This window comes from Panicum virgatum, chromosome 2K (assembly GCF_016808335.1).
Source record: "Panicum virgatum strain AP13 chromosome 2K, P.virgatum_v5, whole genome shotgun sequence".
Classification (NCBI taxonomy): Eukaryota; Viridiplantae; Streptophyta; class Magnoliopsida; order Poales; family Poaceae; genus Panicum; species Panicum virgatum.
In genome coordinates this window covers 1,580,124-1,633,138 of record NC_053137.1, presented here as the reverse complement: position 1 = coordinate 1,633,138, position 53,015 = coordinate 1,580,124, and the positions used below count along the sequence as shown (strand labels likewise).

Here is a 53,015-nt window from a genome sequence, read left to right as displayed (position 1 = left end):
ACTTGATGCCGTGTAATTTGGTTCTACAGACTTTTTGTGTTAGTAAAAAAGGACTGTATTTGATGCACGACAAGGTGGCCACATCTGCATATGATAGATTAGTATGACAAGATCTACATACCCATGCATGGTTGAATTTTTAATGGCACTATTATTGGTCAGTGGAAAATATCTACCCAGCATCCAGTCGAGACCTCCTGGACTAGAGTATTGGTCTCTGTTTTCTTTTTTCCATTCCAGAAACGGTTTGGATGGCGTGTAATCTACATATTTGTCAAGAAAGAAAGGGAGAAAAAGCAGAGGGCGTCCCGGCAGTCGTCTCCGGACGGTCGCCGTCCTCCCCTCCACCTCCACGTACGCTGCCCCTCATCTATAGTCCCCGGCCTGGCGCTCCAGTGTCCAGCCTGCCGCCCGTCGGCGCACCACGGCCATGTGGATCCCTCTCCCTCCCAGAGCTTGCCTGCGCCTGGGCCAGGCCGGGTCAATTTCACTGAAAGCTCGGACAAAAAGGCTCTTCTTGACTTGGCAAATGAGGCTTTTGTTGCGATTACGAGATGCACTCTTAGTTGTTTGGAGCAAAAAAAAAACATCTTCTCCGACGCACCTCCGGCATGGCGGTGGCGGCGCATCCAGGGAATTCAGCAATGGATGGACAAAGAAACAGGCAGAGAATGCGGTTGAGCATTCAGGAGACACAACAAGAGAACACAATGCTTCCAATCAGAGTTTCGATCCATCGAACTCTGAGCCGTGTAAGCAAGGATCGGTAGCTCGCCAGAAGCCGGCGAGGTAGCGCCACGGGGTCACAAATCGACGAGGGGGCGCAGGGAAAAGAGTCCCGTTCGCTTCGCAAGAGTCTGCGTCAGATATATCCTGTCCGTTGGATGCAGATCAGATGGACGTCGCGCACTGAGGGGTGGACGGTAAATGAAATACCGTCCACCCAGGACGGTAATTGAGATACCGTCCACCCCCTGGGCGCCGTGCCCCCACCCGCCGGCGAGCCGAGGGCCGGCAAGCGAGGCCACGAAGCGGGCACTGCTCTGGAACAGAAGCTGAGGGCGTCGGCAAGGCATCCACCACGGCGGCGCCGCTGCGTGGGCACCTAGCACTGCCACCTGTTGCGAGTCCGGTGCGCGTGAGCTGCGGTGCCGCTCCGCAGTGCGCCAGGCGCGCCTGCTGGTGGCCGGCCGCCACGGCATTCCGTGCGTCTGCTCAGAGTAATGCGCCGCATGTGGAACGCGGCCGATCGGCCCGGCCAGGGGCGCGGTGGCATTCGACGCGCGGGCAGGGTGGTGGCTGGGCAGGCTGCCGGGGCCCGGGGGAGACCGTCCACCCCCTGGGCGCCGTGCTCAGTTCTGATTTCCTTACAAGGAGGGGATTTGTATTGTAGGCACACACATACACACTCGCAGTTGCTACTTGCTACAATGTTCAGCATCGAGAATACTTTGGTTGATGTCCCAAAATAGCAAGTACCTAGTACTTGCTGCTGATATGTTTTGAATTCCTTTTTTTGTTTTTCAATCAGTTCAGCCGTTCTGAGAGCGGCACTGGCCACTTTTGATGAGGATCGGAATCAAGTGCAGGTGCTTGACAAACTCAGGCGCTCACCAGAAGATTTATTGGCAACAGGTGCTTTCTGCCCCAATGCTGTACCGTAGAGTGGCAGCATCTCTGAACTAGGTTTTTTTCCTGTTTCTCTTTAAGTTTAGAAGATGGGAAAGGGGCGGGGGCAGGAAGAATGTGTATGCTGTTAAATGGTTTTGATGCATTTTTACCTTGTACCTGTTCCTGGGCATTAGGCTTGAAGAGAAGAAGAATGGGTAGTATGCAGAGACTGATCGGCCAGTAAAACTGCAGAAGATCTGAAAGGTTCAGGGACTAATCTAAACCATGCAGTGTACGAGACTATTAGTCCCAAAGAAGATAGTCTGTTCGGTGATGATCATGTATCTAGTCGGGCGACATTAGCTGAATGATCGTTATGATAACTTCAAAGATGTTGTATGTTTTCCCTTTTTTTTCAAACACAAACAAAAAACTTGAGGCAATGATCTGACGAATTGAATTCAGACGAGAGGGACGAGATGCTCATGAGTCTGAAACGTCTGCTTGCACGGCTCGTTTGCCTGCAGGAATTACGATTTGCAGCTACCTGGCACCTCTTGGTATGGGCGTGCGATCTGCATCAAGTTGCTGATTACACTCTGAACAGCCCGATAAGATTCTGAACGTTGTGTGTGACCTGGTGACAATAGCCCAGCCAGGGGGCTGGGGCAGCATTTTCTGAACGTTGCCTAGTTCCTCTTCCAGCACGCACAGTAAACTGTCAGCCCCATCCAATCGTGTAGCTGATTATCCTCTCATCGATAACCTGCGCAAATGAGCATTCAATTTGCCGGTGAACGTTTCAGTACTTCACAGAGATGCCACTGCAGATAGACAGGCGCACGGACCATGCCAGGCAAGCTCGAGCAGAACGTACATGGCGGCGCCGGGCACGGACGTGGCGTAGGCACGCGGCCACCGTTGGCTCGGCGAGGCCGTCGCAGCGGCGTCGATTACCCCAGAGGACAACAGGGTGGAGGACCAAGGCGACGAGCGAGGCTGCGGCGGCAGCACGCGCGCGACACGGGACGGCGCTGCTCGTGCGCGGGGCACATCCCGCGGCGAGTACGTGCGGAGGCGCCGCGCGGGAGGGAGGCACTCGAGGCACCGGCGGTGTCGCCAAAGAAACGTAGGCGAGGACCTCCGGCGGGAGCACGGCTCGTGTACGCGACGTTGCGGTCTCCGACAGCGCCGACCGCGGCGGCGGCGGCGAGCAGGGCGCGAGCTGTGGGCAGCCGGGGCGGACAGTAAATGGAACACCGTCCGGCCCGACGTATTTCATTTACCGTCCGGCCTCTAAGCAATTTGGACCGTAGGATTCTATTCTCGCGGCCAAGATCTCGCAAGACGCAGTCAAAGCAAAGCGGGTTGCCCCCGCATCTGCTGTCATGACCCCACCTCTCAGATCTGTCGCCCCCACAGACCACCTAGCAAGCAGAGCAGAGGCCGCAGCAAATCCCCACCCCGCCCGTTGACTCCTCAACGGCGCCGCCCCGCCATGGCAGCAGATCCGCCGCCACCGCCCCGCCACAGCTTTGACCTCAAGTCCAGGCCGGCCACCAAGTTTCCCATCACCATTGAATTCTACTCTACGACATCGTTCCCTACGTGAGCTTCTACTTGTCACTTGACTTATCCAGCAGCTGGTGCCTACCTCTTGGTTTGGGCGTGCGATCTGCATCAAGTTGCTGATTCCACTCTGATCGGGCCGACAACGAACATAGCGTTCCTATTGACGCGAATTTTCTGAACATAGCGTTGCCTAGTTCCTCTTCCTCCAGCAGGCAGTAAACTGTTAGCTAGCGCCATCCACACGGAGTAAACTCTCATCGATATCCTGCGCGAATGAAGCTTCACTTTGCCGGGGAACGTTGCAGTAGTGTGCAGAGATGTCATTATATTGCAGACAGACAGAACATGGCGGCGCCAGGCAGGGACGTGGCGTAGGCACGCGGCTACCGTTGACGCGGCGAGGACGTCGAAGCGGCGGCGGTTAACCCAGAGGGCAACAGGGTGGAGGCCCAAGGCGGCGAGGCGGCGCCGTGGCAGCGCCACGGCCCTGCGCTGCGCTGCGCGTGTGCCTGCCATTCCGCGGCGAGTAAGTAGGCGCGCGGCGGCAGCCGAAGGAGACACTCGAGCACATGGCGGCGCCGTCGAGGAAACGTGGAAGACGGCCACCGGCGGAAGCATGGCGCGTGTACGCGATGCCGGGCGCGGCGGCGACGGAGAGCGGGGCGACGGCACCCGGGGTGGACGGTAAATGGAACACCGTCCACCCTGGATGGTATTTGATTTACCGTCCGGCCTCTAGGCCAGCTTAACCGTCGGATTCTATTCCGACGCCCGTGATCTCGCGAGAGACGAGAGTCAAAATGGATCGCCCTCTCTCCCTGCTTCCATGGACCTACCTGTCAGATCCGCCGTCCCCCACAAACCACCTAGCTGCCCGACGCACGAGATCGCCGTCGCGCCGGGGACATCGTCTTCCTCCGCGTCCCGCCGGAAGGCAACTCGCGGCACTCGCGTGCAAGCTTTGGGCGCGGCGCTCGCGTGCACGCGTTGGGCGCGCCTCTTCGCCGACCGCGGCTTCCGCCAACGGCACCGCGAGCGCCAGCAGGTGGCCCCCATGCCGGGGCTCCTCGCCGACCTCATGCACCCACACTCGGCGAGGCCGTCGAACCCTCTGCGGTTAGCTCGGAGGAGAAAAGGATGGAGGTCCACGCCGCCGCGCCTGCGCGGCGCCGGCGAGTGGGTGCCATGGTGCCGGCACCGGAAGGAGGCAGTCGGGCAGACGGGCACGGCGCGATGCCGTCGAGGAAACATGGAAGAGGACATCCAGCGGAAGCATGGCGCATGTACATGGCGCCGTGATCTCTGAGGACGCTAGGCACGGCGGCGGCGGCGAGCGGCTGGAAGCCTGGAATCCCGGGGTGCGGCTGAGTCCACGACGGACGCGTCGGCGTGGTGGAGGGAAAAATCAGTGGCGACGAAGTTCGATTCATGCGCGGGCGCGCCGGGCGGCCGGTGGCGCACTGGCGGCCTGCCGGTGTCGGGCCGCTAAGGCAGCACCGCGGGATCACGACCTCGACAAGGGGGCTGGTGAGACTGTTCACTCGGGTGTATCCTAGCCGTCGGTCGCCGATTCAACGACCCTCGGCTACCCAGGGGCCGGACGGTAATTCGGATATCGTCCACCCAAAGGTTGCAGTATGCGGCGGCAAGGCCACCCGCCCGCGAGTGAGGCCACGAACAGTGCACCTCTCTAGAGCAGAACCTGCGAGCGCCGGCGAGGCATCCGCCGCCGCCTGCGTGGACACCAAGCACCGTCGCCTGCGAGTCTGCCCCGTTGCGCGTGCGCAGTGCCACTCCGCAGTGCGGCAGGCGCGCCTGACAGTGGCCGGGCGCCATGGCGTTCCGTCTACTCAGAGTAGTGCGCCGCATGCGGGTCCACGTCGGAAGTGCGGCAAATCGACTGGGGGCGGGTGTTGCCTGGGCTGGGCTCGCTGTTGGTGTCCGGTTTCCTGGAAGAACGCAGTCCAGAGCTTCAGGTTGGGCGGCACGCTGCTCTCTTGCTCTCCTCTGCTTCTGGGAACCAGGGTCAGGGGAGACGATGTGTTTCAAACCCCAGTTAACAAAACTAAAGAAGTAGCATGTGCAATGGTAATAGTAAAAATCTGTTATCGAAATTTTGATGGGAAGAAATATGAAATCTTCTCATCAGATATAGATTATTCAGATGTGATGTAACTCTGAATATTTGCCTCAGCAAATTGAGAAAGAAAAAAAATACCCCTATTGTATGCCACACCTTTTTCTTTCTGTGCCCTGTTTTTATCTTACAGCAAATGAACGAACTAGGGGATTTTGTGAGGCTACTCTACGAAATGTAGCACTAGAAACAACCGCATTTTGATGTCGCCTCATATGAACTTCAGAGAACTGCGTGCTTCGGTTGGTGAAATGGTGGAGTCCACAAAAATGGCATTACAGATGGTTAGCCAAGCTGCAAGCAGTCCAACTATTGATTGTTCTGTGGCCTTTAACAGTGAACAATCAACCGGTTATACTCCAACATTAGTACTTGTAAACGTTCTGAATGTCTGAATAAATGATGTGCAGTAAGTCTCAATATCTATTCAGGACCATTTATCTTTGAAAAATCTCTATTAGGAACCTGCAAAATCAAAATGCATCTATCGGTTACAGCTTAAATTTTAGACAGGGTTGGCCCTATGTTGATCACATATCTTAAGAAAAGAAGGATTTGCCCCCATATGTAAGCTCCTGTCTCTCTGTCTCAACAGTCAACAGTCAACAAGTAGGAGGTGACTGTTACTCTGCTCACGGTCTAGACGGCGGCTGAAACCACCATGTGTGCCATGAGGTTGCTCTCCCTCTGCCCGGCGGCAGTATCCCACCTGACGGCCATGGATGCAAAGCGAAAACGAGCTGAAGTGTGTTCAGGAGGCTCTTCTGAGAGAAGAACAGAACACATCCGAATTTTCCGAAAGCAATCGTTATTTTCCGGCCGATTTCTGATGTTTCAAGAGCAGCCTCCAGCTTGATGTGGGCCATCTCTAGCCTCTCCAAGTTTCTGCTCAAATTTGATTCCTCTTTCACCTCATATTTTTGGACAAGACCAGATAGGATTTGGGCATTTGGCTAACTATCTCCTGGACATATGCAGAGCTGACTATCTTTGCCATTAGAGCGAGTTCAAACAGTATTACTTCCCTGTTCAGAAAATATAACATTTAAAAATATATGAGAGATGAAATGTATGAACTTAAGATAACAAGCAAGTTTTAGCTTAGCAGCTGCAAGAACCTACCTTTAATTGAATGGCATGGAGGAGGTAGACAGCTATCCAGTTTACTACTCTATATAGTAAACCTGCTTAGTGCAAGGGAAGATGAGAACTTAAAGATAACAGACCATTACGATTAGAGTTGTCAGAATGATGGTCGGATGTTTCTAATTTTTGTTTTAGAGGTTACTTTAACATTTAACAATAACATAATTAGATAATTTATATGCAAGTTTAGGGGTTATTTTAGATTTTTTTTATAGTGGCATAGGTGGGTGTCACACCCTGAAATTTTTGAATTTCAGGATGTGATTAAAATTAAAAATAAAACAACAATTTTCTCAAAATTTTAAAATTTTCTCAACATTTATTTTTCTTCACAGAGAATTTAGTGTAAAAGAAAAATAAATATTGGTTGTTTTTCAAATTAAATGATGTTGTTCTTCTGGTGATGCATTCATGTCACATGCATAGTGTTGTTGAGTGTGAAAACCTTTCAAAACGTATTCTATCATCAAAATTTCTTCCCGGGAATTTTCTGGATTTTTCTGGATTCTTTTCCCATTTTCCCTAGAGCAAACTCTAATTTTTAGAGGCTCTTCCAAATCTTCTCATGAGCTCCAAATATTTTATTTGAGTTCGTTAGGTCCCAATATATTTCTAGGATTTTTCCTAGAATTTTCGGGCCATTTGGAATATTTTTCGGACTTTAAATATGAATTCTAGATTTTTTTCTAGAATTATTTTAATTTCGAAAATAATTAATTCCGAAATTTTTAAATGGGCTAAGTCTATCAAAAGTGCATAAATCCCTAATGGACCTCAATGGGCCCATTCATGTGTTCCCTAATGGGCTAAAGGCACATAAAGCCCATTAGCATGGGAGGGAGGTTTAGTACCACATTGCTAGTTGATGTGGGATGACGAGACTTTTCTCTCTATATATTAAGCCAACCTCTCATGACAACTCCACACAAAAATATAGACTACCCATAGGGAGGCTCCTTGTTTGGGAATCCCTAAAATAATCTTTTCCCCAGAATCCCACCATCCTCCGCATCCGTGCATCTCCGGTGAAATCCGACACCACCCCAGTGCTCAGCTCGTTGTCCTCTTCGTCGTGGTGTCTTCCTTCTCGTGAGTCATCGCCATTTCGTCGTCGACCCCATGCCTTCTTTCTCGACTCCGACGATTTCCTTCTTCTCCGGTGAGCAACTTCCTCCGTCCTTTCTTCTCTCTCTTTCTCTTTTTCCTTGCTTTCAGCCCAGCCCATCTCCTTTCTTTCCCTTCTCCTTCCTCCTTTTTCCTCCCACAGCCCAAGACCCCCCTCCCTGCCGGCCCGTTTTCCTTTTTTCCTTCCGGCCTAGCCCGCTCCGCGCTCTCCTCTCCAGCGCCGACTGACAGGTGGGCCCCGGCCATCAGGGCCGTCCCCTTCCTCGCGTCGGGCACGGACTCTCCCGAGTCCGAACGCCGCACGCGCCGCCGTTTCCGGGCGTGGCCCGCACGCCAAGGCACCCTAGGCCCCTATAAATAGCGGCCGCCCGCGCCCCTAGGACCTCCTTCACGAAGCCATAGCCGCCGCCGCCCCAAACCCTAGTTTCGTGGCCGCCATTAGAGCTCGAGCTCGGAGCTCCGTGCCGCGACGCCGTTGCGCCGTCGCCCCGTCTCTTTTGTCTTGCCTAGGAGATTCACATCAAGGTGAGCGAGCTTGCCGTCTCCTTTGCTCCCTCCCTCTCGCCCTCCTTCACCCGGGACCGCTCGCCGGAGCTCTAGCTCCGCCGGCCGCCGCTGCGCGCCCGGTTCCGGCCGCCTAGGCCATCTCCTGAGCGCACCAACGAGTTCGCGTGCTCGCGCGCAAGCTTTCTGTCCTAACCCGAGATCGAATCGAGCCCCGGAGTGCCAAAACGGCAACCCCGGCGAGATTCCGGTCGTGCGCCGCCGCGCACGCTCGCCGCCGGCGTCTCCCACCACCGCCCGCCGCTCCTTTTCACTGGAGCTGTCCGATCTCGATCCGATGGATCGGATTAGATTCAAACCCAACCAAACCCAAACCGTTAGATCTAAAACCAGTGGCCCAGATCGGGTTTGACCCGAGTCAACTGGGTCAATACCGGTCAACCATGCACGTTTTGCAAACGAGTCCCTCTTCTTTTTCAAAATTAACCCGCAGTCCATCTTAGTTCAAAAATAATTACGTACAAGCCCTTTTCTTTTTAGTTTAGCCCCTGTTCTTTTGTAAAATAGAGCCCGCCGTCCCTGTGTTGTAGTTTAGCTTGCTAGCCCCTAAAATTTAGGTTTAATTATGTTTAGGCCCCTGGTTTCTTCAGATATAGCCCCTGTAAGCCCTGTTTCTTCACAAATAAGCCCCTAAAACCTTGTTTTAGCCATATCTTTCACGTTTCAACTCTGTTTTCAGCAATTCTTGCGCTCACGTGATCCTTGTAACGTGTGCAATAGCTTTATAACTTTTTTTTATCCTCTGTGAGCACACTTTGTTGTGTCTTACAAATCTTTTCCGTTAGTCCTTAACCCTTTGGTTAATTGCGACTAAATCCTTACTCATTGTTTATCCCATAGTTTCCACGTCCTAACTCCGTTTTCTGTGTTTCTTGCGCCTCCGTAACTATAGCAATGAGCTCTATCTTTTAGTACGTTCTTTTAAAGCCTTTCTTTTGTTTTGGTGTATTGTTCTTAGATGTATCTTCTTGTTTGCTTTGTATGTTTGCCCGAAGTTTGTTCCGAGTAGAAGGATCGCTGTTCGAAGATTGAAGATCAAGTTTTCCATGCGAGCAAGAGCTAAAGAGCAGTAAGAGTAGCTTTCGTTGGAGAAAGGCAAGTGACCCTAACCATCTTTCTGTCTATGCTTATTTACAAGAGTATTATGATGATTTAATTGGAACATGGAGAACCACCCAAGAAAACAGTACAACCACAATACTATATGGCTCTGGTCTTGGCTTATTAATTAGAGACTCTAGCTTGTGACAATCTTACCGAAAGGGCAAGAGGGGATGCATCGACGGGGTATAGCTCGGTCCTCTTGGGGCAATTGGTATTGTTTAATGGTCCTTTGGCAAGGTACCACCTCATTAGGACAGTGTTATGACTGCTTTGGCTTGAAACCTTAGCGGATTGTCATGGGTTAGGGAATCTTTGTAAAGGCCTCGTAGCGTCCCTATGCAATCACACCTCGGAAGTGTGGTATTGTGCCTAGCTAGCACATTGCGTGGTTGGGTTCAAAGTTCTTCGGAACTTTTACGCGAATTGTGGTGAAAGTGTACAACCTCTGCAGAGTTAAAACTAACCGGTTAGCCGTACTCACGGTCAAGAGCGGCTTGGACCCTCACATGATTAATAAACTTAAAGATGGATTTAAATCACATTCTGGTTATTTCTTGTGGCCTTGCTGAGTACCAACCATAAGTGTACTCACCCTTGCTTACTGCTGCTCAGAAGGAAAGATGTGTGAAGTCTTTTGAAGATGATGCTGAGTTCTAGGCGTGCGCAACCCCCAGTCGATTGCCTGTGAGGTTTGAAGCCTTTGTTTCCAGGATAAGCTGTAAACTCTGATAGTCTTTTATTTGTTTTAGTTCTCTTTTTCGTGATACTGTACTGATTATTCACTTATGATGTCTCTATATGTATGAAACTTGATCCTGGCATACATATAGTTATGCATTCGGTTTTGTCCTTAAAACCGGGTGTGACAGAAGTGGTATCAGAGCTGTATCGACTGTAGGACGTATGCCTAGGTAGCAATGGTCGTTTTCTAAGGTTTCCTTTTATATAAAATCCTTTCATACTTATTCCTTGACCCCCTCCATTGAATATTCTCACTCCTTAGTTTTTTTTTCTCTCTCAATCCACTTTGATAACTCACCTTTCTCGTCTGACCCCTTCTCATTTGCACCTTATTATTTCGCAAACGTTAGACCCTCAATTCTGGTCGGTCTAATTTCCCCTTCTGGATCACTCCTTGATTTTAACTCTTCCTTGATGTATGATTATACAAATCCCATCCTTGAATTTCTTTTAACTTATCTTTCTTGAGCCTATTTTCTTTTAATTTGTTTACAATGTGCTCAGTTTTCACATTGTGCCTCTTCTTTCCAAAATAATAATAATAACAACAATACCGCTCTGGAATCATCCCTTGATTTTTGATTCCAAAGTATCTTTCCTGATTCAAGAAAATTAGATGATCCGTGCCATGTATACTAATGCCTGTCCAAGTCATCTAAGATCCAAGTCATCTTAAGAATAGAGCTGCTAGTTCATCATAAGGAGTCGAGTTGAATTAGAAATAATACCACCTGCTCGCCTTCCTACTCATGTTGGATGGAAAATTCAAATCACTACCAAAGAATCAAGCTTGAGCCACATGGTGACGCTATCACTACTACTGCAATCACGATGGAGAAGTCAACGCTGGACAAGCTAAAGGATACACGAGTCATCCATGATGAAGCTGGAAGATATAATCAAGCTTAGGAGTACCCCTTCTAACTTTAACAACGTGTAGCATCGCTCTTTGACTATGTTGACTGGTGAAATTCAGTGCTTGCGTGATGATGTTGTCTTTATGACCTTGTCTGTTTCGTTTCTTTGTAATGATTGTCGGTGTATTGTGGGTCTTCTACCTACAATAACATCGGTTGCCTAGATGGGTTCTTATGTACCTCTCACCTCCTTGTTACCTTCTATCTTTCTACCTAATCATTTAGAGGATGTCAAGAAAGAAGTTCATGGCAACACTCGTCTACAATGATCAACAAATGAAAGAAACTGAAGACAAGAATGCTCTCTTTCCCTTTTTGTTACCCCCATGTCTTTCCCCCCTCTACCTTGATTTATTTAAGTTGCGACCACCAAGAGTTGGTGAAAAGGAGGATGATGATCAACCCAAGAACCGAAGCTCCAATAGCCATACACTCGGTCAGACATCATCAGTTGATCCCCTTGCCAAAACGGATGATCAGGATATCTCTGCCAAATGAGAATGTCGTCAGTCTCCAATTCTCATGCCACCACGAGTCGCCAAGATACTAAACCAAGAAAATCATGTTTCTACAACGCAGTGGCTGCCTGAGGATGTATGAAAAGATCTGAACTGTATGGTTGGCTTATCTTCGTCACTTTACTTGAAGGTTATGAGATGTGTTTGTGGACTTGAGAAGTGATACCATATACTCAAGCCAGAAAGAAGCAATCAAGCTCTATTCAAATCACTTTATCAAGGTGCGAAGGAACCTCTTCGACAGATGGGTCAACGAAGTCGAGAAAAGAATGGGTAGTTACAAATGGAATTAGACTGAGTATCCATAAAGTGATTTGTGAGTTACCATGAATCCAGGATTATGTTTGAGGAGACATTGTAAGAATGAATGACCAGGAAGACAGTTAATGTGTGTTGGATGCTACCCACCTAAACCTTTGTCTCTTGCTAGCTTTGTGAATCTCGGGACGAGATTCCTTTTAAGGGGGGTAGTTCTGTCACACCCTGAAATTTTTGAATTTCAGGATGTGATTAAAATTAAAAATAAAACAACAATTTTCTCAAAATTTTAAAATTTTCTCAACATTTATTTTTCTTCACAGAGAATTTAGTGTAAAAGAAAAATAAATATTGGTTGTTTTTCAAATTAAATGATGTTGTTCTTCTGGTGATGCATTCATGTCACATGCATAGTGTTGTTGAGTGTGAAAACCTTTCAAAACGTGTTCTATCATCAAAATTTCTTCCCGGGAATTTTCTGGATTTTTCTGGATTCTTTTCCCATTTTCCCTAGAGCAAACTCTAATTTTTAGAGGCTCTTACAAATCTTCTCATGAGCTCCAAATATTTTATTTGAGTTCGTTAGGTCCCAATATATTTCTAGGATTTTTCCTAGAATTTTCGGGCCATTTGGAATATTTTTCGGACTTTAAATATGAATTCTAGATTTTTTTCTAGAATTATTTTAATTTCGAAAATAATTAATTCCGAAATTTTTAAATGGGCTAAGTCTATCAAAAGTGCATAAATCCCTAATGGACCTCAATGGGCCCATTCATGTGTTCCCTAATGGGCTAAAGGCACGTAAAGCCCATTAGCATGGGAGGGAGGTTTAGTACCACATTGCTAGTTGATGTGGGATGACGAGACTTTTCTCTCTATATATTAAGCCAACCTCTCATGACAACTCCACACAAAAATATAGACTACCCATAGGGAGGCTCCTTGTTTGGGAATCCCTAAAATAATCTTTTCCCCAGAATCCCACCATCCTCCGCATCCGTGCATCTCCGGTGAAATCCGACACCACCCCAGTGCTCAGCTCGTTGTCCTCTTCGTCGTGGTGTCTTCCTTCTCGTGAGTCATCGCCATTTCGTCGTCGACCCCATGCCTTCTTCCTCGACTCCGACGATTTCCTTCTTCTCCGGTGAGCAACTTCCTCCGTCCTTTCTTCTCTCTCTTTCTCTTTTTCCTTGCTTTCAGCCCAGCCCATCTCCTTTCTTTCCCTTCTCCTTCCTCCTTTTTCCTCCCACAGCCCAAGACCCCCCTCCCTGCCGGCCCGTTTTCCTTTTTTCCTTCCGGCCCAGCCCGCTCCGCGCTCTCCTCTCCAGCGCCGACTGACAGGTGGGCCCCGGCCATCAGGGCCGTCCCCTTCCTCGCGTCGGGCACGGACTCTCCCGAGTCCGAACGCCGCACGCGCCGCCGTTTCCGGGCGTGGCCCGCACGCCAAGGCACCCTAGGCCCCTATAAATAGCGGCCGCCCGCGCCCCTAGGACCTCCTTCACGAAGCCACAGCCGCCGCCGCCCCAAACCCTAGTTTCGTGGCCGCCATTAGAGCTCGAGCTCGGAGCTCCGTGCCGCGACGCCGTTGCGCCGTCGCCCCGTCTCTTTTGTCTTGCCTAGGAGATTCACATCAAGGTGAGCGAGCTTGCCGTCTCCTTTGCTCCCTCCCTCTCGCCCTCCTTCACCCGGGACCGCTCGCCGGAGCTCTAGCTCCGCCGGCCGCCGCTGCGCGCCCGGTTCCGGCCGCCTAGGCCATCTCCTGAGCGCACCAACGAGTTCGCGTGCTCGCGCGCAAGCTTTCTGTCCTAACCCGAGATCGAATCGAGCCCCGGAGTGCCAAAACGGCAACCCCGGCGAGATTCCGGTCGTGCGCCGCCGCGCACGCTCGCCGCCGGCGTCTCCCACCACCGCCCGCCGCTCCTTTTCACTGGAGCTGTCCGATCTCGATCCGATGGATCGGATTAGATTCAAACCCAACCAAACCCAAACCGTTAGATCTAAAACCAGTGGCCCAGATCGGGTTTGACCCGAGTCAACTGGGTCAATACCGGTCAACCATGCACGTTTTGCAAACGAGTCCCTCTTCTTTTTCAAAATTAACCCGCAGTCCATCTTAGTTCAAAAATAATTACGTACAAGCCCTTTTCTTTTTAGTTTAGCCCCTGTTCTTTTGTAAAATAGAGCCCGCCGTCCCTGTGTTGTAGTTTAGCTTGCTAGCCCCTAAAATTTAGGTTTAATTATGTTTAGGCCCCTGGTTTCTTCAGATATAGCCCCTGTAAGCCCTGTTTCTTCACAAATAAGCCCCTAAAACCTTGTTTTAGCCATATCTTTCACGTTTCAACTCTGTTTTCAGCAATTCTTGCGCTCACGTGATCCTTGTAACGTGTGCAATAGCTTTATAACTTTTTTTTATCCTCTGTGAGCACACTTTGTTGTGTCTTACAAATCTTTTCCGTTAGTCCTTAACCCTTTGGTTAATTGCGACTAAATCCTTACTCATTGTTTATCCCATAGTTTCCACGTCCTAACTCCGTTTTCTGTGTTTCTTGCGCCTCCGTAACTATAGCAATGAGCTCTATCTTTTAGTACGTTCTTTTAAAGCCTTTCTTTTGTTTTGGTGTATTGTTCTTAGATGTATCTTCTTGTTTGCTTTGTATGTTTGCCCGAAGTTTGTTCCGAGTAGAAGGATCGCTGTTCGAAGATTGAAGATCAAGTTTTCCATGCGAGCAAGAGCTAAAGAGCAGTAAGAGTAGCTTTCGTTGGAGAAAGGCAAGTGACCCTAACCATCTTTCTGTCTATGCTTATTTACAAGAGTATTATGATGATTTAATTGGAACATGGAGAACCACCCAAGAAAACAGTACAACCACAATACTATATGGCTCTGGTCTTGGCTTATTAATTAGAGACTCTAGCTTGTGACAATCTTACCGAAAGGGCAAGAGGGGATGCATCGACGGGGTATAGCTCGGTCCTCTTGGGGCAATTGGTATTGTTTAATGGTCCTTTGGCAAGGTACCACCTCATTAGGACAGTGTTATGACTGCTTTGGCTTGAAACCTTAGCGGATTGTCATGGGTTAGGGAATCTTTGTAAAGGCCTCGTAGCGTCCCTATGCAATCACACCTCGGAAGTGTGGTATTGTGCCTAGCTAGCACATTGCGTGGTTGGGTTCAAAGTTCTTCGGAACTTTTACGCGAATTGTGGTGAAAGTGTACAACCTCTGCAGAGTTAAAACTAACCGGTTAGCCGTGCTCACGGTCAAGAGCGGCTTGGACCCTCACATGATTAATAAACTTAAAGATGGATTTAAATCACATTCTGGTTATTTCTTGTGGCCTTGCTGAGTACCAACCATAAGTGTACTCACCCTTGCTTACTGCTGCTCAGAAGGAAAGATGTGTGAAGTCTTTTGAAGATGATGCTGAGTTCTAGGCGTGCGCAACCCCCAGTCGATTGCCTGTGAGGTTTGAAGCCTTTGTTTCCAGGATAAGCTGTAAACTCTGATAGTCTTTTATTTGTTTTAGTTCTCTTTTTCGTGATACTGTACTGATTATTCACTTATGATGTCTCTATATGTATGAAACTTGATCCTGGCATACATATAGTTATGCATTCGGTTTTGTCCTTAAAACCGGGTGTGACAGTGGGTAATTTACACGACGACTAGGGGGCTACTTTAGATTTTTTATAATGGTATATGTGGGTAATTTAGATACATGTTCAGGGGTTACTTTAGTCTATTTTTATAATGACAGATGTGGGTAATTTATTCAGAAAGATAACAGATCGAATGACTATTATGATTAGAGTTGTCAGATTGATGGCCAGATATTCCTGATTTTTGTGAGAATTTCTAGGATTTCTCTATTTTTTTATACTGTCCACTTAGAATTCTATGTGGTTTCTTGAGGAGGCTTCAAGGGAGCCTCCAATTAGTAATAGTAAGATTGAGTTATCCTCAGCGTATACTAAACTGGTCAGAACCAAACAACATCAAACATGCAAGGCACATAAATTGAAACCAAGAACAAGTGACCTGCTACAGTTGCACAAGTTCCTAATGTAGAACATATATAGGACTCCTAGGTCCCGGCTGTTGTAGTTGTTTTTATTTATGCTATTTTGAGTCCTTCATTGTTTTGTTCTTTTACATCCAAGTTACATTATTTAGAATTTCAGGTGTAGCTGTGGTGCTGCTAATAGAATTTCCTTTTCTTTCTTCTTCCAGTTCATCATGGACATTTGCAACTGGACAGGAGCATGTGTAACCCATAAGTCAAGTATGTGACAGGCACGTATCCGATTCCTGATAAGCTCCTCGTCATGTCCTTGCAATAGTTTCCTTTTAGTAGCTCCCCCAATAGTTCTCTGTGTTCTCATGCTTGATCTCCGTGTGCTCACGAATGGCTTCTCAACCTGAATGAGTGCATAGCCATGTTTAGACTTCCAAAGCATTTGGTAAACCATCATTTCGGCATTCTGGTGGAAGTAATCTATTGCCTTTGGCAGCATAATGTCTCCCAGCTGTTCTAAGGGAATGTTTGTATGCAAGCAATGTTGCTCCTTGTGGACTATAGCCACTATTTCAGAACTCCTATGTGCTGGCAGCATGCCCCCTAAAGACCCATGGGGTGCATAGCAGATTCCAGCTTTCAGATATGGATATTCTTGCAAAGAAATTATGTCTTCAGACATTGAGGTCTTCTGCTCGTCGTAAACAGACATTGAGACTTGACAAAACAAACCTAACCTAATTACTGGTTGTAACAAAACATCTGATAATCCTGCCATGTCTTGGTTACCAAAACGTCGAACCTCATGCTGACCATGCTCCTTGCAACAAAATGGGTTTGGTCGGGCCCACTGAGACGTGAAGCTGTGAAATTTGTCCCAATGTTCCTTATGGTATGAATAAATAGATGGCCCCCATGAGAAGTCTTGAGTGGGTAGTTGAGAAAGTTCATTCCTAATATTTTCAAATGGACACTTGAAATGAGGAGCAAAAAACTGCAAGCACTTAATTGCGATCCCAAATATGTCTGTACTCTCTGAGAGTTGTACGACCAAACCAAAGAATGGATAAATGTCAAACCAGCATTTGTTCCATGATTTGAAGTACAGACTGGCTCCAAACATAATTGAAAGGATGGATGCTTGTTTCCCCGAATGATTTTATGATGTAGTACCTTGCCCGCCAAAAGGTTCTTGACAAGGGAGTCAAATAGCATGTGACAGCGTGGTGTGCCACCAAGCTCTATGAATCTCAGAAACTCACTAGCACCATCTGCATACCACTCAAATCTTTGAATAATGAATCTGCTCAACTCATTGTTGCTGCGATTAAGGACTGAGAAAATAAATGACTTTGTAGCATGCACAACACGGTTAGGAAGGGAAGTGTTCTTTACCTCCCGTTCCATTTGTTCATCTTCTAGGATTCTCTGCTTGCATTTGTGCAGTGTGTCATCGCACTCTTGAGCAGCACGCTTCAGCTTCCTACGCCAACGCAATAAGGATGGATCTGTGATCTTCCACTTTTCAGATGTCTCAAGAGCTGCCTCTAGCCTGATGTGAGCCATCTCTAGCCTCTCCAAGTTTCTGTTCGCATTTGATTCCTCTTTTTCCTCATATTTTTGAACAATACCAGATAAGATTTGGTTAACTGTCTCCTGGACAATCGCAGTGCTGACCGATTCCGCCATTAGAATTCAAGTATCTATGGCATCCCTTGCCTGCTCAGAAAAAAATGATATGTAACAGCATGCATATAAGAGCTTAAATCACGAACTTTGGATCATGAACAAAGTTTAGCTTTGCGGTTGTAAGAACATACCTTCGATTGAATTGGGTGAAAACTGTGGACAGAGAGGTTATTTGGGATGTGAAAAAAGAACAAGAACTTGCGATACTATGGGACAACAGCAACAACTGATGTGTCAGATCAGCTTAGCAGCCGCAACTGCAAGAACCTTCCTTTGATTGACTTGTATGGAGGATGCAGACAGGACATGTAGCCTGTATATAGAGGGTAAATCATCATGCGAAGGAATATAAGAATTTAAGGAGAAGATAGTGATGGCCAAGACTTTCACGGGGTAAAAGTTAGAAATCTTTGATGCTAAGAGGTTGTGTGGATTTGGCCTCTCTGCAGGGGAAATCATGTAGTCAAGAAGTCTGACTTATTAAATGAAGGATGAGAGTTTCCACTTTGTTACAGGTTTGAATTTATTCGGCTAACATTGTATTATAATGTTGAGAAAAGTGGAAGAGGTGCGTCAAGTCGTGTGATAATGGAGGTTGGTGTGATTACTATCTCTATCAGCGACAGGGACGAAAGAAAATGCATGGGGGCGTGAAATAGAGTATGAAAATATTCCAACTGGCACTGGCATTTTCTAACAGATTGAAGCCAATATACAAACCAATGTAAATTTATTTCAGTGACATGCTAGTCTGGATCTAGCACCTAAACAACATAAGAACAACTCATCGCATTCTTGAGCAGCACACTTCAGCTTCCTGCGCCAAAGCAACAAGGAGGCGTCAGTGATTTGCCACTTTTCTCATGTCTCTGAGCAGCCTCAAGCTTGATGTGTGCCATGTCTAGCCGTTCCAAGTTTGTTCACATAATCACATTTGATTCCTCTTTCTCCTCATATTTTTGGACCAGACCAAATAGAACTCGGCTGTGTCCTGGACAACAGCAGAAGTGACAATCTCTTCCATTAGGATTCAAGCATCTGTTGTGCTTGTGCCCCTTCCCTGTTCAGGAAATTCAACATGTCTGAACTTTGGATCACAAGCAAAGATTTATAGCTATCCTCTGTAAAAACCTACGTACCTTCGATTGAATCACATGGATGCGGTGGACAGCCATCCCTGTGTATAGAGATATATTGAAGGTAGAATCATACTGCAAGGTAAGATGAGAACTTGGTGATGGCTACAGTGGGGAAAGATGTAGACTAGTCCGACGGTGAGGGGCGTGGGCGACTTGGTCTCCACAAGGGAACATTTTTAATCAAGAAGGCCTTTTTGAATTAAGTCAACATTGATGGTGAACTGACAATGACTGGGAAAGAAAGTAGGGTGCAGTGGACAAGGAATTTGGAAAAGTTCTGGTCCTGATAAAATGAACTTTGATGCCGTATAATTTTGGTTTAACAGAGTTCCACCGTCAGTAAAAGAAAAGGACTGTATTGGACGCACGATAAAGGGGACGGCATCTGCACATGCTAGACTAAAACTTGAACGGTGCTATTGGTCAGTGGAAAATCTACCCAGAGACGAGAACTCTTGGAGGGTAAAGATTGCACTAGTGAAGATTTCAGTGGCATCCAGGGCTCCCATTGAAAAAAAAAGGATCAGTCAGCTGGTCAGTGTTCACCAATAGGGTGCGTGGTTTTGTATGAGTGGTAATTTAGTGACATCCAAGAGTCAACAAAGTTATCAGGTGTGTTAAGGCACCTGCAGGTGTCCGGCAGGCCGCCATGGCGTACCGTCGCACGGTGCGGTGACATTCAACGGGCGCCGGGCGGGCCGTGGAAGGAGGGGATGATCGGCAGAAGCTGAACAAATCTAGAGATGGCATGGCAGGCAACAAAAGTAAAGTCATGCTGAAATTTCAGTTGACAGACACACGCCTTGATCTGTCAGGTTTCAGCTGACAGACACACGCCTTGATCTGTCAGGCTGTGCAATCGTAATAGTAAATCTGCTAAATCAAGTTTTCGAAGCAAGAAAAGAAAAATCAAAATCTGTTCAATTAAGCATGGATCATTCAGGCAGGTGTGATGTGAATGTAACTCTGAATATCTCCCTTCGGAAATGCAGAAAAAAGAATACACTGTTGTATACCCTCAGGAAATTAAATCTAGCTCGATGTAGGAATATCTAACTGGGTTCAGATTCTGCAAACAGTCTTTAACAGTGTTCGTTGTTTGGCATTCCAACTTTGGTGACCGCAAACGTTCTGAAAGTCTGAATGACACAAGTTTGCGGGGGCGATCAACTGATCAACAAGGCCCATCAGGGTTTCTGACGACGACAGGTATATCTTCCTTCTTCCTCAGAGGATGCATAGAAAACTCAAAACATTTCAGTGCTTAGATGGACTCTCGGTTGTTTGGAAAAACTCATCTCCGGCTCTGAACCCCGCATGGTGGCGCCGGCGCATCAGGAGTATCTGACCGATCAGCCATGAATGCATCCAATTTGCCATACAAGAAGAACCCACCAAGATTTTTCCGGCCAGGTCGAAATAACTCCGGCTTGACGCTCGTGCAAGCAAGGCTTGGGGGCTCGCCGGAGTTCGGCGGGGCTGCGCCGCAGGATCACGGCCACGACGAGGGGGAGGGGAAGAGCCCCGTTCGCTTCCTGCAGTCCGAGTCGATACCGTCCACCCCGGACGGTAATTGGATGCCGTCCGCCCCCTGGGTTGCAGTATGCGGCGGCAAGGCCACCCGCCGGCGAGCCGAGAGCCGGCGAGCGAGGCCACGGAGAGGGCACAGCTTTGAAGCATAACCTCGGAGCACCGGCGAGGCATCCGCCGCCGCTGCCGCCTGTGTGGGCACCAAGCACCGCCGCCTGCGAGTCCGCCCCGTGCGCGTGCCCCGTGCCGCTCCGCAGTGCGCCAGGCGAGCCTGCCTGTGGCCGGGCGCCACGGCGTTCCGTCGCTAGGCGCGTCTGCTCACAGTAACGCGCCGCATGCCTGTATGCGGGAACGCCGCCGCGTCCACACCGGACGTGCCAAATCAATCGGCCAGGGGCACGGTGGCGTTCGACGCGCAGGCGGGCGGGCGGGGTGGTGGCTGCCGGGGGCGGCATTTCCTGGAAGAATGGGAAGCTGTGGTGAGGTGCCTCGGACGACAACAGGGTGGAGGCCCAAGGCGACGAGGAGGCGCCACGTCCCTGCGCTGTAACTCAAATCTGTTATCAAAATTTTGAAGGGGGAAAAATCAAAGCTTCCGGTCAGACATAGATCATTCAGATGTAACTCTGAATATTTCACTCAGAAAATTCAGAAAAAAGAATACCACACTGTATGACACACCTTTTCTTTCTGTGCTCTTATTTTCATCTTACAGCAAACGAACGAACTATTAGGGGATTTTGAGAGGCTACTCTACAAACTGTAGAACTGGAATCGACCGCATTTTGATGTCACCTCGATATGAACTTCAGAGAACTGCTTTGGTTGATGAAATGAAATGGTGGAGTCCACAAAAATGGCATTACAGATGGCTAGCCGAGTTCAGAGTCTGCAAACAGTCCAACCATTGATTGTTCTGTGGCATTTCCTACTCCAACATTAGTACTTGTAAAAGTTCTGAATGTCTGAATAAATGATGTGCTGTAAGTCTCAATGCATCTATTCAGGACCAATTATCTTAAAAAAAATCTCTATTAGGAACCTCCAAAATCTCAATGCATCTATGGGTTTGAGCTAAAAATTTAGATAAGGCCGGCCCTATGATCACAGATATCTCTTATGAAAAGAAGCATTTGCCCCCATATCTACGCTCCTGTCTCTGTCTCAACAGGTAGGAGGTGACTGGTACTCTGCTCACGGTCTCCTGGACGGCGGCTGAAACCACCATGTGTGCCGTGAGGTTGCTCTCCCTCTGCCCCTCTGCCCCGGCGGCAGTATCCCCACCTGACGGCCATGGATGCAAAGAGAAAATGAGCTGAAATGTGTTCAGGAGGGTCTTCTGAGAGAAGAACAGAACACATCCTATTTTTCCGGAAGCAATCGTGATTTTCCGGCCCGATCGAACCCACGCTGGCTCGGAGCTCGCCGGAGGCCGGCGAAGCAGCGCCGCGGGATCACGCCTTGACGAGAGCGCACTCGGTTCGCCTCGCTGGAGTCCTCATAAAATGTATCCTGGCCGTGCGATGCGGGTTGGACGGCCCTCAGCTTCCCTGGGGGTGGACGGTAAATGAAATACCGTCCACCCCCTGGCCACAGTATGCGGCGGTGAGTCCACCGCCGGCGAGCGGAGGGCCGTCAGGCGAGGCTAGGAAGGGGAGAATGGCCTGTAGGAGGCTAGGAGCACCGTCGAAGCACCTGCCGTCATCATCTTCAGCACAAAGCACCGTGGCCTCTGTCTGCGCCCTTGCGCGCACTCGCGATGCTGCCCGGGCCGGCAGTGCGCCGGCTGGTGGCCGGCCGCCATGGCGTTCCATCGCAAGGTCTGTGTGCTCTGATGAGCGCGCCACACGAGGGGACGCGGCGGCGGCCACTCCGGATTTGGCGCGGCGGCCGAGGGAGAAGTCGGCGGCGCGGTGGGGATCGACGGGCGTCGGGCGGGCCGTGCACCGTGGCTGCCTGCTGGTGTTTGGTTGCTAGTTGGAAGGAGGCGATGCGGTGAGCTACTGAGCTGGGCCATCACCAGCCGTGTCCGTGTCTACGTGCCGCCATGGTGGAGGGAGAAGTTGGCCGGGGGCACGATGACGTTCGATGAACGAAGGAACTGGAAGGGGGATGGTAACTGTGTTGTGTGCAAGGTGCCGGAGACAAGCGATCACATCTTTTTCCTTTGCCCGTTAGCTAAATTCATTTGGGCGTGTGCAAATGAAGCACTCCATTGGGGCATGGCCCCCAGCTCCATGCAGGAGCTGCTTGAGGGATGGATCCCACTGGGCTGTAGGAACTATGGGGTTAAGATTACAGTGCTGGCTGGGGTGCTCTGGACACTATGGAATGTCCGGGATAAAATGACCATTGAGGGTGTTTTTTTGTCATCTCCTTCGGTCGTAATTTTCAAATTTGATTCTTTTATACAGAGATGGCTGCGGCTGCTATGAGCATCTGATCGGGTGACCCTAGACGGTTGGAGAACGCAAGTCAAAGATTGGGTGGAGAAGTTCCTGGAGACTTGGAGAGAGTCCGTGACCATCCGTCTACACATGCTTTTATCTAGCGCTTTAGATACCCTGTACCCCTAATTCTCCCTCACAAATTGTTAACTTTGCGCTTGCCCGAGCTTGATGTAAAGTCGGTATCCCCGACCCTATCTGGATTGGTGTTTGTTCTCATTCGCTTTCTATAAAAGCCGGGTGGATCCTTTCTCGGAAAAAAAACGATGACGTTCGATGCCCGGGCGGTGGCTGCTGGTTTCAGGTTTCCTGGAAGAACGCAGTCCAGAGCTTCAGTTTGGGCGACATGGTGCTTTCTTGCTCTCCTCTGCTTCAGGTTCAGGGAGAAACTGTCATTCATGTGTACCAAACCTCAGTTAACAGAACGCAGAAGTAACATCATGCTGAATTTCAGTTTACTTGGGCATACGCCTCTGTCGGTGAGATTGTGCGATGGTAATAGTAAAAAACTTCCATCGAAATTTTGAAGGAAAAAAATATCAAAGCTACGCAATAAGAGTCGGACATAGATTATTCAGATGTGATGTAACTCTGAATATTTCCCTCAGGAAATTCAGAAGAAAAAAAGAATACCCTACTGTATGCCACACCTTTTCTTTCTGGGCACTGTTTTTATGCTATGGCAAATGAATGAAGTAGGCGATTTTGAGACGCTACTCTACAAAATGTGGCACTGTAATCAGCAGCATTTTGACGTCACCTCGTGTCACCCTGAAATGTGGCACTGTAATCAGCAGCATTTTGACGTCACCTCGTGTCACCCTGAAATTTTCAAATTTCAGGATGTGACTAAAAGAAAATAATAAAGCAATGATTTTCTCATAGTTTTAAAATTTTGCAATATTTTCTTTTGTTCGCAGGGAATTTAGAGGAAATAAATAAAGCTTGTTTGAATTTCTAAAAAAATAAAATGAAGTTGTTTGTGTGTTGCTTTCAAGCCTCCTTGCTTTGTTTTAATGTTTGAAGTTCAATTTGAATTCAAATCTTTGTGTTTGAATTTGAATTGAATTTGTTTGTTTGGTTTTGAGAAAAAAAAAGAGAAAAACGTTTTCAGCCCAGCAATCTCATCCCGGCCCAGCATCCTTTTTTTTTCCTTTCTCTCACACGTGGCCCGCGTAGCGGCCCAAGCTGGCCCCTCGCGCACGGCCCAGCTCCCTCCACCAGCCCGCTCGCGCTCTCCTTCGCCGCTCCCGCTGACAGATGACCCCACCTGTCAGGGTCGCCTTCTACCTCCGGTCGACGCCCCGCCTCTGCGTCTGGGCCGCGCTGCGCCGTGCCGCTGCCCGTGGCCCTGCGCCGAGCTCCGCCGCTGCCCGTGGACCCCCGTCCAAGCTCGGCCCGCACGTCGAGAACCTCCGGTGTCCGCGCCGCACCCGCACCAAACCGGTTTCGCCCCCTTCTTCGAGCTGGACTCGGGTCCGAGCCCGAGTCTTGTGGCCGCACGCCGCGTCGCCCAGCCGCGACCCGCACGTCGAGGCCGACCTCATCCGCCCTATAAATAGTAGCCGCCTCCGCCCCTTCGTGCCCCAAATCCGCGGCCGCCGCTCCACCCTCACAAACCCTAGCCCTAGCGCCGCCAGTACTCGGAGCTCGGAGCCGCCGCCGATCCGCCGCTTCCTCGTCGAGTTTGACCCCCGCAGGAGCTTCGCATCGTGGTGAGGATGCTCGCCAACCCCTTTTTCCCTCTTTCTCGTGTCCTCTCACCTCCGCAATAGCTCGCTGGAGCTAGGCACCCGCACGCCGCCGCGGAACGCCCTGTTCCTCTCGCCATGACCCCGAACCGAGCCCACAATTGCTTTTTCCGAGATCCCCTCAAGCTCCCAGGCCAACCCGCGCTTGAATCCGTGCCTTGGAGGCCGTTTTCGGCTGACGCCGGCGACCCTGCCGCCGCTCACCGCCGTGCGCCGCCGCCAGCCGTCGCCAGCGCCGCCGCCGAACCGCCCGATCCGCTCAGAGACGTCGGATCTGAATCCGACGATCCCGATTGGATCTGACCCGAGGTCAACCAAGTTTGTACCGGTCAACCCTATCCAATTTTGCAAAAGAGCCCCTCGCTTTTCTAGGAATCAAGCCGCAGTCCATGGCAGTTCAAAAGTATTTGCGAACCAGTCCTGTTTATTTTGTTTTAGCCCCTACGCTTTTACAATTTTGAGCCCGCCATCCAGAGCTCGAGTTTTTGCATGTTAGCCCCTGCGATTAAGGTTTAATTATGTTTTAGCCCCTGGTTTCTTCAGATCTAGCCCCTGGAAGCTCTGTTTTTTACAAATAAGCCCCTAAAACCCTGTTTTAGCCATAACTTCTTCGTTTTAGCTCCATTTTCATCGATTCTCGCGCTCACGTGATCCTTGCAACATGTGCAATAGCTTTATAACCTTTTTATCCTCTGTGAGCACACTTTGTTGTGTCTTACGAATCTTTTCTGTTAGTCCTTAACCTTTTAGTTAATCGCGACTAGATACCTGAAGCATCGTTTATCCCATAGAATCGCCGTTTTAATTCCGCTTTTCTTGAGCTCTCGTAACCATAGCAGCGAGCCCTATCCATTAGTACGCTCTTTTAAAGTCTTTCTTTGTTTTGGTGTATTGTTCTTAGTTGTATCTTTTATTTGTTGCTTTGTATGTTTGCCCAAAGATTGTTCCGAGTAGAAGAATCGTTGTTCGAAGATTGAAGATCAAGTTTTCCAAGTGAGCAAAAGCTAAAGAGCAGTGAGAGTACCTTTTTCGTTGGAGAAAGGCAAGTGACCCTAGCCATCTTTCTACCTATGCTTATTTACAAGAGTATTATGATTTAATTGGAACATGGAGAACCACCCAAGAAAACCGTACAACCACAATACTATGTGGCTCTGGTCTTGGCTAAGTAACTAGATGATCTATATGTAGTGCTGGGGCGGTGATTGGTGGATTTTTTTCGGGTTACCGTGCTTTGAGGAGCGGGTGAAGGAAGCTTCATCTTCTGAGGCACCGCAGAAAAAGGGACCAATGCGTACATATAGTGATTCTTTGGAAAGGCCTCGTAGCGTCCCTATGCAATCACACCTCGGAAGTGTGGTATTGTGCCTAGCTAGCACATTGCGTGGTTGGGTTCAAAGTTTTTCGGAACTTTTACGCGAATTGTGTTGAAAGTGTACAACCTCTGCAGAGTTAAAACTAACCGGTTAGCCGTGCTCACGGTCAAGAGCGGCTTGGATCCTCACATGATTAATAAACTTAAAGATGGATATAAATCACATTCTGGTTATTTCTTGCGGCCTTGCTGAGTATCAACCATAAGTGTACTCACCCTTGCTTACTGCTGCTCAGAAGGAGAAGGTGTATAAAGATTTCTGAAGATGTTGCTGAGTTCTAGGCGTACGCAACCCCCAGTCGATTGCCTGTGAAGTTTGGAGTCTCCATTTCCAGGATAAGCTGTATAACTCTGATAGTCTTTTATTTGTTGTATTTCTCTTTTTCGTGATACTATTACTGATTATTCACTTATGATGTCTCTATATGTATGAAACTTGATCCTGGCATACATATAGCTATGCATTCGGTTTTGTCCATAAAACCGGGTGTGACACCTTGATACGAACTTCAGAGAACTGCTCTGGTTCATGAAATGGTGGAGTGTTCAGAGTCTGGAAACAGCCCATCAACCAGTAATATTTCAAATTCTCAAAAGAGTGAGTGTTACATTAGCATTCCTAATATACAACATACTTCTAAAAACCAACATGATACAAACATTTGACATGTAACACTACTACCATGATACTGTATTTCAAATATGGGTAGTAACACTACACTAGCTTTGATCCAATTGCCCCTGTATTAATTTCAAACCTTTGACTCATATTTGTTCTCTGATAATACCTATACTATGATGCGTTGGTGGATTGTCCTCAACAATGAATAGCAACTCCAATATTTTCTTCTATCCCATCCCTTTCCCCCTAATTGATCTATGTTACATGATTTAGAATTTCAGGTACAGCTGTGATGCTATGAACTTTTCTTTCTTCAGCCAGTCCTTGAACGCGCTTCTTAGCTGAACGGGCACATGTGCACACCATAAATCGAATAAATGAGAGATCATAAATTTTCTACTTATAAACTCCTTATCATGTCCTTGTAACATCTTTCTTTTCCTAGCCCCCCCCCAAAACTTTCCTGTGTGCTCATGCTTGCCTTCTCAACCTGAATAAGTGCAGAGCTATGTTTAGCCTTCCAAATCATTTTGTAAATTGATGCTTCAGTATTCTGGTAGAAATAATCTAGCGCCCTTGGCAGTATGATATCTTCCAGTTGTTCCAAGGTAACGTCGACATGCAAGCAATGTTGATCCTCGCCAACTACCGCCACTACCTCAGAGCTTCTATTTGCAGGCAGCGTGTGTTCTAAAGAGCGATGGGGTGCAAAGTAAATTCCAGCTTTCAGACAACTAGAATCCTGCAGAGAAAGTATGTCTTCAAATGCCAAGGTCTTCTGTTTGTTGTACGGTGACAAAGAGACCTGACACTGCAAATTCACTTCAGTTACTGGTTCCAAGAAAGCATCTGACAATCCTACCATGTCTGGGTTGCTAATACGTAGAAGTTCATGCTGATTATGCTTCTTGCAACATAATGAGTTTGGGCGAATCCATTGAGATGCATGGTGTTGGACACGAACCCGATCTTGCTGGTTGGAATGAACAAATGGCACCCACGACAAGCACTGAGTTGGTAGCTCAGTAAGTTCTTTCATAATATTTTCCACTTTACACCTGACATAAGGGGCAAACAACTGCAGGCACTGAATTGCGGTCCCAACTATGTCTGTACTCTCCGAAACTTGTAATACTATGCTAAAGTAGATATTGCCCACTGCTGGAGAATCATCTGTCTGGATAAAAATCAGACTAGCCTCTGTTCCGTGCTCTGCAGTACCAAAGGGCGCCAACCACAGTTCAGAACGAGGATGCTGGTTTGCGCCAATGAATTTGTGATGTAGTTCCTTGCCTGCAAAAAGGTTATTGACAAGGGAGTAGAATGATATGTGTCTGCGTGGTGTGCCACCAAGCTCCACAAATCTCAGAAACTCACTAGCACCATCTGCAAACCATTCAAATCTTTGAACAGTGGATCTCCTCAACCTCTTGTTGTCACAGTTAATAATGGAGGAGACAAATGACTTGGTAACTTGGTAGCATGCACAATCCGTTTCGGAAAGGAGGAATTCCTTACCCTTTGTTCCATCTGCTCATCTTCTAGTATCCGCTGCTTGCATTTGTGCAGCGTATCGTCGCATTCTTGAGCAGCACGCTTCAGCTTCCGACGCCAATGCAACATGGATGTGTCGGTGATCTTCCACTTATCAGATGTCTCAAGAGCAGCCTCTAGCCTGATGTGTGCCATCTCTAGCCTCTCCAAGTTTCTGCTCGCTTCTGATTCCGCTCTCTCATATTTCTGAACTAGAGTAGATATAACTTGGCTAACTGTCTCCTAGACAACTGCAGAACTGACAATCTCCTCCATTAGGATTCAAGCATCTGTAATCCCTTTTCTACTCAGAAAATACAACATATATCAGTAATACCATGAGAGACTAGATATATGAACTTTGGATAATAAGCAAAGATTTAGCTTAGGGGCACCACACGAACATACACGTACCCTTTGATTATTTTTTTTAGCATGGATGTTGAGGACAGCTATCCTGTGTATATAATCATACCACGAGAAAAGATGAGTGAGAACTTAAAGAGAAGAAAGTATTGTTACCTAGTTAACCATGAGAGAAGAAAGTACTGTACACAACAGGTCCAATAATGAGGGGTGTGGTGGAAGTTAATTAATTAGTCAAGAAGGTTTACCTAGTTAACCATGAGAGTGGACAAAATTGGAACTTTTGTGGTGAACGTTTGTTGGAAAAATCAAATGTAGGGGTGGACAAGGAACTTAAGAAAAGTCTTGGTCTTTGTATCAGATGAAGAAGGTACGGTGCGACCACTTTCAGACTACCCAGCAATTTCTTGTGGATGAAGCAAATACTAGTCATATATCAGAAACTAGCAGGGACAGTAATTTTCATGCCATGTGTTGGAGAAAAAAAAAATTCATGCCATGCCATCCGTGCTCACTATTCGTGACAGGGTCGATAGCACATCTGTACTACAAGAACCATTTATTCTGAGATGTGCATCCATGGACACAGAAACAGGCTGAGATGCATCGGAGATCCAAGAGAAACCCGGAGTTCGCCGGAGTCCGGCGAGGCAGCGCTGCTGACTTGACGAGGGGGCGCGGGGGAGAGCTCCGTTCCATTGACTACCATCCGTATCGGCCCCATCCTGACTGTGGGATGTGCATCGGGTGGCCCTCGGCTGCCCATGGGGTGGACGGTAAACGAAATACTGTCCACCCCCTGGTTCCAGCGTGCGGCGGCAAAGCCGCTCGCCGGCGAGCCGAGAGCCTGCGAGCGAGGTCAGAAAGAGGACACTGCTTTGGAATAGCGTCGGCGTGCCACCCAGCCGTTGCCTACCCGGCACCAAGCAGGGCCGCCTCTGTCTGCCCCCTTGCGTGCGCGCCTGCACGCAGGTGTCCGGCCGGCCACCATGGCGTACCGTCGCACGGCGCGTGTGCTCCGGGTAGCGCTCCGCCTGCGGGAACGCGGTGGCGCCCACGTCGGATGGAGTGCGGTGGCCGAGGGAGAAGTCGGCGGCGTGGTGGCGTTCGACGGGCTTGGCTGGCCATCGACGGTGGTTGTGCCTGCTGGTGTTAGTGTGACAGACCCGTCGAGTTAAAACACTTAATTAAATGTAACTGTCATCATCTGAACGCATCAGGCGCATTAGCTTAATTAAGTGTAACTTGACAGGCTGTTTTCAACCCACAGGCCGATCGAAACACACCAGAAGTCCCGCACGACGGCGAGCGCAGGCGGTACCAGCATGATAAAATATTATAAAAATAGTAAATAATATAAAGTCTTTTACAAAACAGCTTTAAATTTAAAACTTACAAAAAAAAGATAGCAACGGAAGAGAACCTAACTTACAGAGCATTTTTACTAGAGAATAGATAAAGCAACTAAATAAGTCGAGAATTACCGAGACGTGAAGACAAGGCGCCACATCGAGCCCACCGATGTGAAGCCTAGTTAGCTCCTATATCTGAAATAGGGTAAACAACAAACCCTGAGTAACTAATACTCAGCAAGACTTACCCGACCCGTGGGTATAACTTAGCCCACATACCTAGACATGCAAGGCTTTTGGCTGGTGGTTTATTTTGCAAAAAAAAACGACTAAAGTAATTCCTTAATTTCAATATTTTACTCCAGGTTCTATATAAATTAATTATAATATAATATTTGCATAAATCAACTATAGCAAACATAGTGGTGCAATCAATTATGATTCAATGTGTTCATCATCTTATATATATACTTATCATCCCATCATGATACTACGATGCGACGCAGTGATCAAGGTGCTCATACTCGAGAGCGACTGACGGCGAATCAATCCGATTTAACCTTGCAAGGTGGACCTAACCAACACGGCACGTGTATGCCCCGTCGGACCACACGCACCAACCTTTCCCCTCCTCGCCTCGAACTACAGAACCGCCCCACCTGCATATAGTCAGCCGAGCCCTACGAGAGACCACCAAAAGTAAACATATGCATCCCGATTCTCCGCGGCCACTCGACTCGCCCTAGGTAGAAGTTCTGTACTTTCGAAGCAAGCCAGTACTCGGCTTACCGGTTTCGACTACCTCATACTCCCGGTATGCGGTAAGTACAATTCAAACATGATCAGCAGCGCCAACAACGGTATGGTCCTTAACCGACCCAGACGGGACTAAGACACCCAGGAACCCTGTCCTGCTGTCATACCTACATATCCTTATCATTCCCGTCCGGTCTCAATTATCCATTCATTCCATATCGAATACACAACTCATGTACTGGAATATGAATATATCATATATCTCGCGAGTAACTGGAAATTACTCGACTTCTAATCATCCTATATCTCGCGAGTGACAAGAGAGCACTCGTCTTCTACCGGGAACCATTAAGCATAGCACTTCTATCGTCCTATACATACTAGTATAATTCAAGGAAACCTAGGGATCATGCAATTAGGGTTCCAAACAATTCCTAAACCTAATGCACAAATAATAGAGACATATATAGGTGTCATAATTTGAAATAATAGGATGTGCACCGGGGCTTGCCTGAGGGTAACACTAAGTCAGTGCTAATATTATTTCCGGCCTTGGGCCCTTCCGACCATTGGGCCGGGTCTTCACGAATTCCCTCTCAATCATACTTCACCGATCCTGAGCTTCACGATCCATCTGTAGCCGACGTTCTCACCACGTGTTCTATATGAATGCATATGAAATGCTAATTAATGCACATGCATATAAATAACGCGGATATAATTTTACAAACACGAAGCAACTATTGACCGAGAATAAGCACTACGATTCTCATATAATTACGACTGTCAGCCCTACTACTACCGGTCAGACCGGTATACCATACCGGTCAGACCGGTCCCTACACCAGTCAGACCGGCTGGTCAGACTATGATCAGCACAGGAGCCATGGCCAAATTTTCACGATCAATTTATGAAAGACAACTTTAGCTAAAGATTCTACGGGTATAGGCATAAAATGTTAACAAAATGTTAATTGATGCAATGCATAACTCTAATTACACCGAGGGAACCGTTAATTGATTAACAAATGTAACTACAAATTATAGAAATACAAACTTAGGAAACAAAGTGGCGAAGAACAGAGTCTAATATACCTAGACACCACCAACCTATTTTATAGAACCTTTATGGAGTTTTATTCACTAGAGAATTATATTAGCCTCAACCTAGTAATAGGGTCTTAACTTTTAACACGAGTTAGCTAGATTTGCCATAAGTAAAATAACTCGCTAAAGTAGATCATAAGTACATTCTGGTGCTGCGCATATCCGGATAATCCGGATATATGTCCGGATAATCCGGATATATGTCCGGATAATCCGGACATTGGGTTACTAACAATTATATAAGTACACGACCGGTCGGACCGGCCGACTCAACCGGTTAGACCGGTCACGGTCGGCTGGCCGAGCCACAGCCTAGGTTTGCAAATCGAAAAGCTTCGAAACTCCTAATTATACTGAGACTATAAGTGAATTTAAAGAAAAGAACTATACTAGCACGTGAATAATTGAGTAACACACTAACGATGTTTCCTAGACCTGTAACTTTTGCAATGGACTACACATTCCTAAAATAAGCCACTGCCCTAGTTTCATAATTTTTAGACTAACATATTTGCCGAAACTAATTAAACAAGCCTAAAACACAACCTAAACTTTAATGGAGGCAAAAAGGTCATTTCACAGGAATTAACATTTTTCCCTAGAGATTTAAATCTGCGCATTCAAACAAAACTAATTTTGTATTTTTAGAATTTTTCCTTGAATTATTATGCAACCTACGAATAAAAGAGCAACCACCGGTCAGACCGGTTATTACAACCGGTCCAACCGGCCCTAGCTGAGCCATGGCCCAGGGCCATGGCCGGCGGCGCGGCGAGCGGCTTCCGCCGGCGGCGAGGTCGGCCAGCGGTGGCGCGGGGCGGCGCGGCGCGGCGTGCAGAGCGGCCGGGCGGAGCCAGCGCATGCAGCGCCGCAGCACAGGGGCAGGCGGAGGCGACCCTCGACGAACAGCAGCACGGCGGCGGCGGCGGCAACGCCATGAACAAGCGCGGAAACTCGCGGAACGCGTAAGAACGAGGAGAGCACGAGCACCAGCACCTCACCTAGGTTCGATTTGAGCCCTTGGATGAAAGAAACGGTGGCCGGACGATGGAGTTCGACGTTGGGGGTGAAGCTCGATGGCCATGGATGGCTGGCGGCCAGGGAATCCTCGTTTCCCGACCGTGCGACGGCTGGAGCTCATGTCGGAGGAGCTGAGGAGGGAGCTAGGGATGTGAGGGAGCTTCGGGTGCGAGGGATTTGAAGATGGTGGAGTGGAGACCGGGGATCTGGCCGGCGAATGCGGGCTGCGCGAGCTCGTTCGAGCCCTGCTCGAGGAAGAAGAAGATGAAGAAAGAGAAACTGAGCGTGAGAGAGGAAGGGGAAAAATATCAGGCGGCCGATTCGGGTTAGGGACGAGAGTGTTCGACGACGAGGATGGCCGGCACGTGGCCACGGCGCTCACTCGTCGGCGGCGACGCCCGACGCGTGGCCGAGCCGAGCTACCGGTCTGACCGGCCGGTAATGCCGGTCGGACCGGTTCGGACCTGGGGTGTAACAGTTAGGTTGCTAGTTGTTGGGTGAGCTACTGAGCTGGGCCACCGCCGGCCGTGTCCGTGTCATGACGAGGTGTGACGCGATGCAGAGCGCGGCGATGGTGGAGCTTCCGGGTCGGGCGGCATGGCGGTTCCTTGCTCTCCTGCTTCTGGGCGATGTGTAGGCCAAAAAACAGGGTATCAATCAATTACCAAATTACGGAAACTATCTTGTTGATACCCTGTCATAAGATCGATAATTGTTTTCCTCTCTTTTGCATTCGTAGAAGGTGAACAAATTTAGAGATGGCGTGGCAGGTAACAAATTTCAGATGGCACACGACCTGATCTGTCAGATTGTGCAATCGTAATAGTAAATCTGCTAAATCAAGTTTTCAAAGCAAGAAAAAAAATCAAAATCTGTTCAATTAAGCATGGATCATTCAGGCAGGTGTGATGTAAATGTAACTCTTAATATTTCCCTCAGGAAATGCAGAAAAAGAATATACTGTTGTATGCCCTCAGGAAATCTAGCTCGATATAGGAATATCTAGCTGGGTTCAGATTCTGCAAACAGTCCACCAACCAGTTGAGCTCCATCCGACGTTATGTGATCTTTAACAGTGATCGCTGTTTGGCACTCCAACTTTGGTGGCCGCAAACGTTCCGAAAGTCTGAATGACACATGTTCGCAATCAACTGATCAGCAAGGCTTGGGGGCTCGCCGGAGTTCGGCGGGGCTGCGCCGCGGGATCTCGGCCTCGACGAGGGGGAGGGGGAAGAGCCCCGTTCGCTTCCCTGCAATCCGACTCGAGTATATCCTGGCCGTTGGATGTGGATTGGACGGGTCTCAGCTGAATACCGTCCACCCAGCCGGCGAGGCCAGGAAGGACACTGCTGTGGGGTGAACGCTAAGAGTGACGGCGTGCGACCCGCCGTATCCTGCATCGGCAGCAAGCAAGGCAGCCTCTCTCTACCCCATTGCGCGCCCGCCGGTGGGCGGTGGCAGCCCGGCCGCCATGGCGTACTTTCGCAGGGTGCGCGTGCTCGGAGTGCCGCACTATGCCGCGCGTGCTCCGAGTGCTCCTCCATGGCTGTCGGGAAGCACAGCCACAGCCAGACGTGGCGCGGCGGCCGTGGGAGAAATTGGCTGCGCGGTGATGTTTGACTGGCGCCGGGCGGCTGGCAGGCCATGGACGGTGGCTGCCTGCTGGTGTCAGGTTGTTTGGTAGGAGGGGAGGCGGCGATCTGAGACATTGCCGGCTGTGTCCGTGATGTGATGAGGTGCGGCGCGATGCAGAGCGCGGCGACGGTGGGGGTGGCGCCGAACTGCCGCCGGAGTTTTAGGTTGGGCGGCGACGAGAAGAACACGATGCATCCAATCAGCCATACAAATAAACGAACATGCATGCAGGGCTCAGGAGAGCTCGCCGGAGGCCGGCGAGGCAGAGCCGCAGGACGACCACTCGACGAGGGGGCGCCGGCGCCGGGAAGAGTCCTGTTGCCTGTTGGCTCCAGGGAAGTCTGAATCGGGTGTATCGTGACCGTCGGCTCAGGGCCGTCTGCCTAGGGGGTGGACGGTAACCGGACCGTATTTGGGATGCCGTCCGCCCCTGGTGGCCGTGTCCAGCGGCAAGGCCGCCCGCCGGCGAGCCGAAAGCCAGCAAGCGAGGGCACGACAAGGACACCGCTCAAGAACAGAAGCTGAGAGCGCCGGCGAGGCATCCGCCGCCGCCTGCGTCGGCACCAAGCGCCGCAGCCTCTGCCTGCTCCGTTGTGCGCGTGCCGTGCCGCTCGCCCGCTCTGCCATGCGCCCGGCGCGCCACGCCTGCAGGTGTACTCCGGCCAGTGGTCATGGCGTGTGCTCGGAGTAATGTGCCGCAAGCGCGGGGGGCGGCCGCGTCCACGACGGATGCAGCGCCGTGGTGGAGGGAGAAGTAGGCAGCCGAACGGATCGTGGTGGCTGCGTTCAGGTGTCAGGCTGCTTGGAAGGAGGGTGAGGCTGGGGGCATGGAGCCTTCTTGCTCTCCTCTGCTTCAAGGAGAAGTGAACCAATAAACTTAACATGGTATGAATTATCAAACATCGGGAACGATATGGTTGGTCGTTCTGCTTCCTTCCGTCATCAGATGGATAATTGTGTGCAAGCGCATTGGTACAAACTGAACGAATCTTCAGACTGCATGGTATGGTAGGCAACAAAAGTAACATCAAGCTGAAATAATTTCAGTTGGCACATGCCTTGATGGCTTCATCTGTCAGACTGTGCAATTGTAATAGTAAATCTGCTAAATGGAATATCCAAGTAAAAATAACGAAGCTGTTCAATTAGACATGGGTTACTCAGATATGATGTCACTCTGAATATTTCTCTCACGAAATGCAGAAAAAGAATACCCTACTGTTCCCCTGTTTTTTTCTTGCAGCAAGCGAACTTGGTGATATCGAGAGGCTACTCTGTGAAATGTGGCACCGGAATCAGTTGTATTTTGATGTCACTGAGATACAAACCCGGAGAACTTTCTGAATCATGTGGGTGCAGAAACTTGCATATGATCTTCCTGAAGACAGAAAGTCCACAGATGTAATTGTCCACCAGAGACAAGTCCTGAAGTAACTGAAAATAAACATGACATTCTGATATCCTCTTTAGTCGCTAATGGTACAGAATATTTATAGAAGTTTTTATCACAAACCCCAACTCAATTTACATTTATGGTGAAGCAAGACCATGTATAGTAATACCCAGCATATCAAACACCAAGAATGACGTGTTACAAATCAAACACACATTAACAACCCTATCAAGAGATATGTGTTACACAAGCATAAATTCCTAACTTAGAGCATACTGCACATTGGCATTCCATTCCCCGATCAGTCCTAGGACCTGTAACTGCATTTGTTGAACTTTACTGACATGCAGGGTTTATCAGTGTCTGTCATCACTACTGAATCCTTGTGCATGGCCAAATGTTGTGTTGGCACCAGTGATCAGCCACCTCTCTGATGTCTCAAGAGCAGCCTCCAGCCTGATGTTTGCCATCTCCACCATTTGGGCCCAACGGACCAAATGGACCCTGACTCGCGCCCTGATCGGGGGCGCTCAGCCCAGGGAAGGCTAGTGGGCCCCCATCGCACAGCCCCATAAAAGGAGGTGAAGATCAGCGGCACAAGGCACGAGGTTCGCCGCTGCAGCTAGAGTTCCCACCGTCCAAAACCTAGACCGATCAGAGAGGGGGGCTGAGAGCGACGGGAAGCGCCACCGGCTCGGCGTCGCCACTGGCCGGCGCCTCTATCACCTCTGCATCAAGCCGCCGTCATCCTCTCCGACTCCGGTGCCCCTCCGACCGTCGTCACCGCCACTGCTTCGACTACTCCGGCGGACTCCGACCTACACGGCGGCAAAGATGGCAACATTTCTTGCTCTGTAAAGGCTTCTCCCACTCGATCTACTCCTAGATGTGTAAATAGGATCTTTCATTGGCATCAGAGCCAGTCTATCGAGTAGATCGATTTGGAAAGGATTCTTTTGCGAATCGACAGAAACAGAGACAGAACAAGATGCAACTCGATCTCGAATCGAAGTTGAAAGTTGAAAGCAATCACTAACCCTAACAAAGAAAGAGCAGAGGGCACGCACCTGCTGCTGCTCCACCGCCGTCCATGGCTGCGCGGAAAGAAAAGCCAGGGCGTCGGCTCGCCGGCGTGCCATAGCCTCCGCGTGCGGGAAGAAGACCCGAGCCGCTGCTCCATGCGGGCTTGGGCACCGATGCAAGGCCGCTCGACGGCGGCGCGTCCGCACACGAGCGGGCGCGCGCGCCGGCGAGGGGGTCTGCACCGACGCTGCCGTCTCCACCGGTGAGCCGCATCGGCCACTACCGCTCCGAATGACGCGGCAGAAAGAAAGGGGGGTGGACGGAAAGAGAAAGGAAGGCGCCGGGCCCTTGCACGCGACCATGGCGAGGGGGCCGGCTTGTCGCGACGCGCCGGCGAGGGCCGCCGCCGGACCCGGCTCGGGAGAGCTTAGGGATGGAGAAAAGTGCGCTAGGGTTTGGGGAGGATGCACCGGCCGCCGGTTTTTGCCTCACCGCAATCGGCGGGTGGCCGTTCGATCCCATCCGACGGCGGCTGGCGGCCGGACCGGCTCCAGGCTTGCGAGCTGGGCCATGGGCCGGCTTAGCAGGCTGTGAAGGCATGTCGAGGCCGACTCGGCCCAGCGAGCTAAGCCGCGAGCGGGCCGAGCGCTGGCCGTTGGGCTGCGCGGGATGCTGCGGGCCGAGACAGCTTTTGTCGTTTGGGCTGGAGGCAGAGTATAGCACAGTAAGTTTTTGTCAATAGTTTTCTTATTTTTAGAAGCATTTTTTGATGAAATATTAGATAGTTTGATCTCCATTCAATTTTGCACCAATGTGTAATTTTGTTTAGAGATTAGAATGAGTATAGTAATGCTTAAAAGTTTTACATGTGTTTGCTGTAAAGTTTGAAAGTTGTTGCTCTTAATTTTAATTGAAAGCAACAAGAGAATTACTTTTGAGAGCATGATTAAAGAACTTACTTTGAGTAAGTTTTGTACAGTTTTATCTCTAATCAATTTTGAACCAACGAGATAAATTGTTTAGAGAGAAAATGAGTACAAAGTATTGTTTCTGAAAAGAAAGAAAAGTTTTCCGCTGCCACAAAGAAAGGAAAATATTTATGTTTTCATACAATGCTATCTTTCAATTAAGTCGGAACCAACGAGAAGATTTAATTGGAAGAATAGCCCAAAAGTCTTAAATGAGTTTTTCTCTGTGGGGAAAAGATAGAAAAGCTTCCGCTGTTTAAAGTAAAAGTTGAGTTTTGGCATTATTCTGCCATTTGAAGTGTCAAAGTTGAGCATTACTGGTATCACAAAGATATTTCTCAAGGAAGAGAAATTTAAAATTAATTATGATATTGTTATTTTCTAACCAACGTTGATGATAACAATATTATAATTTTTTCATGAACCATACCTTAAAGTTTAAAGTCTCTAGTAAATATTGCATCAAAGTACTTTTTTTTTCAGAGAATAGATAAAGCACTGCCCCTGAACTAGAAAAATGTATTTTCCTAGTTTGCGCTGCAATAAAGTTGTTTATCCTCTAATTAAATTCGAACCAACGGGAGAATTTATTTCTGAGGAGCAAATATATGGTTTTAAAGTTTATTGAGATTTCCATACGTTAATTCCGTTTCTGCCCAACGGTGATATGGAATTAATATAAAAAAAATATTCTATTTTTGCCCAACGGTGATATAGAATAGAACTTAAAGTTTTAGTTGTCTTTTCAAACGAATATTTGCATATAGTCCTTCTTGAAGGGACAAAAGAAAATGAACTGAGAACTTGTGACTCATAAAGAAAGAAGGCCATCACAAGAGAAAGTGTATTCTCTTTAAAGAATGGGTTGAAAAGAAAAGTACTTATGGATGTTGATCCAACAAAAGAAGATAGAGCAATAAGAGATTGTTTTGAGAAATGTCTCTTATGTACTCTCCATTAAGTAGAATTCATTTTGAGTTCGTTCAAAGTTGTGATAAGTCAATACATGTTTAATTTGACCAACGTCGGATTAAGCATGTGTGTCATGGAATATTCAGATTTATTTCTGAATTTTGATATGAACCGATCCTGACATTTTTGTTTGAAAAGTATGAAATAACCCGCATGACGGGATAAAGTTGGCATAGTGCTAATCCTGGATGGCGGGAGAAAGTTGTGATGACTCATGTACTGGTTTATCCCACACTGGGAGAAAAGTTTGGAGTAGTTTTGCTATTCTAGAATTGATCGGGCACTTCTATTGTGTCACAGTGATTAAGCACTCAATGAGTTTTAAAAAGAATGGAAAGTTACATGCGAACCTCAAGATAAGAAAGATATGCGAGCGTGACTTGCTAAATTACTAGTAATAAAGGACTCTATTAAGTTCGTGAAGTGAATCGAGGAAAAGGTACTGCCATATTGAATAAAGGACTCTATTGAGTTTTCAAAGTAAAATGAGTAAAAAGTACTCCCATACAAAGTAACAAATTAATTGATTCTGCATGTCGTAATCATGTGGATGAAATAAGAAATAAAAATTTCCTCATTCACGAAAGTTGAGAATAGTTTTCGAAATTGTGGCAGAAAAGTTCATGCCACATTTCGAGGGGGAGAAATGTGAGATAGTTAGAAAGATACTCCTCTGAAATGTGCATTGAAAAGCAAGAGGTGATCTATTAAAATTGAATGTGACCGTCAGGGGGAGTACAACGGTCACTATACTGATACCCCTATGTAAAGAAATGGCTAAATTCCAATATTTATGCTGGACGACCCTCAAAGATAGTAAGATGGTGCTTACAGAGTACATATAAAGTTTTTAACAGATAACCCAAATAAAGAGATTTACTGATACGCCATATTTACAAAATATGGCAAAATTTGGGGGAGCATGGTAAGCTTTGAAGAGAAGTAGAAATGCGTGTCCACTTCGATGATTCAGGAGCAATAAATTTCTCATACTTGTTGATGTTGTATACAACACCTGTTGTTAGCTTTTCAAAGAAGATGAATAATATAAAGAAGGGTCTTGTTATGCAAGAGCCTATAGAGTCTATTGCCTTTTGGCAAAGAGCAACAACAGCCCTACATAGAAAACAATGTACCAAGAAAAGAAATGGAAGTTGATTCCACCTCATTTGAAGAAGTCACGAGAATTCTATGGGCTAAATCCATGGAAAAGGAAAATAATTCCTAAAAGAGTCACCACAATAGGTTGTAATGGACCTACAAAGAGAAATGTGACTCTAGAGGGAATGATGAAAGATATAACACAAGGCTTGTGATAAAAGTTTCACACAAAGAGAAGAAATATTTACATGACACTACTTGACGTTTTGTCATGGAAAGAAAGAATATATGAGATACCACAAGAAGAAACTCATTTAAAGCCTTGAGATGGTGGTATCTAAAGTTCATAGAAATAGTAAGAAAAATTTGGGTTTAAAGAGATTGAGGAGGACAATAGTTTTTTAAAGAAAGTTTTAAAGAAAGTTAAAGAATGGGAAATTTTATTTCCACAACTTAAAGATAACACCCTACCCATTAGTAGTGGTGTTAATATGCTATTTCAGATAAAGAATTCTTGTCCTCAAATTTTTATCTCGGTGGTTGGTTTTCATTCTAAGAATTGAAACTCATTGAGATAAAAAAAAGGGGTATTATGGTTACAACAAAGGCATACTTAGAAAAGATTCTAAAGAAATGAAGTATGCAAAGGAGTAAACCTACGCCTGTTCCTATTGTCAAGGGTAATGGTTTTGGGAACCTTAATGTTCCAGGAATCCATATGCTTCAGCTGTTGGAAGTTTTATAGGCGCGCAAGTAAAGAACTTACCCTGACATATTTTGTGTATCCGGGTTATTTTGGCAAAAGTTCAATCCAGATATAGATCACTGGAATGAAATTGAGAATATCGGCCTCATGCTGAGAAAGAAATAACTAGTGCTCTCAAAGGGTTGTGAGTACAAAAGTAGAGCTTGTGAAATGTGTAGCGAAATCCACAATTGTCGCTGACTTTCACATTTGGAGGTTTTGTGTGGAAAAGCTCCAAAACAAAGCAATTATGATCAATGTGATGCAAAGATATAGTATAGCATGATACGAGGCCAAGGGACATGCAAAATAGTTAAGGGAACCTTTACCCGGAGTTGATAATGGTTGACAGCAGCAATAACCATTAAAGTAGTTTGCTCCTGTGACAACAAGTCAACTGTGGTGCTAAACACGTTGACACAAAGTTATACGTTGTAAAGGAGAAAGTCCGGAATCATGATTGAAATGGATTGTGAGTTTAAATGATAGAAAGTTGTTGCGGATCCGCTTACTAAAGGCTTGCCGCCCAGTGTGTACAGAGAACACACAGTCGACATGGGTTTACGGTATAGCCTATGTTTTCCGGACGATAAAGGGCCCAAAGTTAAAGTGCCTATTTCAGAACCGAGAGGTGTGTTGTAGCTGTTAAGTCTATCGGTTATTGACCGTGACGATGAGGCATGCTCATATGCACTAATCCGTGATGGAGTAGGTAAACAAAGAATAAAGAATGTTGAAAGTAAAGATTGAGATAAGTTAAAAGACAAGATGAGATCAAGGGGGAGAATGTTAGTATTGATCTCCACCATTTGGGCCCAACGGACCAAATGGACCCTGACTCGCGCCCTGATCGGGGGCGCTCAGCCCATGGAAGGCTAGTGGGCCCCCGTCGCGCAGCCCCATAAAAGGAGGTGAAGATGAGCGGCACAAGGCACGAGGTTCGCCGCTGCAGCTAGAGTTCCCACCGTCCAAAACCTAGACCGATCAGAGAGGGGGGCTGAGAGCAACGGGAAGCGCCACCGGCTCGGCGTCGCCACTGGCCGGCGCCTCTATCACCTCTGCATCAAGCCGCCGTCATCCTCTCCGACTCCGGTGCCCCTCCGACCGTCGTCACCGCCACTGCTTCGACTACTCCGGCGGACTCCGACCTACACGGCGGCAAAGATGGCAACATTTCTTGCTCTGTAAAGGCTTCTCCCACTCGATCTACTCCTAGATGTGTAAATAGGATCTTTCACTCTAGCCTCTCCAAGTTTCTGCTCACATTTGATTCCTCTTTCTTCTCATATTTCTGAACCAGACCAGATAGAACTTGGCTAACTGTCTCATGGACAACAGCAGAACTGACAATCTCCGTCATTAGGTTTCAACCATATGTGCTAGCTGTCCCTTCCCTGCTCAGGAAATTCAACATGTAAAGTATACATAATACAGGAGAGACTGTAGATATCAACTTCGGAGATCACAAGAAAAGTTTTATTAGCGATGTAAGAACCTACCTTTTAACTGAATCTCAAGAAGACTTTGAGAGTCACCGCTTTGTACGTGTTTAATACTCAACTGGTAAACATGCATTGAGTGTTGAAAAGTGGAACAGGTGCGTTCAAGTTGCATGGAAATTCAAATGAAGATTGGTGTGATAACTAGCAGACGGCTGCGAAAGAAAAAGTGAAAGATGCATCTTGGAAATATTCCACTACCCTGCATTGAGCAGCTTGGAATATGCAGATAGAACGATACACAACTTGCAGCACCTAGTCAGTTAGGCGCACTAATAAAGAGGGGTTAAATCACTCTTTAGTCCTTTCATGATAGATTCCCTGCAAAGGGTAGGCAAAGGAAGTTTTGCTAAACAAAATACAGTTCTTATTCTTACTTGATGCTGTGTAATTTGCTTCACCAGCCTTCCGATCTTCGCTTCTTCATTGAATCTGAATGGTACTGTTGGTCATTGGTCAAAGGTGACCCCAGAGTACGTCGAGATCATCTCTTGGAGACCAGGTAACATGGTCCTGCAAGAACATAATAAGATGGCAGTAGCAGAGAAGAATTCAGTGGCATCATCGTCCAAGTCTCCCATTGGAAAAAGATGCAGTCAGCTGGTCAGGGACAGAGTGCGTGTGCAGTGGTGTGGACAATAATTAAAGTTGCTGAGGCGTGCTAAGCTGCCTAACCTGAGCATTCCACACGTAATGGTAATCCTATGCGCTAATTGAAGTTGTTAACCTTCATCTTCTGTTTTTTATTATTATTATTTTCAGCTCCGCAAGCTGCTCGAGTAACATGTCTTGGTAGATGATGGAAGCACAACAATCGTGAGGAAAGTATATATCAGAAAACAGATTACACCATACAGAGCTCTTACATGACATGGACAAGTACAAGATGCAATGAACATACACAGGGTCACAGACATTAGACATACACATATGTGGAAATGATCAGCTATATTTTTCACTTGTGCTGACCCATCAAGTTACTAGTGGATTGCGCGCGCGTTGCGCGCGCATAATTCCTTTGTAATTTTACTGGTAACTATTATGGTAGTAGTAGATGTTTTGAAGTGCAGGGAAATTAAAAATAGTATGTAAATTTTATAAGATCTGATAGGAAAATGGATAAAGGAAGGTCACCTATAAAGATAAGAAAACTAATCTACCACATTATCTGAGCAATTCTTGGCAGACTATGAGGTTATTTCAATCCTAAATAAATAGGTATCCCATTATAGTGGCAGGTTTAGTACCGGGGAAGCTGCTATGGTTTAAATTAAATATAAGGGTATAGTTTGTACCAACGATAACATCTGTTATTGGTTGTTAGGTAGGTATTTTGGAAGAAATAAAATACTAATAAGTAAATCTAATCGCCTACAAATTAACAGGAAATATGTGGATCGATAGAGATGGCAATGCTGGATCTGCATGTAAATTACAGTGGCAATAAACAGTGAGAGGAAAATCTGGAAAAGACGCAAGACCACATGATACGTGGCTGGAGTAATTTGCAGAACACATGCAAGAGGTCATTTGAATAAATTGCAGGACATGTGCAAGGTCATCATGGGGAAAGAGGCCTTCTATTGCAGGCCATATATATGATCGACAAGACAAGAGTATCCATACCTTGTCAACATTTTCACACTTGGGACCACAATAGCTGGAAAGTAAGCAGTGAAGCGTGTTGTCAGTGGTCAGACAAAGGGCAAACTTTTTCAACGGTTTCATACTCTTTTGATCATACAAAGAACAAACTTGTTCTACCATTTCATACTCTTTTGATCATACATGAAATTGGTACTATGGACTTAAATCTTGCTTGGACTTAATTAGGGACAGCAGCTTAGACCCACAAAAGAAAGAGCAATACCTCACCATTCGAATCATGTTCGTCCAGAATAGCATCGATACAAAATAAAAGAGAGAGAGAGAGAGAGAGAGAGAGAGAGAGAGAGAGAGAGAGAGAGAGAGAGAGAGAGAGAGAAAGTATGAGGTTATAATTTTAAGTATCAATTTTCCTTCTAGCTGCAGTCCAACAGCGATCGTGTAGAGCAAGCCAGATAAAAAACTTGCAGCGACCATGTGCTCTTGTCTTTCTTAGCATTTTTGCTCCTGGGATCGGATGCTGACCACCGAAAATGGCAGTAGAAAATTTTATATCACGGTTAACTCAATCTTTGTTGCTAAAAGGAAAAATGAACAGGAAGTAATAGTAACTTGCCAAACCAGAAATGCTCTAGTCTTAGACTTGGCTTACATAAAAGCAATTTAGTTGCAGACCCTTAATATTGATGGAGTCCATTTAACTACTGGGAAAGCTGAGTGTAATGTCACTATAACTCGACTTGAACCTAAATGCATAGTACCTTGTGATAAATGCACAGGAAAGCAAATGCATTACACATATGAATCACACATGGCCCTGGTTGCCGTGAAGTGGATCACTGAAACAAAAATGACTGTTCTGAAATTATAATTAGAGCATAGCTCGGTTTAGAAGAGTATCTTCTCAAAATAAACTAGAAGTTAGGGATCCTTAGAAATTTTGTTTAAGAAACGGAGGCATGTATGATACATGGCCAGCTGTTATAATGATCCTGATAATAGAGGTAATCTATGCCAATAATTTTGTCTTTCAAGAAAAGGCAGGGCAGTGACCGTTTAACTCTTTTATATTCTATATCTTCGTCTGAAGATGATAGGACATCTTACTTTTTGACGGTCATCACTTGCATTTGCCTCTGCAGCCAAGGAAAATAATCTTGGCCATGTTTAGTTCCTAAAAAATTTAATACAGTATCCGGCATATCGAATCTTCGAATATATTCGTGGAGCATTAAATGCGGTTGGAAAAATAACTAATTACACAGTATAACTATTTTATTCGAGATGAATCTTTTAAGCCTAATTAGTCCATGATTGGAAATTAATTATCAAATAACAATGAAATGTGCTACAATACCAAAACCCAAACTTTTTCGCGAACTAATCACAGACTTACGATTAATAATGACGTCTAGAGTATTCGGAAGCAAAGAATTTGTAGAAGTAGTATAGAACTATGGTCTTAAGCTCGAGGCTGGATCTTCAGAAGTATAAACAGGAAATGTGCGAATATGTGATGATGGTGTACCTCTGTGAAATATAGATGCCGCTACCTCCTAGCCATCCTATTCAACCTGCTTGTTGTCAATTGGGTCTGGATGGAAAAAGGAGTTTCGAGAATGGTGTTCATTGGTCAATTTTCTTTTATGGTTTCAAGCACTGACAATTAAACTAATAATAAGGTATGGGTAGTGTACCTAGCTGTGCTTGCATCTTCTTCTTCAATACTAATTCAGAGCTTCTACCTTCAAAAAATCCAGAACTCATGCAGTGCCGCCCTTGTTGCAAGCCTGGCCACCGATGTGTGAGATTCTTGGATTTGGAGCAAGCAGGTACCTGCACGGATTGGAGTGTCACGGATTGGAGATTATTGTACCCATTTTGAAAGGAAATGTGTTCTGATTTTAGCAAGAAATGAGGGAAAGCATGCGTTGGATCTGAATATAAATAAATTGGGGAAAGAACAGAGTTGGGAGATGGATTTGATGCGGAAGCAAAAGTGGTTAGAAAGTGAGTCAGAGGGCTCAATCCAAGGGTAAAGGACCCGGTTTGGGCTGAGGCGAGTTCAATTGACTGACTGCAAATCCGATTTGGGTTGGGAAGAGGCAGCACACTGTGTCTCCGTGAGTTGTGGACAGCAAGAGGGGGGATTGTGACGGGAGAAAAACCTCACCTGCGAGGTTGAGGCCGCTCGCGAGGAAGATAGTCTTCCTGGACCATTGCAGCTTGGAAGGAAGTCGCTTGCCAGTGTTGCCCACTACCGCGCCGCCACCGTTCGCCATGCACAGCAACCACTCTCATGCGCCATTATTGCCGAGCAAACCGTGAGTGGCAGTGGCGGAGGCCGCTACCCGCAAGGACGCCGCCGGCAGCTGGGATGTGGTCGGTTCTGCGTGCTACAGCGCCAAGTGGAGCATGAGCGGCGGAGGCCGCGATTCTCGGGAACGGCCGTGTGGCTCTCGTCGGCTCCGCATGCTACAGCACCGAGCAGACCATGGACGGCGACGCCGGAGGCTCCAGCCCTTGGAGACAGCCGTGGCGCTGTCGTCGGCTCCGAGTGCTACAGCAGCAGCAGCGGAGGCCGCGAGAGGGAGGAGGTGGAGGATGCGGTGACGGAGGGGAAGGGGGGCGTCCGTTGACCGGGGAAATCATGGTGGAGAGGCTGCGCCAGATCGAGCTCCACGGGAATCAACCATCATGGATAGGATTGTGCGAGCCGAGTCTGGGAGGCGGCCGAGGAGCTCCGCCGCTGGGCGCCGGCCTCCTTGTTGCTACCGCCGTGGCCGCCGCCGTCGCCACCTCCTTCACTGTCCGCTCAGCCTCCGAGCGGAAGGAGCAGATGAAGCGAGCGATGGCTGGAACAGGGAGGCTGGATTTAGGAGAAGGACCAGAGATCGCGCCATGGAAAAGGCCGGAGGAACAAGAAAGCTCTCGAAGAGTCGCAAGAGATATTTACTGGAACAGTAACTCATGGGTGAAGTAAAAGTAAGCCGTAGATTAATCATCGGACGCTGTAAAAAAATTTCACTGACGTGGATGTCCTGGCCGCTGGCGGAGTCGCGCTCGAATCATATATAGAAATAGAAATGCATGGCCGGTGCAGGATCAGATCGAGCCTTCCATCTTGTCAGATGAACGCACAACCCAAAGCTTAAGTAGGTCCTCTTTGGCCACCTCCTTCCATCCTGCTATGCTGTAATTATCTCGCTGTTGGACTACGCTTTTATCCAAAATCCGTGATCTGGAGGCTTTACTTCGACGCCTTCTTGTCTTCTCCACACAAAGGTTCGCAGTGCCATGGCTAGACTTCATACACATTTGATACATCCTTGACTCTTTGTTTTGATAGAGGTAACCTATGGCTTTTGGCAGCAACTTCTCATCGATATCTTGTAGGCATGCATTCTTGTGAACCATTTCCTGCACCTCTTCACCAATCACTTCCAAAGCATAGCTCTCGGTTTCAGTCTCTACATCCTCTAGGGAGTCATGTGGTAAGAACAAAACTCCTAGCTTTAAGAGAGGCATATCTGAATTCACAGAACTACTTCCTTTGTGTTCAACACCAGAACTTCGAATGTATTTATGATCATAAGATAGTGAGACATGGCACTGTAAAAACATTGAAATAACCTCCTCTGGAAATATACTTGACAATAGTCTCAACGATGAAGCTGCTGTCTTGTTGGTTCTAGATGAAACGCTCAAATTCTGCTCATGCTGATTGCAGCAGAGAGGGTTTGGACGAAACCATTGAGTCAAAGTGTTGTGGACATTGAACCAGTATGCACTTTCACCATAAGGAGATTGTGTTACCCAAGAAAAATCCTGGTTAGGCAACTGGATGAGCTCTCTCTTGACACCTTCAGCTGCAAACTTGAAGTGAGGTGCGACTGACTGCATGCACTTGATTATAACACCGAATACATCTGTACTTTCAGACAGACGTAGCATGAATCCTAGCCTGAAACCCTTTGTAAGTTCCCTGAAGTCATGGCAAACAAAGCCTACCATCGCCTCTACTCCACGATCCGGAGAGCTCATGGGTCATATGCCTAAGAAGTAAAATCTTCTTCCTTGAAATGCTTGGTACCTAAGAGCCTTCCCTCTAAGAAGGCTGCTGATGAGATGGTTGAAGAACATGTACTGCCGTGGGGTTCCACTGAACTCAACAAATTTAAGGAATTCATTTGCTCCATCTGCAAACCTCTCAAATCTTTGAACAACATCAGTAGAACTACTTCTTGACTCGTCATTACTAGATCGAGTAATAGATGAGATGAATGACTTGGTAGCATAAGCAATCCGCTTGGGATATGATAACTGACTCACCCGCTGCCTGATCTCTTGCTCTTCTATGGCACGCTGCTTGCACCTTTGCAACGTATCACCACACTCCTGGGCAGCACGCTTCAGCTTGCTCCGCCACCGTAGTAGTGGCACATCAGTGATTTGCCATTTGTCGGTCACGTGGGCACAGATTCCATCTTGATGTGTGCCATCTCTAGCCTCTCCAAGTTTCTGCTCGAATTAGATTCCTCTTTCACCTCATATTTTTGAGCAAGACCAGATAGGATTTGGCTAACTGTCTCCTGGACAATTGCAGAACTGACTATCTCTGCCATGTTCAAGCAGTATTCCTTCCTTGTTCAGAAAATATATAACATATAAAAATGTATGAGAGATGAGATATACGAACTTAAGACAACAAATAAGTTTTAACTTAGCAGCTGCAAGAACCTACCTTTAATTGAATGGCATGGAGGAGGTAGACAGCTATCCAATGTACTCTTGAGAGTAAACCTGCTTACTGCAAGGGAAGATTGAGAACTTAAAGAGCGAGAAGAAAGTGATGGCCATGTTAGATGACTTCAATAGTGAGGGGTTTAGCTTTGGTCTCTCCAAGGGATGTTGTTTAGTCAATAAGTCGGCCTTAAGTCAATGTCGAGACTTTCCACTTCATTACAGGTGTGAATATACTTGGCCAACAACGCCATCATGTGGAAAAAAAGACGAAGAGGTGTGTCAAGTCATGTGAAAATGGAGGTGTTAGTGTGGTAACTGTTAGCAACCTAGCTAGGCTTGCATGCCACGGCTGTTGCCTGGCTTGTTGCTTGCGTTCATCACGCATGGGTCCATATCGGCAATCTCCCCCCTTGATTCTGTTTCTATAAACAAGGTGGTTGAGATTGCCTTGATCCTGGGCTATATATGTAATCCTGAATTCTCAGTTGAATGCATTGAACATTTTGCGTGATTTCAATCTCTATCAGTAACTATCAATGATAGGGTAATTAAAGTTTGAAAATATTTCATCTACACAGTAGCGGACAAGGAACTTGGAAGAAGTCACCATCTCTGCCATGATGTGCTCAACAATGTATGAAAAATCTGCACTTGGAAGAGGATTAACATCACTCTTAATAAATCAATATACATGAGTGGATCTGGGAGTGCATGTATTGCTAGAAAAGATTAATGTAGTACCGTGGTTGTAGTAGTTGCTGGTAGGGAAGAGGTGAAGATTTAGTAGTGCAAGATCATGCTCATTAGCAGGTACCAAAAAATGTTTGTTATCTTTATAACCAGATGTAAGCTGATCACAGAAAATTAAATACGATGTCTAACAATCTAGGAGCAAGATGAAAGTCAAAGGAAAGTGTAACTAGCAAGAATGTTAGACTTCATTAGAAAAGGAAGGGGATTTAGTTAAAAGGAAGGACTTGAATTAGTAGGCTCAATCAGTTCCATTTCAATATTTCATAGGCCGCTGGATTTTAATTAAGACTTGAGATGCAGTACCATAGAACTTTTTTTTTCTTTAAACGGGCAGGAGGGTTGCCCATCGCTATATTGAGAAGTAATCCCTGTTATGCATACTGAAAGCAAATATGGCTTGGGAAAATAACAGAAAAATGAAATGGCACCGTCCATGAGTCAAAGATCATTTCTTTTACTATTATTTGCATGGACTTTATCTCAGCAGAAACCTTCAAGACACCTCATCTGTTGGATCGCTCAATTAGATATTTCGGAAGCAAATCATTAGGTCCTAATTTTACTTCTTCAAATTTCAAACTTTGAATTTGCAACAAAAGTAGTGACTGAGCATGAATAATGACTGAGGTAGAATTCAGAGATGGTAATGGTGATAAATCCCACCCACCCCCAAGGCCCCACCCTCCGGTTCAGTGGTTACTAAAGGCATAAAGCAACAACAATCGCTCGTGGTTCGCAATTTTGCAGTGAACTGTAACACGGATGCAATAAGCAAAACTGAGCACCTAAATGAAGTTGCATATATAGGGGAATGGATCAGCCGAACGTATGAACCTTGGTGTCCGCCGGAGATGGATCCCCCATGGCCACTGATGGCTGCCGCTGGACCAACCAAGGAGCACGAGCTCCTGGCCGCCCGACTACTGCGGCAAGGCTCCTCGCCGGCCCGTCACGACGAGCTCCGTCCGAGAGAGCCACGAAGGGCTGGTGCTCGACCATGGTGGCGGGGGCACGGACACGCAGCATTGGCGCTGCAGCGTGTTCCTAGCACAGTTTCGCGCACTTGGTCGGCGGCGGCGCCCTGAGCGCCGGCCACCGGACACGGTTGCGATTAGAGAGGATAAGAGATTAGGCTCTTCTTCTATCTTTTTGTGCATGTCCATGGAGGCCCATACTCACGGCAGACCAGATCATAGCCCAATTATCAAATCACTTTGTAAAGCATGGCCCAATATTCAAACACCGTATGGGCCTATTACCTCAGCCCAGTCCTCATGGTGAATCTTACACTATCTTGGGCTAACTGTCTCCTGGATGACTGCAGAACTAACAACCTCCTCCAATAATCTCTTCTATTTCTCAAAAATAAAAAATAAAAATCTGTAATCTCTTCTCAGCTCTAGAAATACAACACATATCAGACTAAATACAGGGGCGTCCTTGGGCCCGTGCGAGCCGTGCGATCGCACGGCCCCCGAATTTGAAGGGCCCCCGAAATATGAAGTGTACTTTAGTACATAGTAGTATAGAAGACTTCAATTTTATAAGTTTGCAGTCCATTTTCTACTAAAACTAAGCCCAAATTCTAGAAGTTGAACTGATCGGCCCGACGCCCGGCCTTCCAATTCCCCTCGGCGGCCCGGTGCACAATCGCGAGGCTAAACCCCCAGACCGTCGCTTCGTGTTCCCCTTCCTCTCACAGTCGCGCATGCCGCGCCGCACGTCGTGGCCTCCGCCTCGCGGTTCACCAGCAGGCCCCTGGCGAACAGGAGCAGGACTTGCACCCAACCACCCTCGCCCATCCAATTCCAACTGCCATCATCGCCCCACGCCTGGTCACTTGCAATTGCAATTGCACTATAGCAGTGGCACTCGCCAAGGCAGAAAGCTAGGCCAAGAGTAAGACTTAATTTCGTGTTATTTTTCTTATTTCATCATTTGTGTGGATTAAAATACATCTATTAATTTTATTCTTACCATTGCAAATGCAAATCTTGTCCTCGACAAAACAACATAGGAAATATGATTCCGGCTATCAAAAGCGTAGAAAGAAACAAAGAATAGATGAACCAATTGAATCTCAGAAACAAAGATTTTATTTCAATGAATGGCTAAAGAATAAATTTCTTCAAGTGAACAATAGGTACGGCAATTTTCGAAATATCCCATTAATATGCTACTTGTTACTATTGTTTGATTTTACTATGCCACTAGGGCCTCGTCTTAGCATTTCACACTGGCCCCTGATTTTGTCGGGACGCCCCTGCTAGATATATGAACTTTGGATAACAAGCAAAGATTTGACTCCACTCCACTCCATAAAAAATTACCCAAACACCTCAATTAGCTCCACTCAACTCCACAAAAAACTAGCTCCACTCCATCTTTTTTTGTGGAGCACCTCAAGAGGTGCTCCACCAATTCTTGGAGCTGGTGGAGTTGGATAAAATTACCCACCATGCCACCAGTTACATATACTTCCCATACCGTTTCATTAAAAAAAGAAAAAAGTCAAAAGGACTCACTGGTGCTCCCTCCGGCCGCCCGCCATGGCTCTGACGCGCCGCCCTCCATGGCCCCGCCGCCGCCCCCGCGGGCTCGCGACCGCCGCTTCCAGGGCTCGCACCGGTGCCAGGGCTCGGGGTCGCCGCCTCCAGGGCTCGCGCCGGCAGATTCTGCCTCCGAAGCTCGCGGCCTCGCCCCAAATCGAAGCCCTACACGCGGCGGATTGTGTCCACCAACTCCGGCGAGGTATCCTCCGGCGGCGATAACCGAGCAACAGGCTTCGTGCTTCGCACACGCGCGCGGCTAGCTTGTTGTGTCGCACACGCGAAGCTGCAGGGCGCGCCGCCGGCTCCATCGTCAAGGAACCAGGAACAGAGCAAGAGCATAGACTCGCCGCCCCCTACAATTTCCTCTAGCACCGCCGCCACCGACCATGGCCCGGACGCGCCGCCGCATAGGCCCACTGCCGCCATGGTTGGTCCGACGCTCCCTAGCCTGGGGCCCCTCCCGCCGGGGGCTCTTGCCGTCGCCCGGGATTGGAATGAAGCATGTTGGGGGTAGAAGAACCAGTGGGGCCCGCGTGGAAGCGAGGTGAGGGAACATGGGCCGAGCTGGGCTGTTGCTTGTGTGCTGGGTTGATAGGATTTTTTTTTGGAGTGGAGCTCTCCCAAACATAATGGGTTGGAGTTGGTGGAGTGGAGTTTTGAGAGTGGAGCTGCTTTTGGTGGAGTGGAGTGCTCCCAAACAGCCCCTAGCTTAGGGCACCACGAACCTACATCTACCCTTTGATTATTTTTTTTAGCATGGACGTTGAGGACAGCTATCCTGTGTATAGAGTCATAGAGATATCCTGAGGACAAGATCATACCAAAGTATTGTCCACGACTTTGGGGTGGAAACGAGGTAGAAAACAGGTCCAATAATGAGGGGTGTGGTGGAAATTTACCTAGTTAACCATGAGAGTGGACAAAATTAGAACTTTTGTGGTGAACGTTTTGTTCGAAAAATCAAATGTAGGGGTGGACAAGGAACTCAAGAAAAATCTTGGTCTTTGTATAATGCTCCCTCCTTCCACATTTATATGGTGCACACGCTTATTAAGATTGAAACTTTGCTATCTTTGACTAATAATTGACTATTAGTTTTTTATTTTAGAATGTAAACTTTATATGATTTGATTCGTAATCAAATATATTTTATCATGATTATAAATTTATAACGGTAAGTAATATAATATATGATATATGAATGGTCAAAGTGTTATTTGGAAGATCATGCTATTTATAGTATGCCTTATAAACATGGAAGGAGGGAGTACGAAGAAGGTGCGACCACTTTCAGACTACCCAGCAATTTGTTGTGGATGAAGCAACTACTAGACATATATCAGAAATTAGCTGGGACAATAATTTTCATGCCATGTGTTGGAGAAAAAACAATTTTCATGTCATGCCATGTGTGACGAGGTGCAACGCGTTGCAGAGCGCGGCGACGGTGGAGCTTCTGAGTTGGGCAGCATGGCGGTTCCCTGCTCTGCCTTTGGGCGAAGTGTAGGGGCAATTCTATTTATCGCGTGCGTGGCTGCCAGCCATCGCGTCGCAGAAGCCGAGAAGCGCAGGAGGAAGCTTTCCGCTGTGCTGTTCGGCTATTCAGCTGCGCTGGACGGCGTCC

At 47.3% G+C, this 53,015-nt stretch overlaps 2 protein-coding genes across 14 annotated transcripts; both read right to left on the bottom strand.

Moving 5' to 3' along the window:
* Window positions 1-15,695: 15,695 nt before the first annotated feature.
* LOC120660608 lies at window positions 15,696-17,886 on the bottom strand. The gene is made up of 2 exons (XM_039939197.1): window positions 17,533-17,886; window positions 15,696-17,431 (listed from the first exon to the last, which is right to left on the bottom strand). Exon 2 carries the CDS (start codon window positions 17,399-17,401, stop codon window positions 16,454-16,456), a length of 948 nt encoding a protein of 315 aa, XP_039795131.1. The 5' UTR covers window positions 17,402-17,431; window positions 17,533-17,886; the 3' UTR covers window positions 15,696-16,453.
* A 23,121-nt stretch (window positions 17,887-41,007) lies between these two features.
* Window positions 41,008-50,090, bottom strand: LOC120660572. 13 transcript variants are annotated; one of them, XR_005669669.1, is made up of 5 exons: window positions 48,085-50,070; window positions 45,514-47,984; window positions 45,038-45,176; window positions 44,869-44,934; window positions 41,008-42,248 (listed from the first exon to the last, which is right to left on the bottom strand). XR_005669669.1 is itself a non-coding variant. In XM_039939157.1 (3 exons), exon 3 carries the CDS (start codon window positions 47,382-47,384, stop codon window positions 46,446-46,448), a length of 939 nt encoding a protein of 312 aa, XP_039795091.1. In that variant the 5' UTR covers window positions 47,385-47,984; window positions 48,085-48,150; window positions 49,674-50,052; the 3' UTR covers window positions 46,277-46,445. The 13 variants fall into 13 exon arrangements, 2 of the variants coding, with proteins under 2 accessions (XP_039795091.1, XP_039795081.1); XR_005669653.1 differs by having other exon boundaries at window positions 41,896-42,248; window positions 45,514-47,980; window positions 48,085-49,667; XR_005669675.1 differs by having other exon boundaries at window positions 41,906-43,860; window positions 47,673-47,980; window positions 48,085-50,090.
* Window positions 50,091-53,015: the final 2,925 nt, after the last annotated feature.

Bases quoted from the DNA above. Each gene is read 5' to 3' on its own strand.
- LOC120660572 (XM_039939157.1), bottom strand. From the start codon at position 47,384: ATGAGCTCTCCGGATCGTGGAGTAGAGGCGATGGTAGGCTTTGTTTGC.
- LOC120660608 (XM_039939197.1), bottom strand. From the start codon at position 17,401: ATGGCGGAATCGGTCAGCACTGCGATTGTCCAGGAGACAGTTAACCAA.